Source organism: Wolffia australiana, chromosome 11 (genome assembly GCF_029677425.1).
Source record: "Wolffia australiana isolate 7733 chromosome 11, ASM2967742v1".
NCBI classification, from domain to species: Eukaryota; Viridiplantae; Streptophyta; class Magnoliopsida; order Alismatales; family Araceae; genus Wolffia; species Wolffia australiana.
This window is the reverse complement of record NC_135845.1, coordinates 14677922-14748782: the sequence shown is the minus strand read 5'-3', so window position 1 is coordinate 14748782 and position 70861 is coordinate 14677922. Positions and strand designations below refer to the sequence as shown.

General features: G+C 41.0%; 4 protein-coding genes across 15 annotated transcripts; 1 reads left to right on the top strand and 3 right to left on the bottom strand.

The window, feature by feature from the left end:
* Positions 1-27869: 27869 nt before the first annotated feature.
* On the bottom strand, positions 27870-30826 carry LOC144709674 (uncharacterized). 3 transcript variants are annotated; one of them, XM_078583284.1, is made up of 13 exons: positions 30660-30826; positions 30489-30559; positions 30343-30423; positions 30000-30137; positions 29823-29909; positions 29652-29729; positions 29467-29557; positions 29319-29389; positions 29155-29224; positions 28948-29000; positions 28762-28855; positions 28445-28601; positions 27870-28062 (listed from the first exon to the last, which is right to left on the bottom strand). In XM_078583284.1, the coding sequence occupies exons 1-13, from the start codon at positions 30724-30726 to the stop codon at positions 28056-28058; spliced, it is 1065 nt and encodes a 354-aa protein (XP_078439410.1). In that variant the 5' UTR covers positions 30727-30826; the 3' UTR covers positions 27870-28055. The 3 variants fall into 3 exon arrangements, with proteins under 3 accessions (XP_078439410.1, XP_078439409.1, XP_078439411.1); XM_078583283.1 differs by having other exon boundaries at positions 28504-28601; positions 30660-30824; XM_078583285.1 differs by having other exon boundaries at positions 28504-28601; positions 29676-29729; positions 30660-30822.
* A 10265-nt stretch (positions 30827-41091) lies between these two features.
* AAE13 (AMP-dependent synthetase and ligase family protein) lies at positions 41092-49973 on the top strand. Of its 2 annotated transcripts, XM_078583111.1 has the most exons (18): positions 41315-41420; positions 41580-41641; positions 41770-41951; positions 42838-43044; positions 44507-44672; positions 44741-44829; positions 45247-45318; positions 45401-45451; positions 45530-45637; positions 46169-46267; positions 46543-46635; positions 46709-46786; positions 47185-47289; positions 48346-48436; positions 48589-48662; positions 48740-48913; positions 49550-49603; positions 49688-49973. In XM_078583111.1, exons 2-18 carry the CDS (start codon positions 41638-41640, stop codon positions 49721-49723), a joined length of 1683 nt encoding a protein of 560 aa, XP_078439237.1. In that variant the 5' UTR covers positions 41315-41420; positions 41580-41637; the 3' UTR covers positions 49724-49973. The 2 variants fall into 2 exon arrangements, with proteins under 2 accessions (XP_078439236.1, XP_078439237.1); XM_078583110.1 differs by lacking the exon at positions 41580-41641 and having other exon boundaries at positions 41092-41420.
* A 1715-nt stretch (positions 49974-51688) lies between these two features.
* On the bottom strand, positions 51689-53793 carry LOC144709306 (peroxiredoxin-2C-like). Its single transcript, XM_078582824.1, has 3 exons — positions 53572-53793; positions 53390-53469; positions 51689-52032 (listed from the first exon to the last, which is right to left on the bottom strand). Exons 1-3 carry the CDS (start codon positions 53724-53726, stop codon positions 51779-51781), a joined length of 489 nt encoding a protein of 162 aa, XP_078438950.1. The 5' UTR covers positions 53727-53793; the 3' UTR covers positions 51689-51778.
* A 374-nt stretch (positions 53794-54167) lies between these two features.
* On the bottom strand, positions 54168-64377 carry LOC144709305 (Isochorismatase family protein). 9 transcript variants are annotated; one of them, XM_078582814.1, is made up of 8 exons: positions 64251-64377; positions 63583-63650; positions 62559-62925; positions 62348-62433; positions 61462-61575; positions 55334-55565; positions 54465-54581; positions 54168-54355 (listed from the first exon to the last, which is right to left on the bottom strand). In XM_078582814.1, the coding sequence occupies exons 1-8, from the start codon at positions 64360-64362 to the stop codon at positions 54282-54284; spliced, it is 1170 nt and encodes a 389-aa protein (XP_078438940.1). In that variant the 5' UTR covers positions 64363-64377; the 3' UTR covers positions 54168-54281. The 9 variants fall into 9 exon arrangements, with proteins under 9 accessions (XP_078438940.1, XP_078438941.1, XP_078438944.1 ...); XM_078582815.1 differs by having other exon boundaries at positions 62348-62430; XM_078582818.1 differs by lacking the exon at positions 63583-63650 and adding an exon at positions 63059-63131 and having other exon boundaries at positions 64251-64332.
* Positions 64378-70861: the final 6484 nt, after the last annotated feature.

The window sequence follows — 70861 nt, the reverse complement described above, 5'->3', positions numbered from 1 at the left end:
GTGGTCCTACATCACGGGGCTATCCTGTGGGGCGGCCCTAGGTGTTCTTGAGCGGCCCTAGCGGGGCTACCATGGGCGGTTCCTAAGGCTTAAGCCTTATTGGGCTTAACCCAATGGGCAGGACTTGGCCGATTTGGCTAAGTCCAGCACAAGGTGCGGTTCTGTGCGCAGGCTGTGCGCAGACCGGCGTTTTTTCCAACGGCTGCCCCTGCTGCACAAGCACCGCACGGCACCGCACGATGGCGGCTTGAAGACAGAACTTGTGCTTTAAAAAGTTTTAAAAAATGATATTTTAATGCGATTTTTTTGGGATTCGAAGTAGGGCATGCCTGAGGATCTAGAGAGATATAGGGATGTATTTTAGAGTGAGAAACAAATGTTTCTAGAGAGATAAAATGTCAAAATGAGAGTATGTAGAGAGAAAATGAAGAGTTAGAGAGAGAAAATGAAGAGATAGTGTAGAGATAGTTTGAGAGGGAATTTGAAGGTGCAGACGATGGAGATTTTTTATGCAAATTTGAGGTGATGAACTGCGGATATGGATGGAGGTCTAGACAGATAACGAATAGATTCTAGAGCGAGAAATGGCCGAAAATAGGAGATAGAGAGAGAAAATGAAGAGAGAGTGTAGAAGGGCTTTGAGATAGAATTTGGATATGCAAATGAAGAAGCTTTTTTATGAACTTTTTAGGGGAGTAACTATGGATATAGATGAAGGTCTAGTGAGAGAAAAATACATATTTTAGAGAGAGAAAGTGGAGAAAATGAGTGTTAAGCAGGTAGAAATCTAAGATCCTAAAGCCACAATGCAAGTTTAATGAGCCCTCAATGCTTCTTCTCAAGTATGGATCCTTAAATGCAAACAAGAGACGAGATTAAGAGAAAATTTCAATAAACTTATATTAAGCAGGTTGAACAACCTGGATTCTGAAGAATGCCTTGTCCTGCTGGCCAGCCACTTGCTAGAGCACGTCCAGAATGAGGGAAAATGAGGGAGAAAAAGTCTATTTATACATTGTGAGAATTACTAAAATACCCCTTTGGGCATTATCTATTCTCTTTTCTTGCCATTTTGCCTCTTTTTCTCCATGGGTTGAGAGCTTTGCCTTGTAATTTCCCGTTTGTTTCTTTTGTAATGTGTTTTCAGGGCCAGTAGGTAGGTCAGGTCCTGGTCCAAGCCCCTCTGATCTCTCCTTTAAAAGCCCACAATACCGTTTCATCCTTGGAAGCCCATTTTGATAATCACTAAGCTCCCAAAAATCCTCCATTTTTTCTCAGAATGATATCTTCTAATTCCTATAAATTTCTTCAGATTTGGAACGATAAAATACGCATCAGAAATCAAACTGATTGACTTCATAGAAGTCAATGAAGTTAGTGAAAAATAATCATAATGTGCAAATGTTGGAATTATTAGCTAAGGCATCAATATTTGGTTAATTCAAACAATAACATGATAAATTATAAATTAATAATACTAAAAACATATAAAATGTATACAAATATAGGTTCATTTATCATGTTATCAACACCCCCCAATGGTCATTTTGGGAGAGATAAAACCATGGCCATGGTAGGGTGTAGGTTCTTTTGCCCATCCCTAAAGCGGCACGTAGCTAATATCATCTCCTAATGCCATGTATGTGCTCTCGCCGAGCAGGTTAATTAGAAGACTGCATTTATACCCCTCTACCGGTCCCTCGAAAACCATGGGTTGATGTGAGCATCGACTTTGTGTTAGGACTTTTGAGAACGATCAAGCGTTACAATTCTATCATGGTGGTTGTTGATCGCTTTTCAAGATGGGCCATTTCATTCCTTGCTTTAAAACCTACGATGACTCTCATGTCGCTCAGCTTTATTTCAATGAAGTTGTCTCTCTCCATGGGCTTCCAAAAAGTATAGTATTGGACAGAGATGTCAGATTCACTTGCGGCTTTTAGAAAACCCTATGGCATCTCTTAGGAACGAAGCTTAAATTCTTCACGGCTTTTCATCCCCAACCTGATGGGCAGACTGAGGTCGTTAATAGAAGCCTTGGAAATATATTACGATCATTGGTTAGGGATAACCTTACGTCTTGGGATTCCGTCATTCCGTGTGTTAAGTTTTCCTATAACGCGTTGGTCAATTGTACCACTAGCATGAGTCCCGTTCAAATTGTGCATGCTCATTTACCTCGTAAGCCTACCGATCTCATACCCATGTTACTGCATGTTAGACTCAAATGATGGTCATGAATTCGCAAGTCATATTAGAAGTCTGCACGAGGATATTCATGAATGCATCATGATTACCAACAGTGCATATAAAGAGGCTGCAGATTAGCACCGTCCTTTTCGGGAATTTAAAGAAGGTGACATGGTGATGGTGAGGGTTAGGCCAGAGAGAGTCTCCTCCAAGCGGGTTACTAAGCTTTATGCTCAAATGAGTAGCAGAAAGTGCCTATGCCGTCGACATACCCTCCACGTGGGGGATAAGCACCATTTTCAATATTTAGGATTTAGTCGCGTTTAAAGCCCCACCTCTTTCATCTAATGACCCCTTTCTGCCCTCGGACTTCCCAATGAGTGAGTATGACTTGTCCACCCCTCTCTCACAACCTTTGGATTGGTGAGAGAACGTCGAGGCTATATTAGACGAAGTAATCACCTTCACCGAAGGTGGGACGGTGCGGAAGTTTCTTGTTCGTTGGCAGCGCAAATCGTTGATAAATGACACGTCAGTCATAGAAGGGAACCTGGCTCGCCCTCACCCCAACTTGGTGACCTCACTAGAGTCTTTTGACGCTTACTCGACGGAGTCAAGTTCTTCGCACCCCGGGAGAATTGGCTGCGATGACCTCAATGAATTGACACCGGACACATCACCACCATCATCTGAAGTCAACACAACTGCCCTCGACGCGTGCATGCATCCCCGGCCGCCTCTTCCGCCTCTCTCAATCCCTACCTTTCTCTTTCTTCCTCTATATCTCTCTCTCTTCTCTTCTTGATCTGTTCTCCCCAACACCAACGCCGGATGATCAACGCAAACCAGCGCCTGCAGGCAACATGCACGCCCTCATCTACAGGCGTGGTACACACTAGCGCCGCCAGCCCAGCACACGCTAGTGCCCGCAAGCGTCGTGCACGCCCACGCTCGCAAGCACCGCGCACACCTGCGCTGCCAGCGCAAACGCATGCCAGCACCCGTAGGCACCGGGCACATCCACGCCTACAGGCATCGTGCACACCAGCACCGCTAGCGCTGGAGCACACCATCGCCTGCCAGTGCACACCAGCGCCTGCCAGCGCAAACGCACGCAAGCGCCTGTGGGCACCCCCCTACACCAACACATACTAACGTAGGACGACTACGGGGTAGGCGAGGAAGGGCGGGACGACAGGACTAGGGGTAGGATAGGCGTGAGGGATAAAACAATCCACATAAATTCACGATCGGATCTGGACTTTAAAACCGATGAAAATCTGGTGGTGCAGCTCCGACCCTTATCGAGGGCGGGAGTACTGTCTTCCCCCACCGTGACGATGCCTAAGCACTGAAATCAATACGTCGAATTCACGTCGCGAGGAAACACTCGAGAGGTAGGTTGAAGAAGCAGAGAATCCAAACCAATTCAGATTCTGACGCAGTGGAAACTTCCCGAGAAAACAGGACCGTGCGTGCCTACGAACGCCCTACACGCGACCCTGCGCAGCTCCCCCGCCGTGCCTGCGCGCGGCTCACACCAGCCCACGTGCACGCCTGCGGCCGAGCTGTGCTCTCACGCGCGTGTACATGCCCGCGCTCATGGGAACACCCGCGCTCGATCAGGACACCCATGCTCAACCAGGACACGCGTGCGCGCTTGTGGCCACGCGCGCGCCATGCCCTCACGCGCGCACCAACACCCGCGCCTGCAGGACAGCCCGTGCTCGCACTGCCAGTTAGTGCGCCGCTGTTTCCCACACGCGTGGCCTCGTCAATCATCCTCGCGCCTGCCTGCCCTCGGTCCCCCAAGCTCTGTGGCATCACAGCCGTCTCGCCTTCATTCACATCAACCGAGGCTACGGTTCCCCACTAGCGACACGCGCCATTACGGGATTCGTTGACGATCTCGCTCACCTGACTCCTGCCTCGTTCCATGGACGTTGACAATCAGGTACCTATTCGTCTCCCCTCCGTTAATTCTAGTATCATTACCTGTGTGCAATGCCGTCCTTCCCTATCGTTTCCTATGCCGAGTTTCCATGAAATCCTTTATAGGATAGCCACGTCTGTCGAGAGGTAGGACTTTCTTGCGGTAAAGGATTAACCGTTGATTCTTAGGCATCGAACTCTTTTGGGCCATCAAACGCCCCTCACTCCTTAGACGTCTTAGTTGGTCTTGAGGGTAATTGGGAGTTTAATCAGATCAATATCTTCCCCTGCGGACGACGTTGATCATCCTCCTTCTGTGGCCATCCTTATTGCTCATTTAAGGAGTGTTTTAAAACATCATCCATCTCAAATCATTAATTACGAATCCATTCATCGCCATCCTGTGACGTAATACGAGCCACCCGATCCTAGCACACCATCATATTACAGCAACGATCGACGATACTTTCTCAATGTGGATGCTTCTTGAATCTTTAGGCGTTCCCGAGTAATCTCGACGGAACATTGAGACAAGTTTCCATGGAGTGATCTCAACGTGACGGCGCGGGCTCTAACCATGGAGTGACCTCGACGTAGGCGAGGCTAGCCACTCCTCTCTATATGCTAATCCTAGCTACGATACGGTGGAGACAAAGTTGGAAATTCTCTTCGACAGATGACTCAACCTTCACTTGGGCATGTTATCCCCTTATATAATGAGGATAGGTGCCAAGTGAGAACGTGGAGAGGACGAACTGTCACGAGACGTGGTTTGGCATCTCTGTAACAGTTACAATCAAAGTAAAACATGACAAGGACGAGGCCCAACACTGGCCCAGTCCATAAAATCCAAGAACAAAAAAAACAAAGGACAAAACAAAGAAAAGATGAGAATAAAAGGCTTACACGGAGTATTTAAACCCCGGCTGGCGAACATCTGCTCCAACGGCTCGGTGCGGTTGGATGCGTCCCGTCGTGGCGTCAACTGGATGGTCCCCCATCAGAAGAAGATCCAGCTATTCAATCCATAAGTTATCCAAGTGTGGAGACTTAAAGATAGAACCTTTAATGCTAATTAAGGAAAGAAGTCTTGAACGTCCATGGGATATTATAAAGGTCTCAATGCTGATTGGAGGACCATAATGGATGTGGATCCGGACCCTGAAAAAAGGATCTAGCCATCCATTGTATTAAAAATCCAATGGCTCTCATTTCGTCTTTCTCCCTATGTAAACTCTTTCACCCTATTGTAATATTCATCTTGTGATTCAATCCAAAGTAATGTTTGGTGGCCTAAGTGTAATTGTGTCATAGATCCATTCACCTCAATGAGTGCCAGGCTGAGAAGGAAGAATCCAGGGGTGAAGAAGCTAGTGGAAAGGAGAAGAAGAAGTCCCTTGGGCCTTAGAGGGTGTGACAAAGAAGTTACCTTCTTATTTCTCCTTTTTCATTCTTCTCTCTTTGTATTTAGTGTTTTAGTCTTAGATCAGCTAGCCAATATCCAGACGGTTCCAATGCATCCAATCGCGCTCTAAAATTCGTTCTAGAACTCATTCTAGAGTTAATTTAGTGTAGTTCATTTTTCGCTCTCCTCCACCAAGCCACTTTCCCCATTTGGCATCCGGACTTAGCCAAATTTTGACTAAGTCCAGAGCGCCAGCCTGTTTCATTTCCTATTTTGTTTTGGCTTCAAAATACTCTTACAATATCCCAACAAAATATTTTCTTCCTATTAACATTATTATAATATTATAATTATATTTTAACTTTCCTTATTTAATATTTTTATTTAATTAGTTACTTATCTTTATATGTAGTAAACCTACTTCCAAAATTATTTAAAAGAATATAACTAAAGCACAAATTCTTAAGGAAAAACCCTTTCTCCCTGTTGATCGACCCTTACTCTCCATACGCTAGTAAGGTTATTATAGTTTTTTGTTGTTTTAATTCAGATAAACCAACGACACTATTTAGTGAAGTTAGCTCATCACTAATTACCCCAAAAATCTGAATTATCAATAAGATAAAATCTAGACATTCTCCGCCTCCCATTTAGCACAGAATATCAAATAATGTGATGGCATGGGTAAGAGAATAAGAATGAACGAAAGATAGCATGCTCAAAGGGGAAGAGATGGATTTCGAATGAAAGGTTTCATCAAGAATACATCATTTCAGGTTGCCTTCTCTGAAGACTTAGAGAAATGAGAAAAAAATATAAAAAATAAAATCATGAGTAATGCCCTTTCTAGATTCAATGGCGTAAAACAAAATTAATGTACTAACAATGCCTATTACAAAAATCCCCAATTTGTTTTTTTAATTTTTCCTCATATTTTGCTTGAACTTAAGGACTTTATTTCTTTATCTTTTTTTTTGTAAGAGGTAAAGAAAATACTAAGCATTGTGAAAAAGAAAACAAAATGGAGTTATCATTGACTCTAATAAGCGCATTATGTAAATCATAGAAGATAGTAAGAGGTAATAAGAAATTGAAGAGCAAAATAAGACAAAAATGGTGGTAGAGATGGGATAAAGGTGATCCCATGGAAAGGGAGATAGAATGGCTTGGGAGATGGCTACCATCCATGAAAGGCTGTTTGGTTAGAGGAAAGTTCAAGAAACTGGATAGGTATATGGCTCATGGTTGAACAAATGGAATCACATATGGTATAATAAATGGAATGACATTGTGGAATGGCATGGCAAGGTAGATGGAGAATCAAGAAAGGAAATTTTGTGCTTAAAGACTTGGAGAAATGCCTATCTTCCACGCTAAAGTGAGATTGACTTAATGAAAGAAGAAAAACCTTCAAGTAGGATCGACTCAGTGAATGGTGGCGCAGTGGGGTTCCTCGATTCACTCAACTCTCTACCATTTTCAGTCATAGTGCTTCAATCCTTTGATTTTCCTATTCCCGACACACCTACAAGATACCCTAGACATTTGGAAATTGACTCTCATATTATCCAAAATCATGGTTCGTTTTATTTTTGCATGATCATGATCCGCTATATAAAGCCAAACTTCCCTACACATGTATTTCGACTTCATGGATGAAGAAGGCATCCTAAAGGTGGGTTTTCAATTATATATGGAATTTATATGACACAAGAAACAAAAGTTTGCACTCCTAAGTGTTGGGTTCTAGACGCCTACATCTGGATGAACAACACAAAACGATGTGCAGCGGAAGAGATTTTGCAAATCGAACGGCATTGACAAACACCATTGAAAGGGCGTACCTTTGCACAAATCTCATTTGTGATTTCTTCGATCCCGGAGCGAGATGAGTCGAGCTGCTCAAGTGTGCAGCCTCTAGATGTATCCACATGATCCTCGTCACGTTGGATCTCCTCCTTCTCATAGACGAGCCCCGTTCGATCTCCGTCGGCGTCTTTACGTCATCCCGATCACATCACTGGTGGAGAGGGGGTGTGGGGAGAGTGGAGAAGAAGGGGAAGGCCCCTGAACAATTCTGGCCTGGGTGAATTTCGTTCAAGGCCTTCCCCTATTTATACTAAGTGGGTATTTTTCATAAAAACCCCCAAAACTTAAGTATATCTTCTAACGTCCAAGAGACCATTTGCGTGTGACCCTCTAGGCCCATGTATCAGTCTAGTTAACGACTCCAGCGGCCAAATAACCTTTATTGGCCTTCCAAATTAATTAACTATATCATCATATAGATTAATTAACTTCGGATCAAATTAACCCAATCAATAGGTCGAGACTCCGACATGTGGAGTGCCAAGCTACACCTCGTGTCCTAGATACAAAGGAGTGTGTATCGACTCACTAATTGAACCTGTTCATCATCGATTACCGTGTATGTATAATCCCTTGTCCACTTAGGGTATGGTCAACTGTCAAACCCTAATCGTTCATCCGAGTTAGTACTGATGCATTCGGAAATCATCGGAGAGCTCTTCTCCGATATTTCACTACCTTGGCCAAGGACTTCGTTGCATCGTCTTCCTTGAAGTGTCACCTCTTATACCGAGGGTGGACAATCCCATCTTGACCACTCAATCGCCTTCGTGTACTTCTTGATGCACCTGAACTAAGACTGTTTAGAATCCCATGATTAGAGACTCGTTGGCCATAACCAAAGTACAACCGTCCGTCCACAAGATGTCTATGGTGTCTCAGGTCTATGGACCACTTACACAATCGTGACGTGAATCAACCTGATTGACAGTTGGGTATAATACTATTCAGGGATTCGTACGGATCAATTCAGTGAACTCTTTCCACTAAAGAGCACCTACTATCTATTCTTCTTATAATTTATTCCTGGAAAAGCTATAAATTGAAAACAAAATAAAAAATAAAAATTGAAAGCTAGGGAATTAGGTGAATTCCCATTATTTGTGAATTCAAAATGCAATAAAAAGAGGAAAGTTCTAGAATCCAAATCCTAGGTTGGTGCTTTCCGTTCGGTGGGCTCAATCAGATTTAGCAATATTGTTACTCTAGGTTGCGATAAATCTTCCGCTTTCACATACGGTTTTAATCGCATGCCATTTACTGGGAACTCCTTCCCTAACTTAGGATCAAAAATCAAAACTGCTCCATTATCATATATGTCAGTAATTATAAATGGTCCATCCCATCTTGATTTTAACTTCCCTGGAAAGAGTTTCAACCTTGAATTGTAAAGCCATAATTTTTTATGTTTCTAAAAATGCTTACAGTTAATGCTCTTGTTATGAAAATGCTTCATCCTGGTTTTATAAATTCTTAAATTTTCATAAGCTTCATTCCTCAGTTCTTGGAGTTCATGCATCTGCAATAAATGTTGTTTTCCTACTGCATCTAAAGAGAGATTAAGTTTCTTAATAGCCCAATAAGCTCTATGTTCTATTTCCACCGGAAGATGACATGCTTTATCAAAAACAACCCTTTAGGAGATATCCCTAAGGGTGTTTTGTAAGCACTTCTATATGCCCAAAGAGCATCATATAACCTACTTGACCAATCTTTCCCATCAGGCCTAATAATCTTTTTAATAATTTGCTTAATCTCTCTATTTGAATTCTCAATTTGACCATTGGCTTGTGGATGATATGGGGTAGTGATTTTATGTTGAATTCCATATTTTTTAAGCATGGTACTGAATTGAGAAATATTGAAATGACTTCCTCCATCGCTAGGACAACCAAACCTGCAAAATATATATATTGTTGAATGCATTTAAGCACTACTTTATGATCATTTGACCTAGTGGGGATTGCTTTGACCCATCTGGAAAGATAATCAACTCCCATCAAAATGTACTCATGTCCATCTAAATTGGGGGATGGCCCCATAAAATCAATCCCCCATAGGTCAAATATTTCTACTTCAATTATGGGTTGTAGTGGCATTCTATCATTATATTTGATATTTACCACAGCTTGACATTTTAAACAACTAGAACAGAACTTAAAAGCATCCAAAAATAAGCTTGGCCAAAATAATCCACAATTTAAAACTTTAAATGCAGTTAATTTTAGAGCATAATGTCCACCACATAAAGAAGAATGTCAAGCATCTAAGATGCTCCATTGTTCTTCCTCGGGCACACATCTTCTAAAAAGATGATCAACACCTTATTTAAAAAGTTCAGGTTCATCATAATAATAGTAATTAATATCTTTATAAAACTTCCTCCTATCATTAACATCCCAATCATGAGGTACGAATCCTGTGACAAGAAAATTTACACTATGAGCATACCATGGAAGCTTTTTACTTTGAATTTCTAAAATTTATTCATCAGGAAAATCATCATGGATTGGCATAGATAATTCTGTAGATAATCTAGAAAGATGATATACAACTGTATTATCTATTTCACATCTATCCTTGATTTCTAAATCAAATTCTTGTAAAAGTAAAATCCACCATATTAATCTACATTTGGTTTCTTTTTTATTTAATAAAAACTTTAAAGTTGCATGATCTGAAAAGACAATTATTTTAATACCTAATAGATAAGAACGAATTTTTTCTAAGGCAAAAATAATAGCAAGCTATTCTTTTTCAGTTATCGAGTAGTTTACCTGTGCTCCTCCTAAAGTTTTGCTTGCATAATAGATGGCAACTGGCTTCTTGACAATTCTTTATCCTAAAATAGCTCCCACTGCAATTTCAGAGGCATTACACATAATCTCAAAAGGCTTACTCCAATATGGAGCTTGTAAAATTGGTGCTTGAATTAAAGCCTCTTTAATCTGCAAGAAGGATGCTTTAGTATTTTCATCAAAAACAAACAATGTATCTTTAGAAAGTAAATTAGTTAAGGGTTTCGAAACTTTAGCAAAATATTTAATAAATCTTCTGTAGAAGCCAGCATGCCCTAAAAATACCCTAAGTTGTTTTAGGGTTGTGGGCAGGGGGAGGTTCTTGAAAACCTCAACCTTGGCCCTGTCCACCCTTAGCCCATCCTATTTGATATGGTGCCCTAGGACAATTCCCTCCTCCACCATGAAGTGGGACTTCTCCTAGATTAGCACAAGATTTTTCTGTGCACATATCTACAACAACTTGGTTAAATTAGATAGACAACTATCAAATGATGAACCAAAGACTGAAAAGTCATCCATAAAAATTTCTAAGCAATCCCTTGCTGAATCTGAAAACATAGCAGTCATACATCTTTGAAAAGTAGTTGGTGCATTACATAACCCAAAAGGCACCCTCTTAAATGCAAAAGTACCTACTGGACATGTAACTGTTGTTTTCTCTTGATCACTTTTGTTAACTTAAATTTGGTTATATCCTGAATATCCTTCTAGAAAACAATAAAAGCTTTGGCATGAAAGTCTTTCAAGAATCTGATCAATGAATGGTAATGGATAATGATCTTTCTTTGTCACAGAGTTAAGCTTCCTATAATCTAAGCATACTCTCCAACTAGGAGCTACTTGAGTTTGAACTTCATTTACATTCTCATCCTTCGTCACTGTTATTCCTGTTTTCTTAGGTACTACATGAATAGGACTTACCCATGGGCAATCTGAAATGGCATATATGAAATCAGCTTTTAGCCATTTCATGATTTATTTCTTAACAACCTCCAACATGTGCGGATTGAGTCGCCTTTGAAGTTGTCTTGTTGCTCTAGATTTTTCTTCTATGAAAATTCTATGCTCACAAATGTTAGGACTAATGCCCTTAATATCATCAATTGTCCACCCTATAGCAGATTAGTAAGTAGATAAAACATCTAAAAGCTCTAATTCTTGATCAGATGTTAACAATGATGATATAATTACGAGAAAAGAGGTCCATGGTCCTAAATAAGCATACTTCAACAACAAAGGTAAAGGTTTAAGCTCAATCTCGGAATGTAATGAAATATGTGAGGCATAGAGGATTTTTCATTTAAAAACTCATTAGACTCACAAGAAAATAAATCGTAAGAGCATGGATCAAAATCAAAGTCATCTTCTTCTACCAACCCAAGAAAACAAACATCCTCGCTTGTGTCCTTTGGGTATTTCATTAATTTTGAGATAGATAGTTCAAATTTTTCATCTCCTACTTTGAGTTCCCCAGTCCCCTTGTCCCACTTCGTTGTGGCTCAACTTTCCTGTTATTTTTATATCTTCAACTATGAAATCAATAGGAAATTTACAGTTCTCTACTTTCACAATAACATCTTCTAATTTTCCATAAAGTTGCCTAATTGATCCATCGGCTAATTGTAATTCAATAAAAATAGGTTCAAGTTCACCAAGTTGAAATTTATCATACAAAGCTTTAGGCATTATGTTAACAATAGCACCTGAATCAAGAAGTGATTTGCTAAAACCATTCCTCCTATTTCACATTTAATGCACTAGGAAATCGAATGGGTGGTCTATAATCAACTGGATTAGGGTCTGCCATTCTTGGAAGCCATTCCTCATCCTGGAAACCCTTATCTCGTTGACCATTTTCCATCTCTCCATTCTCTTTATCTTTAGCTTCAAGCAGTCCGAAATCCTTTCCATGAGAATCCAACAAAACCTTTCCACTTCTAAGTTTTAAAAATGCATGCACTTGCCCATCATTATTATGTTTTTCATTCACATCTTCTTTAAAACTATATAAAAAATTATTCGTAAGGCCAGTTCATGATGCAACATCATTATTTTCACTAATGCAAGATTCATTCGTATTTTCAGAAGATACAAAACATGATGATTCCAAATTCCTATCTACACACAACATGATATTCTTGGGATTAATATTAGGTTGGGTAGGGAGTTGACCTGGATGTCCTTCTCTTAGAAGGATTTCTTCTAATTTACCTTTTGTTCTGCGAGCAGGTTGGTGTGCTTGATCGCCTTGTCCTTGCTTGAGCATTTCAATTTCTTTTTTGTCTTCTTCTAAGGTCTGCATCAACATCTTTCTTTCTTCATCCATGCGTTCTCTCTCTTCCTGCATTTCCCTGATAAAATCCATTAAAGTTGAGTTAGTGTTGCCGTTATTGTTGTTAGGATGAGAGTAAAAAGGCTTCGAAAAAATTTTAAATTTTGCGGATATGGTTGTGGAGCAAATTGCTTTGATGGGAAGTTGTTTCCTCATTTGGTCCAATTCTGATTAGGTCTTACATTCCATTCATTATGTCCTGCATCTTGTCTCCCAAATGCATCAAGCTGTTCAACCATAGGACAAGACACATCAGAATGTTCTTCACTATAACAAAAACAACAAGGTGTGTTAGTGGAATTGTTGCCCTCATATGTATTCGCCTTTCCTTTAGTTTCCTGAAAAAAAGATTTAAAATTATTACTCAAATATTCTATTGTTTTACCAATCTTGCTCATGTCTCTTTCCAATTTATCCATTCTGATCTCCGGCTCAACTGCTTTGCCATCAATGATTCCTCCACACTTTGGACCTGCATTTCGGTTAGTGTACGAAAAACTTTGACGATATGTCTAATCTTCTACTAACTTTTCCATAAGTTTAACGGATTCATCTGCATGAGTGTCAAGGAACATTTCTCCACTAGATATATCCACTAGGTGCCGTTCCTAATCATTCAATCCACCATAAAAAATTTGAACTAATTCATGAGATGGAATTCCATGATGTGGGCACTTCCTAGTAAGTGACATAAATCTCTCCCATGCTTCTCCAAGAGTGTCAGTTCCTTGATAAAAGTCTCTTATAGCTTTCCTAATTGAAGTGATATTTCCAAAAGAATAGAATTACTTAAAAAAGCTAGATTGCATCTCACTCCAAGATTGAAATTCTTGACCTACCCCTTTGAACCACTCTTTGGCCCTATCTTTCAAAGCAAATTGAAATAGCCTGATGTAATGAGATGGGCGTGCCGGGATCGGACGGCTCGTATTACATCACAACAGTGCATGAAAATGATTTTAATGAAGAGGTATAGTGCAATTTCAGAAACTCTATTAAAAGGACGGTCCGAGTAAGGTGAACTATACAATAAGCCCTCGGGAGATGACTAGGGACGATAGACTCTCAATCACCCGCAGGATCCCTGAGCAACACGACGACGGAGAGGCATTTTACGGCCCATTGGAGTTAACCTTTTAACGATAGTAACCTAATCGTCAATCACAAGAAACTCCTACCTCTCGACAATGGTGGATATCCTATCCAATCTTTATCGATAAAATTCGCGGAGGAATACGATAGGGAAAGACGGCACTGTAAAAACTAATGATACTGAACGAATGGGGAAAGAGCAGGATGCTAACCAATTTTGCACGCTTTCAAGCGACACCTCAGAAACAAGTTCTTTGGCAAGAGAAGCACAGGGCGCACGATCGAGATGTCAGACACGAGCGCTAGCAGGACGTAGGCAGGTCAACCCACGGGGCGTTACACAGGGTGTGTAGCGCGCGGTGCTGGCGTGCACCGTAGAGATGAGCGGCGGGGGGCGCGGCGCTCAAGAAACTGTGCGCTGGGCAAATACGCAGCGCAAAAGGCGCGCAGGTGATCAGAGGGAGGGCCGCGTGTTCGAATGGCGAAATCAGGCGCGTGCCGCTGACGATGGGGGGGGGGGGGTGACCGGCGGACAACGACTGCGCATGGCTGGTAGGGCCGAGCGTGAGCAGCCGGTGGGGTCGGGCGGGCACATGGCTGGCGAGGGGCGGGCGTGGACGATTGGCGGGATGGTCACACACGGTTGATGAACGTCACGAGCAAACGACGAGCAGGACTCTGCGCACGCACGGCTGGTAGAAGCAAGTGTGTACGTCTGGTGGAGAGGAACACGGGCGGCACGGCAATGGAATCTGAAGAAGGCAGCGAGCAGAGATACAAGAGTTCTTGCGTTTCTTGATGCTTAACCGCCAAGAACAACCTTCTTAAAACAATTCTTCCAAGAAGTTCAAACAGGTAAGTTCCATAGATCAGCCGTGGCACGGAATGATCTCAACTTGCAATGGCACGAAAATGATGGCACAATCTCCACGACCTCAATCTATGAAATCTAACTATCTCAAGCAAGAACGAAAAAAATGAAAGAACAACAAGGCAATCTGATTAAAAATTACAAGTCTAATCTCTCCCTTGGGCATACCATCCCCTTATATAGGGAGGATGGGTGCCAAGTGACGGTTCGTAGAGGAGGAAACTATCGCTAGACAAGGTCCTCCTCTTTACATGCATTACAAACGTAAAAATGAAAACATGGACAAGGCCCAAAACAATTGCCCAATCCAATTGTTCCAAAAATTACAAGTAAACCAAATAATCAAGAAAACTTACGAATCATCACGCCGAATATTTTAATCTGAGGTCGCGGACGTCAGCACGAGCGGCTCGGTGTGGTTGGGCTCGCCTTGTGTCGGTGTCGGTGCGATGGTCCCCCATCGTCGTCCCAGGGTGGGAAGAGCTGCACTCCAGCGAGCAAAACTCCACAATATCTTCGATGGGTTGGATCAAGTCTGGTCGATGCCGTCGTAGATCTTCTTTGGCGATCCATGTATCGTCCAATGTAGGTCGTCCTTGCCAATGTACAAGAAATGTACGTTCCACTCGATCTCCTGCAGCATTAATTTTGTCCTGTAGTACCATTTTTATCTTTTCTTGCCGCATAAGGGTAGGTAGTGGAAGTGGAATGCGTGTACTCTTGCTCTCATTACTATCAAGTTTCAAGTGGCTGTGAGGCTCTTCAATGAGTGGCATGGGATGATATCGGTCTAAGTCACTGAAGTTAAAGGTTGAACTAATTCCCCAACTTGAAGGAATACTCACGACGTATGCATTTTCGTTGATTCTTTGGGCTATCCGGAAAGGCCCGGCACTACGAGCATGTAGCTTCATAGCGAACTCTGGAGAATGTCTCTCATGCCTTAATCTAACCATCACTAGTTCACCTTGCGAGAAAATACTGGACCTTCGTCCTTTGTTGGCGGCAGCCTTATATTGCTCGTTTAGAGATGATATGCGTGTATGAATATGCTCTTGCATGTTCCTAATTTCATTAGCAAAATCATACGCTTCATCAGAAAATTTATTACGTGCATCTAATGGAATGAGATCTATGGGTTTCCTCGGAAGTTGACCATAAATTATTTCAAATGGAGCCTTCCCAGTTGTGCAATTCACCGAGTGATTAAAAGCAAACTCGGTGCGGGGCAATGTTTGATCCCACGTTTTAATATTATCACCCACTAATGATCTAAGTAGGTTGCCAAGACTACGGTTGACAACCTCGGTTTGACCATCCGTTTGTGGATGGTACGCAGAAGAAAACTTCAATTGGGTTCCCAGGAGAACCCAAAGTGTTTTCCAAAAATAACTAGTGAACTTCACGTCTCGATCCAAGACAATAGTCTTGGGCACCCCATGAAATTTGACTATATTATCAAAGAAAACTCGAGCGATTCGAGATGCATTGGATGTCTTTGAACATGGCACAAAATGTGCCATCTTCGAGAAACGATCCACTACAACCATGACGGAGTCATGGTTCCTAGATGTCTTAGGTAATCCTAAGACAAAGTCAATACTAATGTCTTCCCATGGCTTGTCGCGAACGGTAATAGGGTGTAGAGTCCGGTGTTTTTCTTGGTGAGTTTGGCCCTCGCACATGTTAGACATCGAGAAATAATCTTCCCTACATCTTGTTTAAGAGATGGCCAAAAGAACTGTTGCTCCATTGCTTGAATGGTCTTGTTTACTCCAAAGTGTCCACTCAACCCGCCGGCATGTGTTTCCCATATCAAGAAATCACGTAGTGAGGTCCGGGGAATGCATAACTGCTTGCCATGGAATAAATATCCATCGTTGATGTAATAATCCTGTGATTTTGGGATTATGTTTTCGCGGACCTGTGTGAAAATTTTCCCGAAGTCGGGACAGTCCATGTAGTCCTCTCGTAATTGCTCAAATCCAAGGACTTGAGTCTTCATCATGTTTAAGAGCACGGGTCGTCTACTTAAGGTGTCTGCCACAACATTATGCTTGCCCTTCTTGTGACGAATAACAAAGGTAAAATCCTGTAACTATGCTATCCAACGCGCATGGCGATCACTAACCTTGCGTTGGTCATGTAGGTGACGTAACGCGTTATGGTCTGAAAATAGGACGAACTCTTTGGTAGGAGATAGCTACGCCAATGGCGTAAGGATTGTACCAATGAATAGAATTCTCTGTCACAATTATCATATCTCTTGCACGTGTCATTCAACTTTTCACTAAAGTATTCTATGGGATGTCCTTCCTGACTTAGGACTCCCCCTATTCAAACACCGGAAGCGTCACATGATACCTCAAAGACTTTGGCGAAGTCAGGTAATCTTAGCACCGGTGCTTGCATCATGAGCTTCTTGACGAGCTCAAATGCGTGATCAGCTGATGAAGTCCACTCGAATTGGTCCCTTTTCAGGAGGTCAGTGATGGGTGCGGTTACACCACTAAATCTCGGTATGAACCTCCGATAAAAGGTGACAAGTCCGATAAAACTTCGTACATCATGTACACTCTTCAATTTTGGCCAAGTGGTGATCGCTTCCACTTTAGATGGATCGGCTGCTACTCCCTTTGATGACAGTATAAACCCTAAAAAGGATACCTCGGGGATGAAGAAACTACATTTCTTCAGATGCGCATATAGCTTTTCTTTGCGTAGGGCGGCCATACTTGCAGTAGGTGTTGGAGATGATCAGTCCTCGTGTAGCTGTAAACTAGTATATCATCAAAATAAACTACAACAAACTTTCGTACAAAGGGGCGGAGTACTTTGGTCATCAACCTCTGAAAAGTACTCGAGGCATTGGACAGCCCGAAAGGCATGACGTTCCATTTAAAGAGGCCGTCTTTGATTTTGAACGACGTTTTTGATTCATCTCCTGGTCAAATCCTGACCTGATGATAGCCACTTCTTAAATCTATATTTGAAAAGATAGTGGCACTGACCATTTTGTCGAATAAGTCTTGCACTCTAGGGATCGAAAATTGATACTTTACTGTGATTTTATTTATAGCCCTAGAATCACAGCACACGTGCCAAGTTCCATCTTTCTTGGGCGCAAGTAAAGCTGGTACAGCACACGGACTAAGGCTCTCTCTGATCAATCCCTTAGAGAGCAGGTCTTTTACTTGTCCGTGTAAATTCTCATACTTGATCGGATCCATTCTATAATGAGGAAGATTCGGCAGGGAAGCTCCCGAAACTAAGTCTATGGCATGCTGAATATTCGTCAAAGGACGAAGCTCACATGGGAATTCAGTAGGAAATACGTCCGCAAATTCCTCTACTAGTTGAATTACCTCGGGGTCATTTGGCTTTGCTTCTTCCTTCGCCATTGACGGGGATATGGCTAATGCAAAGCATATTGGCATGATGTCGTCTTCTAGCTCTAGGTCTTGCCTAATGATACAACCAGTGGTGACAACAGGTCTTGGTTGTGTATGATCTTGTCCGGGGATGGGAGTTAGTGATGGGACGTGAGTGCGGGTCAAAAGATACCAAATAAGGCGTCGACCTCCATAAATGAATGAACATGTGTTCGCTTGTCCGGATAACTGGACATCGTGATCAAACAACCAAGGTCGTCCGAGGATAATACTACCAATTTTCATTGGTAGTACATCACAGAGTACCTCTTCGTCATATGTACTCATTTTTAACGAAACGTAACATTGCATCCTCACTGGTAGGGTGGATGCGTCAATCCAAGACACATTTTACGGTGTCGGGTGCGGTATCAACGTGAGTCCAAGTTTCTGAGCTCTGTCTTCGTAAATGGCATTGACACAGCTTCCACTATCTACTATAAGCTTTTAGGTACGTCCCACAATTTTGACGTACAAGTAGAAAATAGACGTTCGCTGAGTAACATCAGCGTGGGTCGGAGTAGATGGCTTCGGCGATGTGGTAGAGGTGTGGGATGCAATCGTTGTAGCAGGACCGGAAGGACGCGTGCTTGTCCTAGGAATGGCGATGACAATAGAACTCGATCCCACCAGTGTAGCGGCAGCTAAACGCGAATGGGTACTAGAACTGCTTTACTGAGCGTCCTGCCGGATGCATAAGGTCACAACGGGTTGAGCAGGGGTCATGGGAACCTGGGTTATTTGGATATAACCGAGGGGTTCCTCTAATTCCTCTCCTTCAGGGCACTCTCCCGGATATTCGTCAACCTCCAAATCATCCTCTGGTGGCATATCTAATTGATTCCCATGGAAGTCCATATGCAAGAGTGAGGGACATTCAGTGCGGCGATGTCCAAACCCCTTGCATTTAAAGCATTGCATGGGTTCATGGGCAGCTATCAGGGCTCTAGCTGTCGACACGGCGGAGGGTGTCGGTGTTGTCGGAACAGGAGCCGGAGTTGGCAAGGGTGCTGCTGGACGTGGTGTTGCATTAGCTCCTCGGGTCCATCCGGATGTTGCTCAAGTTGTCGAACTCGTGGACGAGTTGGTAGCACTCGCTCGGGGTGCAACAGCACTCGGTGTAACTACATCCTCGTGAGAGTATTCATTACTCTCGACTAGACTATAAGCTAAGTCTACGGTGCTAGGGTTTTGCTCTAAGACTGGAACTCCTAAATCTGATCGAATCCCATGGATGAAAAAGGCTATTTGAATTTGAGGACTTTCCACAAATTTACATCTCATGTGATATTCCTCAAATTCTTCGATATATTTGCTGACCTTTTGCCCACCTTGCTTTAAGTCCATCCATTTAAGCAATAGGTGGGTCATATAGAGCTTAGGGATATATTTATCCTTAAGCTTTTGGGACATCTCGTCCCATGTCATAAGTGGGTCTCCGCGACGTCGGGCAGCTTCTTTTTCATTCTTCCACAAAATCTTAGCTTGCCCTCCAAGACGAGCTTCAGCGTAGGATACTCATAGATCATCTTCCATCTCGTACCACTGGAAATAACTTTCCAGATCTTATTCCCAATCCGATTAATCTTTAAGATTCCGTGATCCCTCAAAGATTGGTACTTCTATGCGTACACTCTTCTAAATCATGGCGCGATGCACCTCTTGACGTCTCTCTCGTTCGTCATCCTGGTGACGAGCAGGTGGCGGCCGCAGAATTTCCCGTTGACCTACTGGACCCAAATGATCTGGGATAGGAGCAACCGGGGGGGCCGGTTGGGGATATGACGTAGGACGACTATGGGATGGACGATTTAGGGCAGATGACGAGGCTATGGGTAGGAATGGGTAAGGGATAAAACAATCCACAGAAATCACGGTCGATTCTCGGACTTAAAACCGATGAAATCTGGTGGTGCAGCTCCGACCCTTATCGAGGGCGGGAGTACTGTCTTCCCCCACCGCGACGATGCCTAAGCACCGAAATCAATACCTCGAATTCACGTCGCGAAGAAACACTCGAGAAAAGGAGAGAAGAAGAGGAAATCCAAGTCTAATTCTGACGGCGTGGAAACTTCCGAGAAAATACTGAGCGGAGAACACGCCGACACCACAGGGTTCAGGTATACCTCAGCACCGTAGTGCGTGTAGAGGCTGCAGGTAATTCTGCTCGTGGCGACGGCGCGTGATATCGAACGCGCCCGGCGTTGTCCGCCCTGTTGACGTTATGAAGCGGGACGCCGGTCGCGCGGCGCGGCGAACCAGCGCGCGGAGCGCACGGAGCAGCACGGAGCGCGCGCGCGCGAGCGCAGAGCGCGAGGCGCGCGCCGAGTGCGGAGCGCTGGCGCGAGCGCGCAGAGCGCGAGGCGCGCCGAGTGCGAGGCGCGCGGCGCGAGAGCGCAGAGCGCGGAGGCGCAGCGCCGAGTGCGGAGCGCGCGAGCGTCTGCGCGCGAGTGCGCGGAGTGCGGCGGAGCGCACCAGGCGCGCGAGCGCGCGCTGAGGCGCCGCGACGGCGCGAGCGCCGCGCGACCGCGCGCACGGCGGCGCTGGCGGGGATGGCACGCGGTGGCGTGCGGTCGCGGCGTGTGACCGCGCGCTGCGCGCGCGGTGATGACGGCGGCGGCAGTGGCGGCGGCGGTGATGATGACGACGGCGGCGACGACGGGGAAGGTTAGGGCAAGATGAGGGGTAGGGCAATCCTCCAAGAAGAGTTAGAAAGAAAACTCAATTCTTGAATTATGATTGCCTAATGAGTTCTTGAAACAAATGACCTTATATAGGCCTTGGAGGAAAGAGAAAATAACTAGAAAATAAGACGCAAGGGAAAACGTGCATCACGTCACGCCAAAGGGCAGTTGTGGATCTGCCTTTGGCGTCGTGTCATGACACGCGTGGAGACGTGCGCGGGTGGTGACGTGGCGGACGACGGTTGTGGCGTGTTGACTTCTTCGTTGACTCCTGTTGACCGAGGTGGGTTGACTTCTGTTGACTTCATCTTTGGATCCGTAACGTCTGTGTTGACCCCGATTGCCTGCGGTGACGTGTCCCAGGCTGATGCATTGGCGTCCTCGCCATCAGGATAATAAAGTCCATCCTCGGCATACCCGTGACGCGGGTATGGAGTAATTGGTGCTCGGGGTACGATCTGGGTGACTTGTCCCTGGTACGGAGGTGGTGCATAAGCGGGTGCCAGGGTTGTTGGATTAGGTGCGCCTAATGGGTACACGAGCTGAGGTGCTAGCGGATATCCTGTAGGATATTGTTGCGGTGCTATAGGAGGCGGTGGTATAGTACCATGTGGTTGGGGTACGGGCATAAGGAACCGTACTGTAATACGAATGTGGACCTAGGTTGGGTCCATAAGGAACCAATGCGGGTTGCGGAACAATAGCGTATGCTACACCGTTAGGTGCTGTCGGATACGTTGGTGGGGGAGGACGGGTCGGTAAGGGAGCTAATCCATAATGGTGGCCCTATTGCTCGTATTGAGGAGGGGCTCTCGCCTCCGGAGGGTAATAGTTCCTATCATGTGGATAGGACCAATCTTCATGGTATCGCTGGGTGCGATACCCCTCGGGTGGTGGCGATCTCCTACGATGACTCTCCCAGCTTCGTTGCTTGTAGTGACGCGGTTGGTAGGTATGCTGGCCACAAGGGCGGGATGTTGAGGTCTTGGAGTGACGTAGGTTGGGGCCGGAGCAGGACTTCTCGGCATTGGGGCCTTTCCAGGGCGTTGAGGGATGTCGCTTGTCGAGCTGGTAATCATGTGTCCACTTGGTGGAGCTGTAGGGCTGGGTGCCGCAATGGCAGAAACCCGATCCTTGGATCTAGCATGCTGAGCAGGAATCACTATCCCACTATTTGGAGTGGGGACCCGAGTAACGGGTTCTCTAACCGGAGGAGGAGGAGGAGGTAATAGCATCTCCCCGTTCTCTAAGAGTTCCTCTTGATATTGCGCATCTAAGGGATCGTCGTGAGGAAGATCCCCTACGATGGGATGAAATCCATGATCTTTACCGTGTTCTACCACTTCGGCATTCTGCATTTGGGCTTGCGTACGAACCATCTTATGCTCAACTTCTTCTGGAATCAACTATGGGAGATTATCTATATGATGGTATGAAATGAAATGAAATGACGAGTTATAATGAGGATGAATTTCGAGATATGACGTGCGTAATAGTAATGAAACTCAAATGATATACTACTGACCATGTTAAGCAAGTGCTAACACGACCGGCTCTGATACCAATATGATGTAATATGATGGGCGTGCTTGGATCGAACGGCTCGTATTACGTCACAACAGTGCACAAAAATGATTTTAATGATGAGGTATAGTGCAATTTCAGAAACTCTATTGAGCAAAAGGACGGTCCAAATAAGGTGAACTATACAACAAGCCCTCGGGCGATGACTAGAGACGATAGACTCTCAATGACCCGTAGGATCCACGAGCAAGACAACCACATAGATGCATTTTACGGGCCGTCAAAGTTAACCTTTTAATCACAATAACCTAATCGTCAATCGCAAGAAACTCCTACCTCTCGACAATGGTGGCTATCCTATCCAATCTTTATCGATAAAATCGGTAGAGGAATATGATAGGGAAAGACGGAACTGTAGAAAGTAATGATACTGAACGAATGGGGAAAGAGCAGGATGCTAACCGATTTTGCACGCTTTCAAGCGACACCCCGAAAATACGTTCTTTGGCAAGAGAAGCACAGAGCGCACGGTCGAGATGTCAGACACGAGCGCTAGTAGGACGCAAGCAGGTTGACCCACGGGGCGTTACACAGGGTGTGTAGCACACGGCGCTGGTGTGCACTACAGGGATGAGCGGCGGGCAGGGCGCAGCGCTCAGGAATGCGCGTGCTGGGCAGGTGCGCAGCGCAAAAGGCACGCGGGCGATCGGAGGGACGCGCCCGCATTCGAATGGCGGAATTGGGCGCGTGGCGCTAACGATGGGCAGGCGCGAGCGACCAGCGGACGACGAGTACGCGTGGCTGGTAGGGCCGAGTGTGAGCGGCCGGCAGGGTTTGGCGGGCACATGGCTGGCGAGGGGCAGGCACGGACGATTGGCGGGATGGTCACGCATGGTTGATGAACGTCGTGAGCGAGCGAGGGGCAGGAGTAGGCGCGCGCGCGGCTGGCAGAAGAGAGTGCATACGTCTAGTGGAGAGGAACACGGGCGGCACAGAAATGGAATCCGAAGAAGGCAGCGAGGAGAGATCCAAGAGTTCTTGCGTTTCTTGATGCTTAACCACCAAGAACAACCTTCTTGAAACAATTCTTCCAAAAAGTTCGAACAGGTAACTTCCGTAGATCGGCCGTGGCACAGAGTGATCTCGACGTGCAATGGTGCGACAACGATGGCACAATCTCCACGATCTCAATCTATAAAATCTAACTATCTCAAGCAAGAACGAAAAAAAACGAAAGAACAACAAGGCAATCTGATTTCAAATTCTCAAGTCTAGTCTCTCCCTTGGCCATACCATTCCCTTATATAGGGAGGATGGGTGCCAAGTGACGGTTCTTAGAGGAGGAAACCGTCGCGAGACGAGGTCCTCCTCTTTACAAGCATTATAAAAGTAAAAAAGAAAACATGGACGAGGCCCAGAACAATGGCCCAATCTAGTTGTTCCAAATATTACAACTAAATCAAATAACGAAGAAAACTTACGAATCATCACGCTGAATAGTTGCATCCAGGGTCGCGGGCGTCAGCACCAGCGGCTCGGTCTGGTTGGGCTCGCCTTGTGTCGGTGTCGGTGCGATGGTCCCCCATCATAGCCTGAGTTTGATAATTTCCTAAGGAACACCTGGATAACTCTAAGCAGAACATATCTGGTTTTACTCTTCTAAAAACTCATAAGGCTCCTCATTAAGTCATCCATAAAACCTATGTAATTGATTAATCATATTCGGGTCAAATCTAAAGTTAACATTTTCAGGTAAAGGAGCAGAATATTTAGTATAAGTTTCACTCTGTGTAGGATCAGAAAACTCTCTCAATCTCATTCTTCTAATTCCTTGTTCAGCTCTAGAATTTTGGTTATCCTCCATTCTCTCACAAATGTGTTGATTTTCCGCTTCGGGCCTCTCAAAAGTATAATCAAGGCTAAGACTTCTACTGATTGTCTCAAGTTCACTAGATAGGGTTTTAAGGACCTCATACGGATCATGCAATATCAAACACACAAATAGCAAGACAATCAGCTTAGACGAACAAGAAAAATCAAATATAAGATAGAGGGAAATGGTAATTTTTGCAATTTCAAATATGCATTTAAAATTCACAAAACAATTGCAAAATTCAATACAATTCAAGAATTTATAAAAATTGGTGATCACTCCAAAACAGAATTTTTTAAAATGCAAACCGTGCCTCCTTGGCAACAGCGCCAATGGATAAGCCTTAAAATGCATGTAAATATGTCATTGACTTGGGGTTTAGATTTATACAATATAATTTATAATTTCCCTTAATCACTAAATATGGAATATAGAGTAAGCAAGCGGTCGAACCACAGAGAGGCAACAAAACATAATTTTTAATGAATTAAATCAAAGATGAATTAATTTTGCAATTATTAAATCTTAATTATGCTTAATAATGTTTTTAATTAATCAAACTCAAGTAAGAAAATTTCAATTTTAAGATCAGACTAATTCAGATTATTAATTTCCCAATTATTATAAAATTTTAAGACAATTTTTATCAATTAAAATTGGGAATTAAATAATCAAGAAAGGGATTTTTAAATTGGACTTCAAGATGGATGAATGTTCGAATCAAATTCTATTTTTAGATTTTTTTATATATTAAATTAATTTCCTATGCAATAAAAATTGAAATCTTAAGAGAGACACTAGAGGAATTAACTTAGAGAGAGAAAATGAAGAATTTGGGGAGAAGATGAAATCCGACCCTAAATTAAAAAACCAATGAAGCAGAAATGTTCTAAATTGATGTAGAATTAAGGATCAAAAATCAGATCTTGAGTGGGAATCAAAATGCAGTGCTAATTTCCTTCAAAACCAAATTCTAGGATGTACATTTCCCCATGCCTGGGCATTTTTGAATCGTTAAAGAAGAAGATTGAAATACAATTCAAAAGCTTACAACGTTGAGTGCAAAATCAAGAACTGTTGACTTCCAAAGCATCCCTTATGTCCTTCTGGGCCAATTCCTTGGAGAGAGCTTCAAAAAGTGAGTTTTGCCCCTTTAAAGATGCAATCGTTTGGATTGTAAAGGGAGAAGAGATGAACCTACCCTCAAAATTTCAGCCCAATCGGACCTCTAGATCTCAAGATATCAAGGCTTTAGTGAGGATTAATCTAGGCCGTTAGATTTAATTTATCTCTCCTCCAATAATTTGGAAATGGCATTTTTCTATTGGTTGGAATGCCTTATTCTCATTTTCCCCGCCATTGGATCGTGCGCTATCACGTAGTTGTCCGTGTCCGCCGTCGGCAATCATTGGAGAATAATGCTTCTCCTTGAACGGCTATAAAGAAGCCACGTCATTCTGAAATAAAAAAGCAAAAGACTATTTGTTCAAAAAAAATTTAATCGTTCAGCCCCAATATTTGACCAACATGCGCCGTCGATTCTGCATGCATTCAATGCACACGGTGAATCGACGTCGCATGCACATTCACGTGTGTTGGTGACGTTTTACGGCGTCGATTTCCGTGTGCATTTAATGCTCGCGGCAATTTCACGACATTGAACGTTGATTTTCTTTTTTTGAAAATTATGTCAGTTAGTGCGTGCATTTAAGTGCACGCGCTAACAACCTAATATATATATATGTTGCATGTGTGTCCGTTAGTGCGTGCATTAAATGCACACGCTAACCGACATATTTTTTTTAAAAAAGAAAATCCTCACTAAAACCTTGATATCTTGAGATCTAGAGGTTCGATTGAGCTGAACTTTGGAGGGTATGTTCGTCTTTTCTCCCCTTACTATCCAGATGGTTGGATCTTTAAATGAAGGACTGGAAATGGGCGAAATTCACCTTTTGAAGCTCTCTCCAAGGAATTGGCCACGAAGGGCATAAGGGATGCTTTGGAAGTCGATAGTTCTTGATTTTACACTCAAAGTTGTAAGTGTTTTATTTTTATTTCAATCTTCTTCTTGATCGATTTGAAAACGGGAAGGCATGGGCAAAATGTACATGCCCTAGAAGGTGGTTTTGAATGTAATTAACACTGCATTTTGATTCTGATTCAAGATCTGATTTTTTATCATTAATTCCACATCAATTTAGAACATTTCTGCTTCATTAGATTCTTAATTTAGGCTCGGATTTCATCTTTTCCCTAAATTCTTCGCTTTCTCTCTCTAAGTTGATTTCTCTAATTTCTGTCTCTAGATTTTAATTTTTATTGTTCAGGAATTTAATTTAATATATAAAAGACCTAAAAAAAGAGTTTGGTTCCAACATTCATCCATCTTGAAGTCCAATTTAAAAATCCCTTTCTTGATTATTTAATTCCCAATTTTAATTCATTAAAATTGTCTTAAATTTTATAATAATTGGGAAATTAATAATCCGAATTAGTCTGATATTGAAATATTCCTATATTGAGCTTTCTGACCAAAATATTTAAAGAAAATTAAGTTTTACTTGATTTTGATTAATTAAAAACATTATTAAGCATAATCAAGATTTATTAATTGCAAAATTAATTCATCTTTGAATTAATTCATTAAAAAATCTTATTTGATGCTTCCCTGTGGTTTGACCCCTTGCTTACTCTATATTTTATATTTAGTGATTAAGAGAAATCATAAATTTTATTGTATAAGTCTAAACCCCAAATCAACGACATATTTACATGAATTTTTAGGCTTATCAGAATCCGACCTTTGGATGAGTGGAAAACGGCCTTCAAAACTAAAGATTGCCTTTTTGGGTGGAACGTGATGCCATTCAGATTATCGAATGCGCCGAGTACCTTGCAACGTTTGATGAATGAGGTAAGAAGGCCCTTCATTGGAAGATTTGTCGTCGTATACTTCGACGACATTTTAGTATACAGTAAAATGAGCGAGGACCACGCCGAGCACCTATGACATGTGTGCGTTGTACTACGCGAAGACAAACTTTATGCAAACCCTAAGAAGTGCAGCTTCTTCACCACCGAGGTCTCCTTTCTCAGATTCATCCTATCCTCGCGTGGAGTAGCCGCCGATCCTGCCAAAGTCGAAGCCATTACTGTGTGGCCAAAACTAAAGAGTATCCACGACGTCCGGAGTTTTATTGGCCTAGCAATGTTTTATCGTAGGTTCATTCCAGGGTTTAGTGGAGTCACGACACCTATCACCGACCTATTAATTGGGGACAAGTTTGAGTGGACACCTTCCGCAAATAGGGCATTTGAGTTCCTTAACAAGCTCATGACCGGGCTCCGGTACAAAAGCTACCGGATTTCACCAAGGTTTTCCAGGTTCGTGTGATGCTTCGGGAGTCGAAATTGGGGGATTACCCAGGAAGGACACCCGATCGAGTACTTCAGCGAAAAGCTGAATGATACTCGCAAGAAATACGACAACTACGATCGTGAATTCTACGCCCTCGTACAATCCCTAGGACATTGGCGTCACTATTTACTCCCCAAGGAGTTTGTATTATTTTCAGATCAAAGTGCACTACGCCACCTACATGAACAACGGAAGGTCAGCTATCGACACACCCGCTGGATAGCCTATCTTCAGGACTATACGTTAAATTAATATTTTTGGAAAATACAAAAAGATATTAATTACATCTTGTCCTTTCTCTTTTTCACTCTCTCCTCCTTGATCTTCTAGGAGATCCTATGGATTCTCAGCATCTACTCTATGAATGATTTAGAACATCATTTAGAATTTAAACAATTACCCATGTCTCTCTAATTGATTGATGAGTTGTTATTGCATCAGCTCTTCCAAACCATTCCCAATTTATTACGTCATCAAAAGTTCCAAACCATTATCAATCTCTTTATCCATCCATCTGCTTATTTCTCGTCCTATATTCAGAATGGATTTTTGTTCAAAGAAATTGGTCAAACCAGTCGCTTGCAGCCTTCACCATTGACGATGTCATGTGATGCTTAATCCCTTCCTCTGCTATGAACTGGCAGCAAAATTAAGATAGAAAAAAAAAATTAAAAACCTTGTATTGTCTTTCACAGAAAATATAAGCATTTATCATAAGATAAGCTTGGCTTCAAATTTCCAGAGGAGAAAAGCTGAGAAATGATCATCTAATTGAGAAATCAGAAATGATCATCTCAGGAGAGTTTTCTGATTTCATAGACTTTTCTTCAAAAAATTTCATATATGCACAATATATTCTTGAGGTTTCGGATATTATTAAACAGAAAATTGATCTGAATTTTTAGATCACCAATTACATCCATCCAGATAACTGTGAAAATGATATTTTACTGGATTTTTTAGAAATAATTTTGATAAAAAAACAGTGTGATCAGACTGAGGTAATCAGGAGTAATTACCATGCAATTTTCGGGATAATCAGTATCGATGGATTTTTGAGGTGATTAGGAGAAATCACCTTGAAATATTCTGGATATCCAGCCTTTTTGTAAGCCTCGGTTGCTCTTGAAAGTGTAACGCTCAGGCCTGCAAGTGGGCAACGGATATCCTCTGCCCCTGTGCGTTCCGCAGTATGCATTAAAATTAATTCATTACCATAATTTTACATGCCAGAAATTAAAATTTCTGGAAAATAATTTTTCTAAAAGCCCGAATAACTAAAAAAATCCAATATAACTTAAATTATCGTTTAAATCAATTTTGTTGGACATCCAACCATTTAGGATGAGCAGAGGGCGTGTGGCTATGGCTGGAATTGACATAGGCGAATCAAATTCTGATGTCAAACCAGGTGCTATCCTGTCCCACACCTGTTTATATGATCACCCAATTATATGAATATAAAATTACATTTTTCATTTTGATTTGACATTGACAAGTCAAGGTCAATGGAATAGCTGACCTTCTCCACCACTTCTTTCTCAATCTCAGTTTTGCCCATGTCCTTGGCAGCTTCTGTTTGAGGACAAAGAAGGGAAAAAACAGGCAAATCGTCACAAAAAGATATCAATTTATCACATCAAACAACGTACACAGAAATTTGTTACTTATTATCTGATTGAAATTTTTATAGAATATAGATAAATCCAATGGAAAGTTGGCACGGTACCTAAGAAAAGAGGCATGATACCGTCAACTCTACCTTGCCACATGTCGTTCTCCAGCGCCCATCGAAAACACTAATCCGAAAAATTGACCAACTTATATTCAAACTTGATTTTACATTTGAAAAATAAAAAATTAGAAGAAAATGAGAAGCGACGCAAGGCCTACTTGGACGCCAATTATAGGAACAACCACGGAATACCGGGTGTCAATAACAGCAGCAAGCCACGCTTCCATACCTAAATTTATTCATTAAGATGGAAAAAAATCAACATTTCTTTCTCTTTCTTTTGGAAAAAATCCAAGATCAACTCACCACCCAGTGACTCCCCAGTGATTCCAATTCTCTCAGGATCGATGTCCTCCCTTTGAGACAGATAATCTCCCAGTTTCATCAAATCCCAGACCTGAAATCCGAGGTAAATTCTAATTTATCTAATTTAACTTGTTCTTTTCTCCACTTCTTTGAAGCTGAAAATATCATAATGTGCAGCCCCACACGGAAAATAGAGGAAAACCATCTACCACATCGTATAAGAAAGGCATGGTATCGCCATTTTTCCATCCCGATATCAAACCCTGCATCCAAAGATCAAAACAAAGGTTAACTAAGCAAATAAAAAAAAATAAAAAATTGATTTGTGGGATAAATAGCGATAGGCGGCTCAGTACGTCAATATATGCGGTTCCACTGTTAGCCCTTTCGCCATGGTAGCGAGAATCGATGGCGACTGCAACATATCCACGGGATGCGTACGCCTTGAAAGAAAAATCAACGATTCAGGCGACAGTCAGAGAAAATAAACTCAAAAATACGAAAGATAAAAGTAAAAACAAAAAAAAAACTACCTCGAGCAGAGGTCGGACCCATTCTTTGGCGTAGTAGGAAGAGTGCAGAAAAACGATAGCTGGTCTCTTCGTCTTTTGCTCTCCTTCCTTCGGCCTCAAGCTTAAGATCAAGACTGGTAATTTCCCCTGCTCTCCTTCCTGTCAAGATCATGATTAAAAAAAAATTCCCTTCAAAAAATTATTTCTCACGGAAGAAATGGGTTTTTTTTCCGTTTCCTTCTTCCTTTGATTATCGATGATTTCTGTCACAACAGATCTAGCGGAAAAAAGCAGATCTGAAGAACGCATCTCGTTTCTCTCTACTTTGTTGTGCGCGTTTGTGCACGAAAGAGAAAGAACACACCTCGGTGATCAAAGTGAGATTTTCTTCCTCGAGCCTTTGATAGAAATCCTCGATATTCTCCCTCGGGCAAGACTCCATTTCCTGGAAAGAGATATAAAAGACGCTGAATTTTGAATAAAACCGCTTCTTTTCCACATGAACTCGACCTCGCGGCTTGAGAGAGGCCTCTGATAGTTGGGCTCTTTGACAGGCTCCGCCTTGAGCACCACAAGTTCCCCTGCAGCTCAATCATGATCGTTGATCTTTCTCGAGCAATGGAAACAGAAAAAAAAAAAAAAAGGAAAATTGAAGGCGAAAGCGTGTTCTTCGTGGGTGACCTTTGATTGGGCGGCGACGGCTGAGAAGAACTCGGAGGAAGTCGGCGCGGAGCTTGCAGGAATCCATGGCCGGATGGAGGAGCCTGTTGAACAGTAGTACGTTGAATGCTATGCACTGCCGACAACGTAGACGCAATCTACGTTGAATGGTACGCGCAAAACTACGTCACGTGCAGGAAGCGAAGTTAAGACGTCGTAGTCGCCTCCACCCCAATTATTGCTCTCTTTAAGTTGCCGTTGGATACGACGTGGATCTGACTCATAAAATTAATTGTTTTTTGTCTCTTTGGTCCTCACTCCCTCTTTCACTCTGTCACTCTGCCTCTACCACTCACCCTCTCGCTCTCACACTCTCTCCCATTATCACCGTTTTATTCCTTCTTAAACTTACCTTTTCTCCCTCTCACGGCACATTCCTTCAATCTATCCTTCTCTCACTCTCATTGTCACACTATTTAACACTCTTTTTCACTCTCCTGCTTGCCCCGTTTCACTTTTTTTTCTTCACTCTTTCATACTCCCTCTGATTATTCTTTTGTAATTCTCACTTAGCATACTTTGAGTTGGGTAAACCCGAGGTATTCTTGTGTTTTATTCACTTCTTGTCATCAATAAATGATTTACGCAATATGGGTGATTTGACTTGAAGGGTACCACGGTTTGTCAAGGTAGAAAACTGTGACTCGAGTTTAGGTACTTTACCAAAAGTATTAATGATGATTACAAATGCAAGTAGGGTTCACCCTTCCAATATCCAACATCAGACAACCAGTATCCAATCTCCAATATTTTGTAGAAATTGGGGCAGCTTCTGATACTGGATACCAGACGGATATTAAAAATCCTTCCAGTATCATATATCGGGACGGATATTGGCTAGTCTAAGGAAATGGCAGATATCGGTTACTGGACATCTGAATATGAAATCCAGATATCAATAATCCTTGGACTGATGGAGGGGACAAGTCACTTATTTTGTCACCTTTTTCATTTGATTTTATTTTTTTAAAAGAAAAAAGGCGCGAGGAGCGGGGGCGAAAAGCCAACTCTTTATACGCTGGATAACCTCGTCGAGATCTTTTTTGGTGTTCAGCTCCTATTGAAAATAATGCATTGGATGGATGCCCGGGCATTGAGAAGGAAGGACACTTTCAGAGACGAAAGGCCACGGGGAGATACCGTGAAGATTCAGACGAGCGTGAAGATCCGTCAATATTAAGATGAAGACTCGACTGACGGAGTGAAGGAGGATCATGTAAATGGGCAAGACTGGATCTCGTCCTCTACTCCACTAATGGGCTCCATGTCTTCCCTATTACCAAAGTTGAGCATTTGAGTCGCTGCGCGCCTTCTGAATCTGAAGATGAATTAACTTCGTAACATTCATCTGAATTGACTTCGTAACATTAAGATGAATCTTCACTTCGTAACCCGCTCACTCGCCCCTCAGCTGCTCTTTATCTGCTGGATAACCTCAGAACCTCGACCTTTCCGGTTTCAGGAGATGTGGACTCGACATCCTGATTGAAAATGGCTGATCTATTCCAGTCCATGCTCAGCCTCTCTTTTCTGTTTTATTATTTTCTTTCATTCATTTTAATCTTCTTTCTTCTTCTGATTCAACTTCTTCTTCTGTTCTTTATTTCATAACCGAAGGCGCGGAAGCGGTGAATATATTAAGATTCAGACGAGCTTGAAGATCCGGGAAGTCACTTCTTTATATCCGGGAATGACATAATGAACTCGATATCTGTATATCAACAATCAATAAATCAAATTATATCAGATTCTGACTGTCCCATATTGAAAATAAATTAAATTACTGTTAAATAAAACTTTGAGTGCTCAAACTAACAACAAAATTTGGCAACTAAATATAAAGGAATTTCAAAACTTCCTATAATTTGCCAAGGGACGCGAAGTGAATGGATTAATTCCGCTCTTTAGTTTATATTAAAAACCGTTGATTCTTAATTATCAATTAAATCCATTAGATGTACAGTAAAGTATGTATTAAAAAACAATAATGATTCATTATCAAGAGAATGATATAATTCTAGAACTATAAATGTTCTCATACACGTGAAGTTTCTCAAAGTTTGTTTTTGCAGAAATAAAAGCCTCTAATGTAATATTTGGGCCATGTATTATGCCCTACACCGTGGTCATTGCTATATAAATGATTCCAAGATTAGTCCATCATAGGTTCTTACTGAATTGGACACTGATGAACTCAATTTTAGGGTATTTTTTACTGGTTATTTATCAGTTGAATTCGTGTGAGGATTGAGCTTATGCAACGAAATTTATAACCTCACAGCCTTTGGCAAGCAAGGGTCGATCCACAAGAAGCAAAGAAAACAGCGGAAAATTCTTTTCTATTAAATCAGTCTATTCAGTTCTCTAATTCCAAGTGTTAATCTCTGTAGAAATTTTCTTCAGAATAAGTTGCATAGAATTCCTTAAAAGTATGGATTCAGCTAATTCTTCAGTCAAATTATCTTCAGTTAAGTTTTACAGAGATATCTTGGCAAACTCAATTGAGCAGAACCGTCAGTAGAGAAATTTTCTTTGTTGACGGTTTGCTTATGCCCTCTGAGGCAATTGAGCAAACACCCTGCAGGTGTTTGTGCACGCGCGAATGCCTGCGCGCGGGTGAGCCTGCTCACGGCGCTGCTGCGCTGCTGGCGAGCCTGCGCGGCGCTGCGCGCTGCTGCGGCAAGCTTGCACGCTGGCGAGCTCGCGAGCGCGGCGCGTTGCTGCGCGACGGGTGAGCTCGCGCTGGCGCTGCGGTGCGCGAGCCCGCTATGCGGTGCTGATTCGCGCGAGCTTGCTCGCCGCTTGATTATCGCAACCTAGGCTGAGGCCTGGGTTGCTAGCAGTTGGAAGTTCTGCAGGAAGGAGTTCACGATCGGATGCGAGAACACTGAAATTTTTGCTAGACAGAATGGAAAACGATTCAATCAACTATGGGATTCGAAATCAAACGTAACCAAAGGAACAACAGAAATTGGAAATGCTGAAGACACAGCTTGTGATCTTCAGCCCAACCCTGATTGTCTTAGAAGGGAGAAGAAGATTGTACCAAAACCGAAACGCTCACGCCTCCTTGTGTCACTCCTTCCGGGCAAGGCGACGATCGTCGTGCTCCAGCTACTCCTCGGCTTGCTTCTCTCCCAGCTCCAATGCTCATCAGCCTTGGAGGGTCTGCAGAAATCCTTTCTCTCCAAGCCCTAGCTTCCTTGAGAGAAATTCTGGACAACCTAAAATCAACTCTCAAGAGAGTATTTATAGGTTTCTCTTAAGTCATGCCCAGGGGCATTTTCGTAATTTCTGCTTCTTTGAATTTTTGCCCGCTCCTCTTGATCCTCGTCTCTTTCCTTGATCTTCTTAACCTGTCTCTGAATGTTTACTAACCATAAAATGTTAAATATATTCCACTTGATTCAAAGGATCAAGTGGGGTTAGTGATTTTACAAAATGATGCATATGCATGATATTAGCATGAATTACATTATAATTTTGATGAATGAGAACTAAAAACTTTAATTATTTGATGACATATTTGAGAGTCATCAAACACCACCTACATACTCGAGGACAACCAATAAATATGATGTCGATTTAAAAAAATGTAGTACATGGCCAGGGCTGTAACAGATTTAAACCTCGACATGATGCAACAACCCCATCATTGCCATCCTCGCCTGTGAAATCTATGTCAAACACATCATTGTACCAGTTTATTGTCCGCGCATACCCAACACTTCACATTGATGAGTGTTTCAATGCTTATTGGCTTTAACAAGCCCCACAGAGAATATTCGCTCCGCAAGAACATTCGTCTGAGAAACGGACATTAATTATCTTGTAATTGAGGCATGCGAGGGAAAGTGTTTTTCGCATGCACTGGTCCACCAAGATAGTGACATAAAAATGCCCTCATCAGACACAACTTCGGCCAAATATGCATTGAACTCATTTGAAGCTCACTTCACCGAAGTTAGCCCATGATGGACTTTTCACATTGTGCTTTATATCCAAGAGTCAAAGGTGAAAAAATTGAAGTGATCAGCTTTATGGAATGGGACATTACATGTATTGATGAGACATGTATGAAGAGAGGTTGTTGTTCACTCTTTGACCCACTCACTAGGCATGGACCCTTTATGGAATGGGTTCATTAATGCTGCTATAGTGATTACATCATCTGCCCACAAGTTCTTGTCTATTGGACCTACTTGTATTGCATTCCGTTACATGTAAGGGCCATGTTGAAGCAATCTCCTTAATGCAAACACATCACACATGAGAAAACTATTCCCTCTTTTATTTTCCCATTACATCGTTCACATGTTCTTGGAGGCCTTGGATGATGAACATCACATCACATATGATCCCAGTCTCTCTCTAGTTAACATGATCAGTAGAGACACAGAGTCGCCCTAGAATGCGACAACTCTTTCTCCAAATCCTACTCATTCTTTGACATCTTCTTCGACTTCCCTTTTATGCTAAAGCTTTTCAAGACTTTGTCAATAATTTTATGTTTCTTCACATAAGCAGATAGTATAGTATATGAGATGTTCCAACACGTTAGACAGTCCAGCATGACAATGTTATCATCCACAATATCAGGGCTCTCTTCTTCAAATCTCATGCAATAGCATCCACACCTTTGTCACTACATCTCAAAAACATAGAAAATCTCATCATTCATCAGTATCATCAGTCATTAATAATATATCTCCATGCAAGTTGTCCTTGTCGATGTCAAACTGATCAACTGTTCTCATCATGTCCCCTTCTCCAAGCACTAATACATGGGTGGAAGGAATGGCAAAGTTTTTAATTGCTTCACGGACGACAAGGTTGAAGATGTGTGTGACAGATGGGTCGTGTTGCCTGGTGCTAAACGTTGATTTCACAATATTTATCTTCTTCATGACAATTACTAATATCCCCTTCTTATTAGAGGCACTATCAGTGCTCACAGCATAAACCTGAATAAGCAGGTGTTATGTTTAAAACCTTATTTCTAATTTAGAAGAAGAGGAAGAAGGATGAAGGAGAAGAAGAGAAAGGAGAAGAAGAAGAGGAGTAGGAAGAGGAAGAAGGAGCAATAAGAATAAGAGGGAAGGAGAAGAACAAGAGGAAGAAGGAGAGGAAGAAGGACAAGGATGAAAAGAGGAAGGAGGGGTGATGAACACAAATTTATGGTAAATTTATGTCATTGTGTTGCTGAGTTTAATCAATAAAATTTATAAACATGTACTTATAAAAAAATTGGACTAGATAGTGATGCGCAATGGTCGTCTCCACAGGGATAGGGTGAATAGATGTGAGTCTATATGGATGGATGATGGTGAAATAGAATGGTGCGAGAAGATATGATTATGACCTAACTAATGTATGTGATGGAATAATGTATAGGTGGTTGTGAGATGGAGAAGAGAATGATGGACTAGATGACTTAGGTATTTTATATGATACGAAGGTGATGGGATTGAGATCAAGATGGCTGTGGTAGGGTAAGTTGATGATGGATGTTATAAGAAGGATATGCTGAAAATAAGGATGTAGACCTAAAAAAATGGATATAAAGGAGATAAATCAATGTAAGGCAAGAGACTAACCTTCGCTCCCTATGTTCCATTGGGATCAAGGCATTTTCCTGATGTTGATTAGCCTCTCCACTAATCTGTTGGTCTTACTCAAGCACTCAAGACACCAAGAACACTCTTGATGGATTTTTAAAACTATACTTTATTTTAATCTACCTCTCTAAGAGGAAGTGAGCTTGAAGATAGTTTTTACAAAAAAAATGAGGCTATATTTATAGATCCAACCATATGGATGGAAAGATAACTCAAATTTCATCATAAAATCCATTAAAAGTACCTAAAATTTCATAAAACAGAAAATATCATTCAAAGAAAAATTTAATCATTATAGGCTTGATAACACACATATATAATTAATTTAATGCCTAAAAATGCAAAAATGCTTATATTAACCTGCTAAAAATGTGTGTTATCACGGGAGAGGAAGGAGGAGGAGGAGAATACAAAAATAAAGGAGGAAGGAGAAGAACAAGAAGACGAAGGAGAGAGGAGAAGAAAGGGGAGGAGGAGGAGGAGAAGAAGAGGCGGAAGAGGAAGAAGAAGGAGAACAAGGAAGGAGAAGAAAGGGAATAAGGAGTAGGAGAACAAGAAGCAAAAGAGAAGGAGGAGGAAGACGAAGAACAAGAAGCAAAAGGAGATGGAGGAGGAAGACGAAGAACAAGAAGCAGAAGGAGATGGAGGAAGGAGAAGAAAGGGGAGGATAAGAAGAAACAGAAGAGGAAAATGAAGGAGAAGAGGGAAGGAGGCTGATGAGAAGAAGAAGGAGAAGAGGGAAGGAGGATGATGAGGAGAAGAGTTAGAGGAAGTAGGAGGAAGAAGGAGAGGGAGGAGAAGAAGAAATAGAGGAAGGAAAAGTAAGGAGAAGGAAGAAGGAGAGGGAGGAGAAGAAGAAATAGAGGAAGGAAAAGTAAGGAGAAGGAAGAAGGAGAGGGAGGGGGATGAGGAGGAGCAGAAGTAGGAGAAGAAGAGGAAAGAGGAAAGAGAAGAAAGAGGAAAGAGAAGAAAGAGGAAGGAGGAGTAAGGAGGAGGGAGAGAGAATAGGATGGAAAAGTAGTGGAAGAAGAGGAAGAGAAAGGAGGAATGAGAAAGTCTCACACAGTCACGTCATCATTGGATCCACCTCTCATGTCAGCAGAGATGTCCCTACAGCCGCTGATCAGCCATACCCATTGCTTCCCAGTTGCTTCACAAGTTAGTTTAAACTTACATTATATGTCAAATTTACATACATATTACCCAAGTTAAATCATATGATATCTGGATATCATGTTGGATATCAAAATAACAATATCCAACTCCGATATCCAGTATGGTCTTCCATCCCGAGAGAAGTAGACAGATGCCAATATAGAAATGGATGGCGATATCAGATGTCATTAGTGTAGCAACCAATATCCAATATCTGGATATCGGTTTAGCCGGATTCTGGAAATATCCATTCCGATACTGGATTCAGCATCTGCCCTGATATCATCATCTGATATTGGGTACATGACGGGTAAACATTAAACGCATGCTTCGCACATGAAGGGAGGTTGTGATGAGACGTGAAAATACTAGTATCAAAATGAAGGTTGGGACCACTTAAAAATTCTCATATTGAAGTTCATAGGGAGCAAAAGGGTTCTAGCAATGTGAAAGCTGTTTTGGATTATTTCTCCAAGTCATCAATTTTATTAACAGAACTTCAAAATGAATGAAAGAAGAACTGTTAAACCTCATCGTAAGTACATATACGCCACTCTCACATATAGATCACCCAAAGTTTCAAAATTTCTGTAAATTAATGGCCCAATAAAATCTAACTACTTGAACTTCAATGACAATACGACATGTTGCAACATAACAATTTGAAGTGGGAAAATCCAAGATGAAAGAGTTTGTACACCCTATTGAAAGGGAGTCACAAACAATGGACACTTGGACCACCTCCGAGCGTCTTTCCATAGTTAGGATTTTGAGAATTGGACTGATGATGCAAGGCAGCTCCATGAACAAGTTCTCACTATTCGAGAATTAGTTGGATCTCATCAAGGTGTCTACTTGGAGGTAGGGTTCGCCCAACCGATATCCGTCCGATATCCGATATCAGACATCCGATATCCGACAGAAAAGAGGGACTGTGTCTGATATCGGATATCAGAATATCAGTCGATATCCGTCCTTCAGGTGTAGATGGATATCGGTACCGGATATCGGGGGGGTGAGGACAAAACGAGTATCGGATACCAGATATCGAATTTTTGATATCCGGATATCGGAACCGGCATCCAGATATTGATATCTGGTATCGATAGTAAAAAAGAAGCTTTTTCGTATCAATCTATGATTTATGTACATCCGCGTCGAATGGTTTTAATGTATTTTCAATCTCAGTTAATATATGGAGTGCAAAATTTTTATCGTCTTCCACATGGGATAACAGGATTCGAAGTTTAATGTAAACTCAGAATTCCTTCATCCCACATGGAAGAAATTAGAAATATTTCTCTGTATATATTAAACGAGTCCAACTATACATTAAATGGTAAAATTATAATCTATACTCGCTATATTTAATGGCCCTTATATTTGTTCAATATTTAACATATTATTACATCGTCCAATAAATAGAAGTGAAAAATTCTATTTTCTTCCATATGGGATAAAGGGATTCGGAGTTTAACACCAAACCCAAATCCTGGTATCCCATATGGAAGAAATTGAAAAAATTTGGCTGCATATATTCAACGAGATGTGTAATCAATCAGAAAGCTGTTATTACTCTCTTGCCCACGTTAATCCAGTCTAATCGCTGAATATTTATCAGTTAAAAATATTTAAGTACCCTTTTGATGTGGATATCGAAATCCGATATCCACACCCGATATCCGATGTCGTCATCCTCCTCCCTGAGACGGAGGCAGATGACGACATCGAGACGGATATCGGTATCGGATATCGGCACTATAGCAACCGATATCCGATACCGATATCCGGTATCCGGATATCGAAAAAAATAGATACCGGAAATTCCCTTTCTGGTATCCGATACAGCACCTGTCCCGATACCGGCATCCGGTACCGGTATCAGGACGGGCGAACACTACTTGGAGGTATTGCACTCCATGATGGAGTATAACCTCAATTAGAAGGTAAATAATCAATTATGAAACTTATTTTCTATTTAATTAATGAATCAATCATGCTGGAATTCCGTGATGGAGTTTATGTTTTTTCTATTCCCTCAAGGAAAGTTGCATTGGATCTAATGTGTATGCACTCCATTGTTGGTTTATGTTTGGTTCAGAAAAATATCAACGTCTTGTAGGGCTTGCAAAACAATTCTTTTCTATTTTGCATCAAGTGCTCCATCTGAGTGCTTTTTTTGTACATAACATGGGATCGTGACACATAGAAGAGGATCTTTTTTGCAAACAATAAAATTTATCCGTCGTTATGACTGTGAAATGTTGGGCTTCAAAGAACATCATGGACTGCAAATGAGAGGGCAGGGAAGTGGAGGACATGGGAGTGGAGGAAATAAACATCTGGAAAAAGGTACAATTATTTTTTTACCTCGTTTTCGAAAGATTTTTTCTATTTTATGCATATTGTTTATGTTTTCAATCATCATGAATATAATTGTCTCCCTTAGGTACAAAATATCAAACACTCAGATGAAGTCTAGTTAGATGCAATGTGGCCACCTAAAGGCGAGCTAAGTGGGATAAAGGGAGACCACAATTACTGAAATACCTAAAAATGGGAACATCATATTTTCTATTCTAAACTAAAACCTGATAGGACCGATACTGGACCAGACCGAGATCGGATTTAGGTTTCTGCTAAAACAGACTACGACCCCGCCATATCCTTCCCTAGTGTTGATGATATGTTGGGACTCTCATTTCAACGAATCAGGTTGTTATTATTTACTAAAGATTAAAATTTTCAGGGTAACCCACAAGGATAAAAAGTGGTGTTGATGGCATATTGGGACTCTCATTTCAAAGAATCAGATTGTTATTATGTACTAATGATTCAAATTTTCAGGGTAACCCACAAGGATTAAACGTGGTGTTGACGACATGTTGGGACTCTCATATCAAAGAATCAGATTGTCATTCTATACTAATGATTCAAAATTTCAGAGTAACCCATAAGGATGAAAAGTGGTGTTGACGACATATTGAGACTCTCATTTCAAAGAATCAGGCTGTTACTATGTACTAATGATTCAAATTTTCAAGGTAACTACCAAGGATGAAAAGATGTGTTGATGACATATTGGGACTCTTATTTCAAAGAATCAGATTGAAATTATGTACTAACGATTCAACTTTCAGGGTAACACACAAGGATGAAAAGTAGTGTTGATGACATATTGGGACTCTCATTTCAAAGAATCATATTCTTATTATGTACTAATAATTCAAATTTCCAGGGTAACCCACAAGGATGAAAAGTGGTGTTGACGACATATTGAGACTCTCATTCCAAAGAATCAGGTTGTTACTATGTACTAATGATTCAAATTTTCAAGGTAACTTTCAAGGATGAAAAGATGTGTTGATGACAGATGACAGAAAAGATGTGTTCAAAGAATCAGATTGAAATTATGTACTAATGATTCAAATTTCAGGGTAACACACAAGGATGAAAACTATTTACTAGTGATTATCTACTGTCTCTCATGTTAAAGACTCAGATTTCAACTATTTACTAGTGATTGATTCTATCTTTGTAGGTGATCCCAAAAATGAAGGCGGAAGTTGACCACTGCATTCAAAATCTCGTCTTTTGGGCCCTACAATCGTCCCACGAAGCCCCGGAAGGATTTCCCTCCCACCCATCTTCAACCAATTTTGGTGGGTTCATCTTCTTCTTCCCCATGTTGCGAGCATGGGGAGGAGACGAAGAAGAACAGTCCAGTTTTTCAGCACAGTGGGCTGAAATCAGCGAGAAGTAATGGCGGATTCGACCAATTTCTGAAGTGGGTCTGCGCCAATGGCAGCATTTACCGCGCCCAACTACCTCTCTCGGCTCATTCATTGCTCGTGCCTTCGTAGCGGCGTTCGCTGCTCCCCTCTTTCCTTGCCAAGGTTTCCGGGGTTTCTTCGCTTCTTTCGTTTGTCTTCTTCCCGGGAAATATCAGGTGAGGTTTTTCTTCGCCCCCCAGTATCTACATTTCACGGGAATCTGCTGAAAGTTTATTTAAAATGATCTAGGCTGGAGAATAATTCTTGGGTTCGTGAGTATACCCACCGATGATTCATAATTTAATATTTCTTCTTCTTCGATTGCCGCTACGTAGATTGCTGGAGAATTTGCTGGAATTTTATTGTAAAATGGACTAGAAGGGAGAATAATTCATGGGTTCGTAATCTCTCCGTCTGATGATTCACAATTTAACCTGTCTCCTCGAATCGTGTCGTTCTTTCTCGATTTTCTCGCGTTGAGCCATGATTATGGATCTATCTCTCTTCATGTGTTCTTCCTTGCAGCACCTGAAACTATGCAGTCGACTGGCTCGTCGATGGAGGTTTTGAAAGCGGTCCTTAAGCGATGTGCGGTTCAGCCGGATAGTATTGTGATCAGAGACCAGCAAAAGAGCTACAGCTATGCTCAGCTCATCTCTTCTTCTCGATCTATTGCCGATCTCCTCTGCAACCGTGATCTGACTCAGGTGAATTAGAGTTTTTTAAAAAATATAAATCATATTTGAATAGTCATCGTTATTATTCGCCATATCATGCATGATGAACATCCTATGTTCAACCAAAACATGCTTTCATGAAATTAAATTTGGTGCATCTTTTTTTTTTCCTTTCTCTGTTACAATACTCTTAAGGTCATAAAAAATTTATTGTCCATTATGTCGTGCATGCCAAATGTCTTAGATCCAAAAAGAAACTTGCTTTCATGATATAAATGTGTTGCATATTTTATAGCTGTTTTTCCTGACTCTACTGCAATAAATCTATAATCACTATCATGCATGTATAGATCCGGGATGCGGACGGGACGGTTTTATCGTCCCCGGACGAAAAATCGTCCCGTCCAGGGGCAAAGACGAATTCTGGGACGAAAATTCGTCCTGGGGACCACTGGACGGGACGGTTTTCGTCCGTGTGGACGAAAAAATCGTCCATCCGAAGGTCTCCGGACGACGGACGGTTGAGATGTTGCCACGTGGCCTGCAAGGACAATTTATAATATATTATAATATATTAAGTATATATAATGTATTTTTCGTCCGGGACGAAAATTCGTCCCAGGAGGACTGGACGGGACGAAAAATCGTCCCGGGATTATTGGACGGGACATTTTTTTTGTCCGCGGACGAAAAACCGTCCCCTCCTTTGTCCCTACGCTAACATGGGACGTAGGACAGGACGAATTTCGTCCCGAACCGTCTACGTCCTCTCCCGTCCCCGTCCCTGCACTATACATGCATGGCAAACAACATAGCTCCAACAAAAACATGCTTTTATGAAATTAAGTTTGGTAGATAGTTTAATGTCTTTTTCTTAATTGTGGTATTTCCTGTCATGGTTCGATGAGGTTCACAGCCTTCACATGGGAGCACAATTGCAATGTCGTCTCAGCAAGAACAACAGAAAAGCAGAGACCTTCAAGGGGCACGGATAGGCATCATAGCCAAGCCATCAGCTGAATTTGTTGCCGGGATTTTCGCCACATGGCTCAGTGGAGGAGTAGCGGTGCCTCTTGCCATCAGCTACCCCGAGTCCGAGCTCCTCCATGTGATGAATGACTCAGTGCGTCTCACCCTTCCCCTTTTCTTTCATGTAGAAATTACTCATTGAAGTTAAATGACATGAGCCTAGTTAAAATTTTGCACTAGAATTTTGAGTGGTATCAAATTTCTCTACCATTATCTATTGCCATTATTCTTAACTTGAGCTAGAGATTTGAATTTTTTTTTCATCTTAAAAATTTCTTTGGAGTATCTGGATAGTTAGTACTATTTGATGGGCATGACGCCATGGAAAGCCATCTGCGTAATGAGCATCTTGGCTTGTTGAGACAACGATGGCGATTTTGTCACTGTCATCATCATCGTAGTTGCAAATGAGTAAAGATTGACTAAAGGTTTCATCCGCATCTCTCATCATCTGGGTGAGGTTTACTGATACGATCCTCTACCCCCGAACGGTATCTTAGGAATTTTAGCCCACTAGGGGCATTTTAGTCATTGCATGTTTAGGGTAGATTGCTTCCTTTTCTTATAAATATGTGTAGCCCTCCCTTGAGGAGGGCAGCCATGAACTAAGGTTAGATTGGCCTCTTGGCTCACTATCTCAATCCTCTCTGTCTCGGTCCCATCCCCTTGACCGTCCAGCGATCCCTTATCCCCGTGATCGTCTCGCCGGATCTTCAGCCAGCTCCCCTCCAACCCGATCCCTACCCTTACCATTCAGTTCTCTTCTCGTCTCTGACGATCCCCGCGCCTGCGATCGTCAACCCCTCAACGCGTCATCAGGCGACTCGTCCCTGGTCGATCCCTGCCCCAGCTGTTCGACCCTTTCTATCATTCCAGTTTCGACTCTCTTGACCCGATAATGTCTACCTCGCCTTGCCCTCTGCCCTCCTTCCGATACTAACCTAGACCGAGGTTCGTATCACTTACATTGGGCAAGTGACAAGAGGGGATGATGAGACAAAATCATCATTGTCAATGTCCTCTTGATAAGGACAAATGGAAGGGAAGATGTTGCCTTGTTGCTATGATTTCATAATTTTCATTGGTGATAGCAAACACTACTAGCTAGTGGGCTCTAATATTTGAGGATAGATGACACCGCATCATCCATCCTGATTCACTACATCTATCATCCGTCCCAACCTCCAGACATGAAATGGGACAAGATGATATGTGCTTGTGATATAACGGTGCATCATCCCAAAAGTTGGTGAAATAAATTCAAAATGCTTCATTAATATAAAAAGAAAAGATTTATTATATTTAATCTAGATTACAAATTAATCTCCTATATTATATAGTATATCAATGAGTGTAATATACAGGACAGAACACGGATTACACAATGTCATTTGTCTTATCCTAGTTACAACCTCATCTGTCCACAAACTCTAGTGGGGACTTTAATAATTGGGTATTGTTCTTGAAGTTTGTCCAACGCTTTGAATGTGTTGAACAACAAGTAGTTATTATACTGTCTTCAAGTTGTTGCTTCTAAACTTTATATACTTTTGAAGGATGTGTCTGTTGTTTTATCCACCGAGGATCATCAACAAATGCTGAAGGATGTTGCTGTTAAATGTGGTGCTCGATTTTCTATCATTCCCGATGTTATGAGCTCTATGGCTCATGATTCGATTTCTCTGGGAGGAGAGATAGATGATTCAAGAACAACTGAAACTGGTAAGTTGGCATGATTGCTGTTTTATCTTCCATTTTGACCCATTCGTCAGTCAAGTTTTGATGTGTAGGAGTTGAAAATGCGCTAATTGTCTATACGAGTGGCACAACTGGTAAACCCAAGGGGGTTGTCCATACTCACGCAGGCATTACTGCACAGGTGATTTTCCAATTTGATTTAAATATGAAAAATAGATTAATACATTCTTTGTATCCTTCTTGCTGGTCCTCCATGCTCTCTGACACAAACCTCATTGTGTCTCGGGCTGTTTTAGTAATTTCTTCTTATATTTTCCTTTAAATACACGTAGCCCTCCCTTTAGGTGGGCAATGAAGAATCAATTGTAAGTTCCTCTCTCAGAGAATCCCATTTCCCCAAGTACCTCTACTCTCTCTTACCTCGGTAGGAATCTCACCACTATTATCACCTTCCCATCTAGTCTTTCCCTTTCTCTCTTAATCCGTACTAAATCAATGATCTTTCTCTCTTTCCATTGATTCAAGATACGTTTCTGTAGGATTCAGTCCAAATCCTACTACTTGATTTCTTGGAATTCTGATTTTGAATATCCTGTAGGTCGAAATTCTGTCAGAGGCCTGGGGATATTCATCTGCCGATCAATTTCTGCACTGCCTTCCGCTGCATCATATCCAAAGAATATTTAAGTTTTGTGTTGATCTATGTTGAATATTCTTTATATGGGCTATAGTCCTTAACAGCTATGTTACATGTTCATGGTCTCTTCAATGCTCTGCTGGCTCCGCTTTATGCTGGCTCCGTGGTAATGACTACTCAGAGTTTAATCCATTGAGATAGCTTTCTGATTTTTTTGTGTTAGTAACTTTCCTTTTCATTACAGGTTGAGTTTATGAACAAATTTAGTGTTCGTGGAATCTGGAATAGATGGCGAGAATCTTATCCAAAAGATGGTGTAAAGGCGGATAATGCAATCACTGTTTTTACGGGGGTAGCCTTCATTGATTGTTCTGCTGGATTTGGACTTTGTCAGTTTTAAATTTCAGTTTATTAGGAAATGCCTATTTATTATTTTCATTACCTCTTTATAGTCTACTCTCATATCTTAAAACTCTTTCAGTTACGACCTGTAGAAAAGTTAAGATGTGTTGAGTTTGATAATCAGTGTATCTCATGGGGTTTGTTGAGTTATTGACTTGTTCTGATGTCAGGATCGTCAATTTTCCTTTAAATCGTTATTATTTAGTTAAATAAGTGTACCCATAAATATTGTTTTCGTTGTTTATTAACACTATGCAATGCTACTGCATCATTGAACTATATGATTAGTTGTGCTGAGTTTGATGATCAGTTATGTCATGGCTGATGTAATAGAGGTATTGGCTTGTTCTTACATTGGGATCCCTAAAAAGTATATGGACAGTATTGTTTTCACTTTTTATTAAAAAAATATTCAATGATAAATTGCCATTAAAATATATGATCAGTTAGCAAAAACTGATTAGGGGGCTTCTTATTATAGGTCCCGACAATGTATACAAGGCTTGTACAGGGCTATGAAGCAATGGAACCAGAACTTCAGTTGGCTTCAGCATATGCAGCGAAACAGCTTCGTCTCATGGTAAAAAAAATTCACATAATTGTCAAAATTACCCTTAAAAAATACGTTAATTAATGGAGAACATGATATGAAATTGATCTTTAGGAGCTTCTTTTTGAAAATGGCCAAATCATCATATTTGTGTATTTATGTTTTTGCTTTTCCTTGCTTCTCATCCATCTTTTACGGTATTTAATTAGCGAAATTTTGTCAACGTCATTGGTTTAGTAGATTTTTGCATTTAGTATTTTTAGTTAGTTTGTTGGAGGGCATTAACCAATTCTTTATCTCTTCAGATGTCTGGCTCCTCAGCACTTCCTTTACCACTCATGAAGGAATGGGAGAGAATAACAGGACACCGTCTCTTGGAACGCTATGGGATGACTGAGGTCAATGTCATAAAAGCATTTTTTAATGATTTTGTGCAGAGTTGCGCTAAAATCTATGAATTTTTCTTCCCAGTTTGTCATGGCATTGTCCAACCCTTTGGATGGGCCACGAAAGGGAGGAACTGTGGGAAAGGCCCTACCTCGTGTTCAGGTATGCCCTTCATTATAAGGATTCCTGGCACTAGATCCTCCTTATGAGGTTGGATCCATACCCGACACCTTACTGCGTTAAAATAATTTGAAGTACATAACTGAAAATACAAAATCTTATAAGGTCATTTTTCAAAACATTAAAAGTATGACTTTTGATCATCAACATCCTTTATTTAAAATTCGGCCTCAATCGATTCGTCAAATACTTTGTTTTCAGAGAGAAAAAACTGTAGAACATACAAGAATCACAAAAAGTTAAAGGTAGTTATAATTAAAAGAACATAGATGAATCAGTCGTGATGGATTTTCCCTAAAGAATGCCTCACATCTTTTATCTGCATTGGAAAAGTGAGAGAAACCTGCAAAACTTAACGTTTCCTGTCAATAACTGAACAGGTCAAGGTTATTTCTGAGGATGGTAGTGAGGTAAATTCATCTGAAGTGGGGGAACTTTGCATTAAAAGCCCTTCATTATTCAAAGAATACTGGAAACAACCAGAGGTAACTTCTATTCCTCATGATTTACTTTGATATTTCTCTTTTGAACTCTTTACAGGCATGAATGTAGTCAGAAAGCATGCGGAAGTGTTGAGAGAGAACACAAGGTTAATAGGGTAATAGAGATACCAAGAGAAACTGGTAGAGTCCTGGCAATGACTCGGCATATAAGGCCCATTTAGCATTTGGGAGGGAAACCATTCACAGACATTTCTTGAACCGATTGGGCTATAAATAACTCTGATGTATCTGGACTAAGGGTGAATGATCATTTGATCTTCCCTTGTCACAATGAAGCTGTATTCAGAAGTTCTTGAGGCTTGGGTCGTTCTTGCTTCTCTTCTTGGTCTTCTTCTCTTTTCTCCTTTCCCTATTCTATATTCCTCTTTCCTTTATTGATTCTAGATAGATCTCCATGAGACATATATCAGAAGCCGAGAAAGTAATTCCATAAGAGAAAATGGAAGAGATACACGAACGGGGAGGTGTCTATACCTATGATATGATCCAATACCCAAAAAGGGTATCTTCGTTGCTATAACCCACAAGGGGATTTTGGTCATTTTGTCGTGAGGTTAGTTTTCCTCCTCCACTTTAAATTGTTCTAGCGCTTTGCTCAGGATTGCAGTTAAGAAGTCAGTTGGAATAGTGTTAGGTATGTCCACCCTCTGGAATCCCTTCTACAGGTAATTGCAATTAGGTCAATCAATGATCCCCTTCCTCCCTATGATCAATGCGCTGGATCTTCAGTTGGCTCCCTTTTGTGTCGATTTCTTCCCCATTCCAGATTGATTCACCTTTCTATATCTCACTTTCCTCTATCTTTGCCAATGTTTGATCACGAGTCAATGCCATAAGCTCTGGGGTTGTATCACCATGTGTATAAGGCATATTGCCAAAAACCCTTGGAGAGGGAGAGTGGCCAAAGTGGCCCCAGTTAAGAGAACAAAGTTGGGAAATTCTCAGTCAATAGAGGAGAGATAAGCCTGTTTCAGATATACTTTTGATTGACCCAAATCATTATCGTCCCATAACTTTTTTTACCATAAAATGGTACAGATTACGAAGGAATCCTTTATTGGAGAGGGATTTTTCAAGACTGGCGACACCGTAAGGATTGACGAGGATGGGTATTATGTCATCTTGGGACGTAAGGAAAAATTGGCACCTACTCTCTCTTTTTCAAGTTCTAGCAATACGTTATAAATCCTCAATTCTCTCTTTGATGTGTTACTGTCAAAGTTTCCAGCTTTATCTTCGGTATGGCCGGGCAAGAAATCATGATTTCACTTCTGTATCCAGGCAGCAGCGCTGACATTATGAAAGTTGGAGGTTACAAACTATCAGCTTTGGAAATTGAATCTATACTCTTAGAGGTCAGATTGACTGGGCCTTTAAATAGTAAAAATTTGGGTTGGTTTTCAACGCTTAAAAAAATTGGGTTTTTTGCCAGCATCCAGCTGTGTCGGAATGCTCTGTATTGGGATTGCCAGATGAGGATTACGGAGAAGCAGTCAGTGCTGTGATAGTTCCAGTAGCCAGTGCTAGAGATGTAACCGGATCAAAGCCGGTGCTGACCTTGGAAGAGCTGAGGAGTTGGTCAAAGGATAAACTTGCCCCATACAAGGTTTCCAAATCTTCTCTTTCTCTGTGTTCCTCTCTTCGTCTCTCAACCTTGTTCTAACTTCTCTATATCTCCCTCTACGTTCTCTATAAATTTTGCTCTCTCTCTCTCTCTCCATATTTCTTCCTTCTGTCTCTCTACCTTGCCCTACCTTGTCTATCTCTATCTATACCTCTCTATTTTCTTTGTTTCTCTATCTTTCCCTATATTTTCAATCTCAATCTATATCTCTCTATGTCCTCTGCTAATATAATTCTCTCTACGTTTCCTATTTATTTGCCTATTTTATCTCCTCTCTCTTTATCTCTCTTCCTCACCTTCCCTCCAACTTTCACTCTCTCCATGTCACTGGCGTCCCTCCAATTCCCATCTTTTGTATCTCTCTACCTCTGTCTACTTCCTCTTTCTATATCTCTCCATTTCTCTGGTTCTCTATTCGCCATCTGCAACTCTCTCAATCTCTACCTCTCTACCTCTCTGCCTCTCCTAACTTTGTGTGTCTATTTCTCTACTTCTTTAACCCTCTTATCTTCTCTCCCTTTCTCTCTCTCCTCTGTTCTCCACCTCTCTCTCCCATTACTTTCTCTCTTTCTGTGAAGGCATGAGGCGTATTAATTTTAATTGATGCTGCGATTTCAGATTCCCACAAGACTTTTTCTGTGGGATTCTCTTCCAAGAAATGCCATGGGAAAGGTAATTCTAATACAGAGAAGCCCTTTTTTCTTTTACATATCCTTCGACTGTGTTAGTGAACCAGCTAAATTCTGGCGACTACAGGTCAACAAGAAGGAGCTTAGGAAGCTACTGCAGTGAGCATTTTTTACATCACCAATGAAGTAATCGATTTATCCATGGAATCCACCTGTAGTGTTCACCAGCTCAAGTTTAGGTTTTGATAGTTTGTTTTTGTCTTCAATCAATGACAAGGGACTAGCCCTTAGAGTTATTGTTTTCATAACTTTTTCTTTAAATTCCATACTAAATAGAAATAATGCATTAAGTGACTGTAAAAAAACTGATGGCAACAATAGTTGAAGTTTACCTGTCAAATTTTATCATGCCAGGATTCGGATGTATCTGGATTAAAGTGTAATAAGGAAAAACTTTGAGAGAACTCAATACAAATCTTTGAGCTTGCAGGAAAGGTTGTTTGCAACGTGGCTCAAAAGGAAAGGCTCACACCCAGAGAGTGGGAGATCAATAGAGAGAGAGAGAGGAAGGGAGGGAAATTTAGAGAGAGGTTGCATTTTCATCTAGTGATTGCATTTTCTCCATTGACATGCCAAATTACTTAACATTTGAGTGATACCAATATTTTATGCATCGTTAATATAGTCCAAATAGTTTAACTGTATAGGTCGAACGTTAATAACATTTCCATTATAAATACATAGAATTAAGGATAACTAAATTCTTCATCTAACGGAGAAAAATTCATTGAAAAAAGCATTAAAGATTTAAAGCTATTTGGAATTTTTTAGGATTTTTCATGAAATATAACGTATTTAAATCCAGATATATCTGGACTAATGTCTAATGTCTCACAGGAATGTATTTAAGTCTCTCTCTCTTCACCAGAGATCTTCCTGAGAAATCCTATATCAATCTAGTGTGTCGTCCTGTTTCTTTGGTCAAAATTAGAGTGATTTTCATTTTTTTCACTAGGTGACATTTGTCTTGGTGTAAAAATATCCTCAATTTATCAAAAGAGGAGGCAGAGTTATTGCCAACACAACGAAAAATAAGGTAATTAACGTGTTTTGAACTTTGCTTGGGGGCCCTAACGTTTGGGGATTCCAGGTTGGAAAGATTTTATATTTGCTTCTTCTGTTAGATGTGGTTAATTTTGTAATTAATTTATAAAATCACAGTGATTCTGATCACATATCCTTTTGTGTGGTGTTCATCCACATACTTCTCACTCATTTGTTTTATCAATCTGTGTGATTTTGGTGGCTTTATATATTATTGAGTTATCTTTCCGTTGATATATAAATATGTAATTTATGGAGATTGGCTTTCGAGCACTTAGCTTTATACTCTAACCTTTAGTTTTCATGATATTTGCTCTTCTAATTATTTTCATCTGTGCTGTCGAATTATGACATCGTTTATAGGGTCAATTCCTTGACTTTGACTGGACTTCATAAATTATTATATGATATCAAGCCATTTTCTAAGTATTGACTCTGTAAATTCATAAAATTCCATATAATTTTCTTGATATGTAAAAATAATATGAGAATTAATCTTCCAATGAATAGCGCATGGAAGTATAACTTCAGCAATATTATATTTCCATTTTCTCTCTCATTTTACCAAAATTAAACAGGTAGGTAAAATTAAACTCTTCCAACTAACCATTTTCATATATTTCCTTCTTCCTAAAAATGTGAAACGGCAAAATTCTCCTTCAGAAGTAAAAACATTTATATTCTGTGACTTTCTCACCGATTTATCCTTGGATTAACTCCGTCTTGACTTAAATCATTTCATCGAGTTGATACATAACTTCTGCTAAATTAGCATAACTTATTATATTAAATTTAAACCATTTTTTCTTCACCCAATTTAATCTAGTTGACCAATCCCATTTAGAAAGTAAATATTAGCTCAAAGTGCTAGAGCGCATATATTTGAGTGAGTTCATGACCCCATTTTCTATCAACAAAAATCAAGTGTTTATCTATCAAATTGGTTCCAAGATTTTTATGTGCAATCTATAATGATCTTTCCCGGAGCATAAACATTGATCCTATGCTTTGTGACAAACAAAGAGGAAAATAAAAGACTCTTTATTAAAACAGTCTCAGTACTTTGGAAAGGAAAGGAGAGTCAGTCAAGGTGGTACCTGGGAGATGGGAGAAATCAGAGGGCCTTGAGGATTTCTTCGGCGCCGGAGACGGTGAACTGGCCTCCTTCCTCTACATTGGCCACTTTGACCTTGAGATCATCTACGAGGAGCGCGAACCTTCTCGACCTCGTCCCGAGCCCCTTCTCGGACAGGTCAAGCTCCAAGCCGAGCTCGCGGGTGTACGTGCCCGAGCCGTCGGCGAGGAACTTGACGTCCTTGTTCTCGGGGTAGGTCTTTGCCCAGGCCTTCATCACAAAGGGGTCGTTCACTGTAACCATGGAAAATTGATCATCAGAAGATGGAAGTGTGAAGGAAAGATATATCACCAACGACTGAGAGAGAGCTAGAGAGAAACAGAAAGATGGGGAGAGAGAAATAAAGCGAGAAGAGAGATAAAGAGTGGTTGAGAAAGGAGAGGTAGATAGATAGAGATAAGAGTATCGAGAGGAGAGAGAGAGATAGTTTGATTAAAAGAGAGAGAGAGAGAGAGATAGGGATAGAAAGATGGGCGAGAGACTGAGAAATTTAGATAGGGAGAAAGAACTAGAGAGAGATATAAAGAGGGATAATTATGCAGCGGATGGAGAAGAGAACCTAAAGGGAAGATATATCACCAATGACTGAGAGAGAAATAGAGAGATGGGTAGAGATAAATAAAGAGAGAAGAGAGATAAAGAGTGGTTGAGAAAGCAGAGGTAGATAGATAGAGATAGAGTGTAGAGAGGAGAGAGAGAGATAGTTTGATTACGAGAAAGAGAGACGGATAAATAGAGTGATATAGAGAGAGATATAGGGATAGATAGATGGGAGAGAGACTGAAAAGTTTAGAGAGGGAGAAAGAAATAGAGAGAGACGTATAGGGATAGATAGAGGAAGAGAGACTGAGAAATTTAGAGAGGGTGAAAGAAATAGAGAGAGAGGTAGGGATAAAAAGAAGGAGAGAGACTGAGAAATTAAGAGAGGCAGAAAGAAATAGAGAGAGATATATAGGGATAGATAGAAGTAGAGAAACAGAGAAATTTAGAGAGGGAGAAATAAATAGAGAGAGATATAGATATAAGTATATATATAGAGCGAGAGAGAGAGAGATTGATAGAAAGATAAATAGAACTATAATGTGTGTGTGCGCGCTATAAAAAGAGTGAAAGAGAGATGTGTAGGAAGATAGATAGAAAGAGAGGGTGTGAGATAAAGAGATAGGAAGAGATCGAGACAGAGATGGAGAGGAAAGTTGGAAGAGACAGAGAGAAAGAAATGAATATATATAGAGAAAGAGAGAAAAAAAAGATCATGTTTCTAATCAGAAAATACTTATTCTTTCTACGGCTCCGTCCATATTTAAAAAAATCAGCTACTTAGGATAGAAATCTTCTTAGGTTACAGTAATCAGCTGGTGAAAAACATTGTTTCTACGGCTAAGAAAATTAAATGGTAATTTAAAGAGTAACGGAAATTTAAAGGTATATTTATTAGCGCGTACCGAAAAACGAGCTCATGGAAGGAAAGTTAGGCGAGATAGACCTTACGCAACTCACCATTTAAGCAGGGGGATCAAACCCTTAGCCTACGGAAAGTGCAAAAAAAAAAAAATTTTGAAACAAACAAGTTAAACTAAATAGCTATACCGCTGATGCACAGAATTTGATCCACTCCCTTGGACTTGAGCTCGTCCGCGCTCTCGATGAATCCAGGGACATGCTTCATGCTGCGCACAAGGATCGGAAAATAAACATCACCAAAAATCAAAAAAACAAGCACGAAATTTGCAATCAAACCCTAAATAAGGCCAAAAACATAGCTAGAGTACCTGCACGTTGGAGTGAACGCGCCGGGAACACCAAAGAGAACAATCTTCTTCCCAGCGGCAAGAGAATGAACAGAAAGCTGCTTGAGCTCGTCGTTCTCACCGAACCACCCCAAATTTCCCTCCGGAATCGTGTCACCGACGTCGATCGGAGCCATCTTCTTCTCCCCCTTCTCTCCAAAGCTTCTCCTCTTCTTTCAGTTCTACGTAACAACCTCTGTCTGGAACCTTCCACAGCCATTTTATAGAGAAACCCTTCACGTGGCAACCACGTGTCCACTTAACGCGTCCTGTCATCCGTCCATCCTTCGTGCGTCTCATCCCGTTTCGTTATCCGTTCAGTCATCGATTCATCCTTCATATCTTTCGTTACCCGCACCGTCATCCGTCCATATTTTATCCCTTCCCGTTCCGTTGTTTGTTCGGTGCTGCCATCCGTCCATATTTCATAGAGTCCCGTTGCGTTATCCGTTCAACCTTCGTACCTTCTGTCCCCCGTTCCGTCATCCGTCCATATTTTCGTCCCGTCACGTTTCGTCATCCGTTACTCTTTCGTACCTTCTGTCCCGTTCCGTCATCTGCTCCGTTCACTCCCGGGCTTCAGAAAGTCATCATCTGAGTTCTTGTACATAAAACAGGCCCATTGGGCTTTAGAAATTGGGCTGGGCCCGGTTTGTTGCTTTATTGGGCCGAAATCGTCGGCCCAATAAGCCTTAGACGTGGCCTGCACACCACTCTTCCAGAGTCGGCGTCGCCACTCCCACGTTCTTTATGTCCAGGATGTTAGCTGACACAAGCATGACGTCATAATGACATCAGTGGATTGTTCACGGGATGAGCGGCTCAGATGTGAGAAGTAGAGAGATCGGACGGCCGAGATGGAAGGAAATTCATACCGTGGTGCACCTCCGGCGTTGCCGCCGCCGTGGCATCGGAGATCACTGTAATTTGGGGATAATCCAGCGCAACAGCGTCGAAGACGGTCTGCCTGATGCAATTCGGGGTTTGAACACCTTCAAACAATTAAACAATTAATCAACTTATATTTAAATTTGAACAAATGAAGAACTTGAAAAAGTCATTATATAGAAATAATGAATTTCCTAACTTAAATTATTCCACCAAACTGCCTAAAGCCTCAATGCTTAACGAACTTTTTGCTCTCTTACATTCCAGAAATCTAGGAAGAAAATGTATTTTCAGATATTATTTGATGATTAAGAGAGCGAAGAATCCGCAAAAAATCATCATTTAAAACCAAATTTCCACACGAATACCCCAGAAATACTATTACAAAACGAAATTCTTACGGGAGAGAAATTAGGGGGATAAAATAAATGCCCGAATAATAAAAATAATTCACTTTTTGTTTGAATTTATTCACTTTATATTGATAGAAATCTGGGAAGGAAATTCACTTCCAGAGTCAAGGAACGATGCAGAGTGAGAGAAATCTTAACCCAAAGTCATGTTACGAAACAATCTTTCTACATGATAAAAATATGGTAAACAAACAAATTCCCAAAAAAGAAAATTAGAAATTTCTCAACAAGTTTCTGTATTCAGAATATTTCCAACTCATGTCAGACAGATGACTGGTGACTGATTGGATTCCATCCCAATATGTTTGCCATCCGTCCACAAGCCTAAGTGATGGCAAACCGTAGTTGAAATTAAACTCTTTATTGTTTTCATTAAAAAAAAAATTAAACTCTTTACTGAGTGCAATTATTTTGTTCTGATTTTACCAAGGATGAGTTCTCACCTACAACCACCAGCCTCCTGATGTTGGATGCAGTCAGTAGAGAATGAAGGTGAGTTCCAAAGAACGCGCTGAAGCGAGTCTTGATCAGTTTGTAGTCCCCTTCTTTCACCTCAAGGCCTGCGGCGAGTTCTGCACCCGCCGAGCCTTTCACTGTCGGTCCCGTGCCATCGCCATACATATGCCTACGAAAGAGTTCCACATCTCTCCCCTGTGGATCGTGCTCTCGCACAACCTGCATCAAACCATTTTCCAGTGCATTCAGGAGTACAATTTTTATGAATAATCAACCATTATGTTCTTCATATTTCAATACTCATTATGAGGTTTCCGTCACAAGATTCTCCCTATGGAGGGACTGGATCGGCACAATTCAGGCACTAATTTGAACCATACCTACCATTGTTCATCTTTAATTTACTTTCTTTTTCTATCATTATACTGTTCCATTATTATATTGTTCTATTGTGTTATTCTTCTATTATTATATGGTTTTATTGTTCTACAGTTCTATAGTTCTACTGGACTATACCTTGCCCTCAAGATCCCCTCCCTCAATTGTGACCTACGTTAAGATCTCTATAAATTTATTTATTTTTTGAAGAAAGATCTCTATAAATATTTCTTTCAAAAAAAAAAGGTCTCTATCAATATTCCAGGTTTCTTATAATTTCTTTGGCTGTCAAAAGCAGAACTAATCTGAGGACTGATTATGGGGACTCATGCAAAGGCGGAGAATCTGCTATGAACAGTTTTTCAATCTACTTGTGAAAATAATCGGATCGATAAAGTAATTTAACTCAACTTGGTACAGCTTCTAGGTTCTGAGAATGCAATAGATTGAAGACCGTGAGAGAACAGGATATTCATGAAGACAAGAAGAAAGAACAATTCTTGATACACAAACAAAGAGATTACAAGGGGTTTTATAGGGAGCCCTAATGGGCTAATAATAGAAAGGGCCCTTAATGGGCTAATAATAGAAAGGAGCTAATAATAGAAAGAAGAAAAGAAAAAGGAAAGGAGACAATAATGTCAACACTCCCCCTCAAGCTGGAGCGTGGATGTTTTCCACACCCAGCTTGGAACAGAGCTCCTCAAACCGAGGGGCATGAAGCCCTTTGGTGAAGATGTCTGCAAGCTGTTCAGCTGACGGAACATATGGCGTGCAGAAATTTCCCGACTCAAGCTTCTCTTTAATGAAATGTCGATCGATCTCAATGTGTTTTGTACGATCATGCTGGACGGGATCATGAGCAATGCTGATAGCCGATTTGTTGTCACAGAACAGCTGAACAGGGGAAGAAACCGGACACCTTAGTTCACGAAGCAGTTGGGTAATCCAAAGTGCTTCACAAAGACCATGCGCAAGGGCACGGAACTCCGCTTCAGCACTTGATCGAGAGACCACTTTCTGTTTCTTACTCCTCCAAGTAATAAGATTGCCTCCCAAGAAGGTGCAGTACCCAGAGGTTGACCGACGATCAACCACAGATCTTGCATAATCGGCATCAGTGTAGACTTCTAGACGCAGATCACTGTGACGACGAAACATTAATCCACGGCCAATGGTGCCCTTCAAGAAACGGAGGAGGCGATGGGCAGCATGAAGATGACTCATTCGAGGGTTCTGCATAAACTGACTTAGAACACCCACTGTATATGCAATGTCGGGACGGGTGTGGGTGAGATAGAGCAGTTTGCCCACAAGTCTTCGATATTGTCCGGGCTCAGCCGGATCTTCATTCTCATCCGCACCAAGTCGATGACTCACATCAATCGGTGTCAAAATAGGCTTGGAGTCTTCCTTTCCCAGCTCGCAAAGAAGATCCACTGTATATTTCCGCTGACAGATGAAAATCCCACTCGAAGAATAAGCCACCTCAATACCAAGAAAATATCGTAATGGGCCAAGATGAAGTATGGCAAAGTCCGATGACAGATACATAGCCAGCTGAGTAATGGACTCCGTATCATCACCCGTGATGATAATGTCATCCACGTACACGAGAAGAATAGCCACTCCCCCAGACGTGGAATGACTGTAGAAAAGCGTGTGATCTCCATTACACTGACGGTATCCCCGGTTCTTCATGGCCATGGTGAAACGGCCAAACCAAGCACGAGGAGATTGCTTCAAACCGTACAGCGCTTTCTTCAGGCGACAAACAACTGAACTCGGAGTAGACGGCACTAAGGAGGCATATCCAGGAGGTAAGGCCATATAGATCTCCTTAGTCAAATCACCATGAAGAAAAGCATTCTTGACATCATATTGCTGCAATATCCAGCCCCGATCGGCGGCAAGAGCCAAGAGAATCCGGACAGTGTTCATCTTGGCCACAGGGGCAAACGTTTCCTGATAATCAATGCCATACTGTTGGGTGAACCCTTGCGCCACAACATGTGCCTTGTGTCTTTCAATAGAGCCGTCGGAATTGTGCTTTACAGCATAAACCCAACGACTGCCAACCAAGTGCTTGCCCGGCGGTAGTGGAACCAGATCCCATGTGTCATTTAGGGCAAGTGCTTGAAGCTCCTCCTCCATTGCCCGACGCCAATGAGGAAGAGAGAGGGCTACGTCCGCCGTCTTTGGAAGGGAGATAGTGTCAAGGGAGGTGAGAAGAGCGTGGTAGGATGGGGAAAGACGATGAGATGAGATGGATGCGGCTAATGGATACAATGGAGAAGGATGAGGGCAAGACACAAGTGCTAATGAAGGATTTTCAAGAGGAGTGGATGAGGAGGATGAGGGAACTTCAGGGGTAGGAAGAACACGAGGCTTGCGACGAGCAAGAGTGATACCATAGCGTTTTTCTGGCGGGCAACGGCGTATAGGTAAAGGGGCACAACATAGTGGGATAGAGGGATCCGATGGGGACTCTGCAGGAGGGTTCGATGAAGCAGAGGATGGATCTTTAGTAAGGACAGGTGGATTTGGGATTGGTGCAGGCAGAGGATCAGAGGACAAGGTGTTCATGGGAATATCAGATGGAGGCTCTTCGAGAGGAACAGGCAAGGAAGGACTTGGGACAGGTGACGAGGGAGATGAGTTAGGAAGAATAAGAAATTCAAGGGGATCTGATTGAGGTGGTAAAGAAGGAGAAGGTGGAGAAGAAGAGGGGTAATACGGAGTGAATTCGTCAAAGGTAGCATCCTTGGTGACAATAAATCGACGAGAGGGTGGATGATAACATCGATAACCCTTTTGAGTAGAAGCATAGCCGACGAAGACACATTGGATGGCCCGAGGATCAAGCTTGTCACGACCAAGATGGTGGTTAGGAGCAAAGCAAACGCACCCAAAGACACGAGGGTAAGATTGGTTCGGAGAGAAATGTTGGGGAAGGAATGCTGGAGACAATCAATGGGAGTAGAGTAGTTAAGTACGCGAGACGGAAGACGGTTGAGAAGATGAATGGCAGTTAGGACAGCTTCAGCCCAAAAATACTTTGGCACATGCATGTGAAATAAGAGGCTCCGAGCCATTTCAAAAATGTGACGAAATTTTCGTTCTGCAACTCCATTTTGCTGGGGGGTGTAAGGACATGTGGTTTCATGGATGATGCCTTTTTCTTGGAAGAAAGTACTTAACGTGGAATTGACATAGTCTTGGGCATTGTCGGAGCGGAAGCGACGAATAGAAGTGCAGAACTGAGTTTGAATGAGAGAGTAGAACTGAGGAATAACAAGGGAGATCTCTGATTTATTTTTCAAGAGATAGGCCCACGTGAAACGAGTAGCGTCATCAATGAATATACATAACCACCGAGCACCGGACGTGCTATGAACAGGGGAGGGTCCCCACACGTCGGTGTGAACGAGAGCAAAAGGAGTCGTCAAATGGGAAGAAGAAATAGGATACTTAGTACGATGATGTTTAGCAATTCGACAAGCATCACAAACAAAGCGGTCCACAGAGTGGCCTTGGAAAAGCTTTGGAAATAAACGATAAAGAGTAGCAAAGGATGGATGGCCGAGGCGTCGATGGAGAAGCCACAAACACTCATGAGACGCCGAAAGGGGAACTGCAGCGGCAGCAACAGCGAGGGGAGACAAGGGAGATCGAACAAGATAGAGACCCTCATGCTCCTCAGCAATGGAAATCGTCCTCCCCGACACCTTATCACGATAAAAACAGGTATTAGGAGTGAATGTAAGATCTTGGTTCAGATCACGAACAAGGCGGGATAAAGAAAGAAGATGATGAGCAAGCCGTGGAACATGAAGGACTTTAGTGAGGTTCATCGAAGGAGAGAGAGACACACGACCAATCCCAGCCACAGTGAGAAGATCACCGCGCTGTTTTAACTTTGGAGGAGCCGGAAACGGGTTCATAGGTCACAAAAGCTCTAGTATTGGGTGTCATGTGGGCAATGGCACCAGAGTCAAGAAGCCAAGTGGATGATGATGACGACGGAGATGGTGAAGGAGGAGGAGAAGGAATGGTGGACATACCCGCGTTAGCTAGAGAGCACGAGCCCACGACTGGAGGGTCAAGCAATCGCCGAAGACGTTCCATTTCTTCAGGTGTAAAGCCGGGAAGAGAAGCACTCGCCGAAGACGCTCCACTTGGAAGAAGACCATAGGACAGAGGCACTTGACCAGGCATCGGTACTTGGTTGACAGAAGGTGCAACCGTAGCGAGATTGCTCTGTTGTGTTTGCTTCCGTTGAAGCTTAAAGCACGTCTCCTTGGAGTGACCCCGCTTTTTGCAGTAATTGCAGAAAAGGGAAGGATCACCTTTGAAGGATTCCTCAGTCCGAGTAGATGGACCACGAGACAAAGCTCCTGCTCCAGTCGATGTGGTCGTCACCGAGGAGCGCGTGGAGGAAGACGAATGTGCTACAAGTGCAGAAGCCGGGGTCTGGGACTGCTGAAAGCGAGATTCTTCACCTCGCTGCGGCGCATCCTTGAAGGAAAGCTCTTTCTCCCGGTGTATAAGCTGAGCCCGCATCGCTTCATATTCGGGTTAAGTCCTATAAGGAACTGAAAAACCCGAAGTTGAAGAGTGTACTTGCGATTCACCGAGTGAGGGTCCGGAGGCATGTAGTGATCAATCTCATTCCACAGAGAAATGAGTTCTGTGCTGTACTCCATGATCGTCCTGTCTCCTTGACACAGATTGGCGGCCCGATGCACTAGCTCATACAGTGTGGCAATATTATTTTTCTTGGAGTGGCTGTCAAGGGCCGCTTCCCACACGGCCCGGGCAGACTCAAGAGACAGAAATTCACCCTTGATACTCGGTGAAATACTATCCAAAAGCCATCGATGGACCACCCCTTCAACGTCTAGCCAGTCATAGTACTTGGAGTCTGTCTTGGAAGGCCCTTCTTCAAGTAAATGACGCATCAGTCGTCCCTTGAGAGTAATCTGGACATATTGCTGCCACTGGAGAAGGTTAAAGCCGGTGAACATCCCATCTGGAGGCATTCGAGGCAGAGAAAACGGTCCAGGTGAAGCCAACCAATTCCCCGACTCAAGAGGTGTCTCCGAAGCATTTGACGTTTGACCCACACTAGGTGGCGTCGATGCTGGCGTCACACCGGAAACCGATACAGGCTCCGTCATCTTGATCACAGAATGAAGTGTCGCACGAGGAGCACACGGCTGCAGGAATGCCCGCGGCTATTGGCTGCGGCGCGCTGAAGAGTCGAGGAGGAGCGCGCGCGACCGAGAGAGAGCGCGGTCGAGAGGGAAGCGTACGCTGCCGAGAGAGAAGCACAACCGAGGAGGGAGCGCGGTGCGGGAAGCCGGAAATGTGGCCGGAAAGAAGCTGCGCCGCCAGGAGCAGGTAGCCAACCGGAAGGAGAAGGAGCTCAAGATCGTGGCGAATGTAGAAACGCCAGAGATCGGAGCTACGGTCGAGCCCCGGAACCCGGATTAGGGTTAGGGTTAGGGCTCTGATACCATGAAGACAAGAAGAAAGAACAATTCTTGATACACAAACAAAGAGATTACAAGGGGTTTTATAGGGAGCCCTAATGGGCTAATAATAGAAAGGGCCCTTAATTGGCTAATAATAGAAAGGAGCTAATAATAGAAAGAAGAAAAGAAAAAGGAAAGGAGACAATAATGTCAACAATTCATGATATATTTTTTCCAAGTCAAGTAGAACAAAAGCTCACCCAAACAATATGGATCCCTCGCTCCCTTGCAACACCGACTGCTCTTATCACTGCAGGGATTATCGCCTCTCCCCCTTTAACTTGCACTGGACTTCCAAAGCGAATGAAGTCTTTCTGCCATAAACTCGATCAAAGAAATCATAATCACAAATCTCCCCTAAAATATCAAAATCTAGTGAAATCAAAATTATAAAGAGCAAGAAACATAGAACGGTTCCAGGCTGGTGGGGTTCAGCACCTGTCAACTGCCTTTCAACCATCAACGTCAACCCACACTGACATTGATAACCATGTTGATGAAGATACCAGTGGCAATGAAGTCGACATTGATGGGTTACCACTGATTTTTAACGTTGATGTAACAAAATTCTCAAAAAACTCGGTTAAACTAAAGCAACATGAATCATCAATTTCATCAAAATTTTCAAAATTGAGAGGAACCAATATAATCAAGAACAACAAACAGAGTAGTTCCAAGCAAATAAGGTTCAGCACCTCTCAATCGTATTTCTACTATCAATGTTGAGCTTCACAGATATTGATCAAAATGTTAATTCAAGCCAACGTTGATGGGGAACCACATTCGGTTGAAATTGATGAAACACGATTCTCAAAAAAGCTTGGTTAAATTCAAACGACAGGGATTGTCAACCTGTAAACGACCCATCATCACCAAATTAGTGTCGCCATCGACCAGCATCATTGACCTTGACAAAGACAATGGACAGTTGAAATTGATGGCATCATCATGGAATCATCAACCATCATTCAATATCAATGTCAACATTAGCTGTCAATATATAAGGGGGCATGCCAAAATCCTGCTGAGGAGTGGCAGTAGAAGAGAGAACAACACTGACAGCCATGCGCTCATATGGATTCTCACCTGCATGTCGATGACAAGCATGGCCGTCTCCTTCCATCTTGACGGAACGGCCGCAATGGCGAGAACATTTCGATCGCGCCCCCCTGCTAAGCATGGCAAGCCTATTAGACCAACTCTGAATTTGCTACATGTAAAACATTGAACATATAAACTGATTATCTCCTTCATTTATTTGGGCCTGACGCCTGTATAATATGTTTGCTCGACAAACCTTTGTCAGGCACATCGGGAACTGATCGTTGACTGGTACGTGTGCCCTTAAGCTCGCCTTTAATCTCATCGTGAAGCTTACGATGTCGACTCTGAATATGTCTCCAAAAGACAGTGGTGCTGCTGTCTCGATTCCTTGTGAGAATAACTTCTTTGATGGGATTAGACCCGCGGCAGATCTTGCAAGCATACTTATTTGTCTCAATTTTCGTGAAGTGTTGCAAGATTTTTGACCTTGGCGTACGCACACTGCCCCCGGCCGTAGTTGGAGTTGGAGGAGCTGGGAGCTTTGGAAGGTTGTCTGATGATTCTGACGAATTCTGACCAGTACAAGAGGGCAAATTGTCCCCGTCGGACTCCATGTGTGTCTGTTAAAAATTAAAACAAAAAAAATTATGAAACAGAAAGAAATAGAAATGCTAGCAAGGGAGCAAAGTAGTTCTACTCTATAGTCATTAACTCGTCTGGCACATATAGTGGATTAGAGTCGGGTAATCGGACCTGCATTTTCCCTTGATTCCAGCTTCTCTGTTGTTCCAAATTCGATCCAATTGGACATGGGGCTTCCATCCATCTACTTGTTCAAGGTTTTACATTATTTGCCTAAATCCTCTAATTGATGAGTGGGAATCGACTCAACTCATAAAAAACTAAATATTTATAATAGTATGAAATTCATTAAAAAGGTGATGAAATAAATCATGTACAGAGTTCTCTGTAAACGTAAAGAAGCTCATCTTAGACCTTGATACAAGCAAAATCATGGAAAAAAAACACAATTACGAAGAGCTATTAATATGTAATGTGATCATGTGGCGTCCATCTTTTCAGGAAAATGAGATGATGACTTCTTGTAAACTTGGTGAGCCCATTGTCAACGTCAAATATGGAAGTTGGCGTCACGTTGATGGGTTGACGAGTAAATTTAGCTAAGTTTTTAAGAATCTTGTCCCGTTAAACAAGTGTCTGCGGTACCCACCATCGTCAACCACGTTAAAATTGTGCCATTCCCATGAACAACTTACACTTCGACAATTTTCGGATGGAATCAACTTGTTTAGCTCATGATGAAATATCAACTCCAGGCGAGCATCTGACAAGGAACCGAATTCTTAAGAACACCCAATTCTCTAGTAAACAAGACATGTTTTATGTAAGAAAAAACAATCATCGACAAAGGTCATATTATAATAATACAGATATTATCGTGACCAAAAGCTAAGTTTAGTTAAAGATCAAACTCAAAGGTTCATGATTGTCTAAACAGAAATATAGTTTTTTTTTAGATACCACACTGCCAAGAATGATAAGCGATGAATGACCGTATCACGAAGAGGGTAGATTGTGCCGTTTTTTCCTCGACCTCAAACATCAAAAGGCTTCGAGAAAGACCCTTATCATATCCCCGTCGAAATGAAACTTGAGAAGACTTCAAAATTCTTCCTTTCATGAATCTCTCTCACACGAACCAGCTGAACACGAGTCCAAGTGGACTTCATCCTTTTGAAGACCGACCCATTTCATGCTGTAGCCAGATAAACCTCTAAATTGGAGTTAAAGTGTGTTCTCGGCAAGAATTTTGTTCGATCGATCAGAAGTTTACGTTGCACTCAGACAGCGATGTGATGCCGACATTAACGATATACAAATTGGTAGAAAATTAAACAATAGATAGATTTAGACAGAGAGCTACCTGATGGAATCAGCGGTCGGCAGTGACGGAGGCGAAGAAAAACTCGATCGACCGATCGATCGAGAGAGAGTGAATGAGAAGAGATGAAAGAAATGCGGTGATCGAAGGGCATATCTCCTTTCTTTCCCTAAATTTAAATTGGGGTTAGGGATCGGATCGAACTTTCGGACGATCGGACGGCCCAGATCGTGATCGATCAGATCAGATCCGACTAGTAATTGCATGGATCTGTCCAATTGGGAGATGCCACGTGCCACTTCCGATTGCGTGATCCGACCGATCGATCTCGTTTGATCGAAAATTTCGAACGATCGTTCTTATCGATCCGAACTATCGGATCGGAAACTATGGTCGATACCGGGGACCCGAATCCGGATCCGTACCTAGTATCAACCTTAGTCGGATATATTTTTATTATTTAAAACATGTAAAGTTAAAATTGTAAAGTTCTATAGATATTCTAGTTTAAAGAACATTCATCTTCTGCTGATTTTTTAAAATCATGATATTAATTAATATTTAAAAGATAATCAGATATTGGGTGCACGTGATTTTTCTAATAATAACATAATAAATTGAAGAATACCTTTACAAATCTTGACAACTATCGCTTTATAGACATCAGATAGACGTAAAATTTTTAAGTCAGCTTTCTCGAAGGAAAATTTGGTAATGCATTATAATATAAAATTTAGTTGTAGCTTTCTGACAGATTTTAGGGATAGATTCCAAAAAAATCTAAATTGATGTAATTTAAATATATAATATGATGTGTCAATGCTTACTGTGATTTTTATATATTTTATTGACAATTGAAATTCGGTCTACAGAAATTTATGTAACTTAGGTGAATTTATGAAATGAGATGAATCTTAAGTTATGAAAATGATGAAGACATCCACCATGTTTAGTTATGAAAATTTTGTCAGTTGTAACTTTTATTTATAATGTATAAGTCAAATTTGTTTTCAGAAAGCTATATTTAAAAATTCATGCCTTACAAACTCTGGATACGAGAGTTTGTTGATCATCTTCCACCAATACAATGACTATATCAATTTGATAGGAGGTGAGTTAATGTACACATCTAGGTTGTGCTTATGATCAATGATGGTGTTTGTTCAGCCTTGGGAAATAATGCATCAAATGCTTCACTGAAAAACACTTGATTCATCCATGTTGGAGAAAGACCTCCAGAATGAACTATCCCCACCATGTTCTGATCAATATTGATATCATATTCATGTACTAATGTGCACAAACAATCTATGACCTAGTTTTGATAGGTGTGATCAGTTAGCTGCAACTTCATGGATTGACCAAGGAGTGCCCCAACAATGATGGCTTCGTTGCGTGTGAGTATTGATGCATAGTTATTCATCTTTCTCTCCATCACATCAAGTGTATCGTTGATATTATGTGGCTGTTAAGCCAGTCCCACTTCCTTGTCATATTTTAAGTTCATTGAAATAAAAAAAATTATCATTATTCTTGTGTGATTTTATAATGAAGTCCCTAAATATGTACAATGACTCAGCAAGTTATAACGAGGTCAAAGTATAATTATCACTTGTCATAAAGTGTGTACTCTAAATACTCCTATTTGATGGATACTTGAGACATCAAACAATCTAGAAAGAGTAGCATCATTTGATCCTACTATTGAGTTCTGTACCTTAGTTCAATCATGGAAAACATGGTTTCCACAAATTCAGAAGCATTTATCAATTCAAAATTGATCTTTAAAAAAATATGTTGTATGTACTTTATGGGGAACCTGTTCCACCCTTGACCTGGTCACTTTGAGATCATTCTGAAGCTGTTCACGTGCCCCACCTCTAGAAGTATCCAGGGATTATGTTGATCTTGGATCTCCACCTCTTCTTCTTCAACTCTCCATGAAAATCTTGAAGATTTTCTCACCATGAAGACACTCTCTTTGGTTGAGTGGAGAACAGAACATAGTGGAGAAAGGGGGGACTCCCAATTCTGTCTGGCCTAGGTGTGAAAATGGGTGTCTCTTCCCTATTTATATTTTAAATAAGTTTTTTTATCAAAAACCCATTAAGTAAAATATATTCACCAATGCCCTATGATCTTATGTGTGTGACCCTCTAGGCCCTAATCCGTCATTTGATTAGTACATATGCATAATGAGGATCATTGGAGAACACATTCCCCAATATCCTCACTACCCCAGCCAGGGATTTGTTGAATCATCTTTTGTGAGTCAGTCTCCTTTTATACCATGGGTGGATGATCGTGTCTTGACCACACAATCATTTTCGTGAGCTTCTTACTACATCCAAGCCATGACTTGTTTGAATCCCTTGATTTGAGGCTCATAAGTTGTAGTCAAAATGTATTCATCCATCCATGAGATATCATGGATATCTCATGACAATGGATCACTTATACAATTGTGACATGAATCAACCTGATTGAAGTTTAGGTATAATACCATTCAGGGATTCTTTGGATCAATTCACTGAACTCTTTCTCCAAAGAGCACTCCCTATCTATCCTTGGTGTTGGCACATTAATAGCCACATTATAGTTATACTTATCGTATGAGTAGTATCATTTAGTGCTATTCTATTCAGATAATTCGATGTCCATCTTGACTATCCATCAAATAGGAATATTTAAAATACATGTTTAAAGACTGGTGATCACTGTATTATGATCTCATCGACTATTCATCGAATAGGGATACTTAGAATACATGTTTAAAGACTAGAGATCACAGTATTATGATTTCATCATAATTAACTAGGCCATTGCATGTATTCATTGACCTCATTATAAACATCACACTGGAATAATAATGAATGTAATATTTATTCAAGGAACATAAATAAAACATGGTGGTGCGATTTGGCTTGACGGCCATATAATATCCATAATCTTCATGATGATCATAATTTTTAGATTCCATAAATTTTACGTCAAAAATATTTAAATTAGGTTTTATAAAAGGACTTCTATTTTTTTAAGACTCTTAACAAGACGACTGAAAACAAAATAATTTTTTATTCTAATTTCAACCGTATCAGAATCTGATGGATGGTAATTGATGTTAGATTGGAAGAAAATCTCAATGAGGAGAATTTATATGAGAAGATGGATGCCAATATAGACGTACATGATTATCATGATAATAATTTTCATGGTATGGTTAATCCTACTGATTTTATGAAAATAACTACATTATCTTTTTCTTCTTAAGTGTCCTGGGATTTTTGTATCTTGGAAATGAGGTAGAGGAAATGGGAGACACAGTTATTCTTTTAGACAGCTTAGCCTAATCTTTAATGTTGTCCCGTGGTATGTGATAAGCTCAAAAATTACGTTTATATATGTCGTTATTTAGGGATTTTTTGAGCTTAATCACTAAAATTTATATATCCCTTAATACTTCAATTTTCTTTCTGATTAGGGTTTTCAATTTTAAACCTAAGTGAATAGATGTTTTGTTTTCTTATTTAGATGCTAATAGCTGTAAGTTTTACCCAACATTCTATCCTTTTGAACTTAAGTGATTTTACTGTTTCTCTGTTATTGAATAACAGCGATATAAAATCACTTAATTCTATATTTATATTTGATCTAAAATCTTTAGTTGTTTTGAATTATATTTGTAATTTTGTTCAGTGAATTTGAGATCTAATTTGATTAAGTGTTTCGTATTTAATTTGATTTATTTCGCTATTTTTGTCAGAAGACGTTTTACTAATTTTTTAAGAATAAAAGAAACTAATTTTTATGGGATTTGTAGAGCATCTTTATAACATTTTTATTTTATCCTATTTATTTCCAAATTGTAGATATGTCCTAAAACGGCAAATCGTGAATTCGATTTACGATTTGCTTATTCAAGATGAACGGAACCGTGAATCCAGTTCATGATTGATTCGATTCTAATTTCAGATAAGATTAGAAAGAGGAGATTTATACTAAACTATTACCAAACGATTTTAAAACGAACTAAAATCTATGAAATAAAACGATTAAAATCGGAGCATAAAAAGAACGACGGCAAGAATAAACGAGTGCAAATTTCAAAAAGTTAACGATGAAATATGGTGAAACAATCAAAGGTAGAGAGACCTAGATATACCAGAAACTATCAGGGAGTTGATTCGAGCTTATCCCGGGCAACGGACGCCGATTTTTTCTCGGATTTGGTTTGAATTTGACGAAGAACGACGGCGCCGGATCTGTGGAATTTCAGCTCAATTTTGTTCCCCAATCGCTCCTGGCTGATTCTTGAGTCTTCAAGGAGGCTAGGCGATCGTTCCTTGAGCTTAACAAATCAAGAATGATCTGAAATCTTCACATTTCTTCCTATTTATCGCCGCAGAATCGGAAGAACAGCTTCTTCCGATTCTGTTAGAACTTCTATCTGATTCGCGTCGTATGGTGGGCGTACGACGCGATGCCACTGGCTCCTTAAGCCTTCCCATGTCTTCTTTATGTGCGCGACACGCACAGGATCGGGCACGTGCGTGTCACACACGGAAAGCTGTGGCTCTTCCTTCTGATTAGCTCGCGCGGCGCTGCGTGCGGATCGCCTCGTTCGTGAGCCCTGCGTTCATAAGCATAGTTAGAGCCGAAAACTGGCCCAATAAGGGCCAGTCTATATAAAAAAAACATTTGTAAAAGAAATACTTTGAAATAAAATGAAAGAAAAAGGTTAATAATGCGAAAAGATGTCCTAATAGCGTCTAAAATAAGTTTTATTGTTTTTTTTATTTTATTTATAGAAATAGGTCAATTTAAAAGCATTTAAATCCTTCGAATGATGTTTTAAAAACCATTAAAAATGTCCAAATTGACCTAATTATTTGTCAAATACATCATTTACTTTGAAATTTAAGGAAATTCTTGTTTTAAGCTAAAATCATGATAACATGCATTAAAAATTAATCTTTATACGCATTAAAATCCTAAAAATATGAAAAAATTAGCTCTTTATTAGATCCTATTCTCGTGTTATCAGTATGCATCCCAAGGTGATGATGTGCCCTAACCGTGTTTGTGTGAATACCCCCCACAAATCACTTGGGAATTGGGCTGAAAAGGGATACCAAAAAAAGGAAAAAAGTTGGTGAAGACTTCTCGAATTTGGCCCCCAAAGCCTTAACCACAAAGATTTAACAAGAAATTATATTTCTAAACTACATATCTCTCGTCAATGACACTTAGTATATAATCACTCCTTAAGTAGTATTCAAGACAAGGCCTAACTTCATGTATGTCTGCAGGAATATTTTCAGATCAGAATATATTACTTCAGAGATAAAAAATTAATTATAATTATGACTTCCCTACAACAATATCTCCCTTTGCTCTTTCCCCTAGTCCTCTTCTTCTCCTTGTTTCTACTTGGATGAATTTCATTGATTTGTGTTTGACATTTGGTGCTTAAAACTAAAACACCTTCTTCATACCTGCACCAAATAAGATGATTTTAAAGTGTATGGTTTCTTAAAATGATTATAAACAACTGTTATATCAAACAAAATATTCAAAATAAAATCAAATAAATCTCTAGAGGTCAATATTTCCATGTTCTTAGTAAATCATTAGATTCCTCTGTGTCCAAGTTCAAACCCATGTAACTCTTTCAAATCTCAACCACAAGATGTGATTCAAGTTTTACAGATATTTAATAATATTAAAACTAGTCATAGATTGAACAAAACCTCAAAGTCAATCTAAAATTATGTTAAAGATGTCAAAATTATCACAAAGCTCGAGGACATGCAAAATTTAGAGGTCAGCCTTCTTTCCTTTGAATCTTGAATCACCTTGAACCAAAAAATACAATTTAAGTTCAATGGACTTGGATTGATATTAGCAATAAATATCCTCTTGAAGAAATGCTGAGAAACTGCTTAAAAATTGCTTTAGGAGTGAAAGATCTCTCTATCTTTTGGTATATGATTTTCAAAGAGCAAGAAGAAGGGGAATTTGAAATTAGGGCTTAAAACTGGATAAATGGACTTAGTAATCCAGAAGGGAATAATGTTGATTTATCAACAGTCATATTTATTGATTATGATTACACACTATAAAAAAATAGTCATTTTAATTTTGAATTTTTATATTTACTATTTTTCCATAAGTTTAAAATACCTCTCAAGAATTAATTATAAAAACTAGCCATTATGCCAATAATTTCAGGTTTAAAATAATCTGAAATTTTCAGATATGTTTACTACATAATTTTACTCAAAATATCATCATTTTATAATGATATCTTCATGCAACTAATCTTCATTAAATCATCAATAACTTCAGCCTTAAATACCTGAAGTTTTTTTTTAAAAAATACCTGATGTTACTAATAAGGAATTTGACGAAGTTATTAAACTAATCAAATGAAGTCATATTAGAACATTTGAAGGGTCTTAGATAATATGTTCATGTTCATTTCATAGAAAATCCAAGTCCTAAATCCATGATTTGACTTCTTCACCATATGGTCAAACTGAGTAGCCTTTTAATAAAACTATGGGCGCTATTTGTTCTTCACTTACAATCAATCAACTACTTGACTGATAACCTATTGTGCTTGATCACAACCCCAATTAAGGCATGCATTT

What these genes read in the sequence shown, in the direction of transcription:
- LOC144709674 (XM_078583283.1), bottom strand. Translation starts at nt 30,726, where the DNA reads ATGGATTCCTGCAAGCTCCGCGCCGACTTCCTCCGAGTTCTTCTCAGC. An exon ending in GTGGAACCGCATATATTGAC is followed by an intron (nt 29,730 to 29,822) that starts GTACTGAGCCGC and finishes CTTTGGATGCAG; the next exon opens with GGTTTGATATCGGGATGGAA. An exon ending in CACTGGGGAGTCACTGGGTG is followed by an intron (nt 29,390 to 29,466) that starts GTGAGTTGATCT and finishes GAATAAATTTAG; the next exon opens with GTATGGAAGCGTGGCTTGCT.
- LOC144709306 (XM_078582824.1), bottom strand. Translation starts at nt 53,726, where the DNA reads ATGGCTCCGATCGACGTCGGTGACACGATTCCGGAGGGAAATTTGGGG. An exon ending in GCGTTCACTCCAACGTGCAG is followed by an intron (nt 53,470 to 53,571) that starts GTACTCTAGCTA and finishes CCTTGTGCGCAG; the next exon opens with CATGAAGCATGTCCCTGGAT. An exon ending in TCAAATTCTGTGCATCAGCG is followed by an intron (nt 52,033 to 53,389) that starts GTATAGCTATTT and finishes CCATGGTTACAG; the next exon opens with TGAACGACCCCTTTGTGATG.
- LOC144709305 (XM_078582814.1), bottom strand. Translation starts at nt 64,362, where the DNA reads ATGCCCTTCGATCACCGCATTTCTTTCATCTCTTCTCATTCACTCTCT. An exon ending in CCGACCGCTGATTCCATCAG is followed by an intron (nt 63,651 to 64,250) that starts GTAGCTCTCTGT and finishes GTTCCTTGTCAG; the next exon opens with ATGCTCGCCTGGAGTTGATA. An exon ending in CATCCGAAAATTGTCGAAGT is followed by an intron (nt 62,926 to 63,582) that starts GTAAGTTGTTCA and finishes AATTTTTAACAG; the next exon opens with ACACACATGGAGTCCGACGG.
- AAE13 (XM_078583110.1), top strand. Translation starts at nt 41,273, where the DNA reads ATGGCAGCATTTACCGCGCCCAACTACCTCTCTCGGCTCATTCATTGC. An exon ending in TTCTTCCCGGGAAATATCAG is followed by an intron (nt 41,421 to 41,769) that starts GTGAGGTTTTTC and finishes TCTTCCTTGCAG; the next exon opens with CACCTGAAACTATGCAGTCG. An exon ending in GTATTATGTCATCTTGGGAC is followed by an intron (nt 48,437 to 48,588) that starts GTAAGGAAAAAT and finishes TTCTGTATCCAG; the next exon opens with GCAGCAGCGCTGACATTATG.